The sequence below is a fragment of the Zosterops lateralis genome (assembly GCF_965231275.1).
Source record: "Zosterops lateralis genome assembly, chromosome: 8".
Taxonomy (NCBI): Eukaryota; Metazoa; Chordata; class Aves; order Passeriformes; family Zosteropidae; genus Zosterops; species Zosterops lateralis.
This window is the reverse complement of record NC_139768.1, coordinates 33,159,168-33,229,856: the sequence shown is the minus strand read 5'-3', so window position 1 is coordinate 33,229,856 and position 70,689 is coordinate 33,159,168. Positions and strand designations below refer to the sequence as shown.

General features: G+C 48.2%; 3 protein-coding genes across 3 annotated transcripts in view; 1 reads left to right on the top strand and 2 right to left on the bottom strand.

The window, feature by feature from the left end:
• The first annotated feature begins 24,477 nt into the window (after nt 1–24,477).
• On the top strand, nt 24,478–32,985 carry PCBD1 (pterin-4 alpha-carbinolamine dehydratase 1). The gene is made up of 4 exons (XM_083866055.1): nt 24,478–24,668; nt 28,256–28,387; nt 28,725–28,805; nt 29,313–32,985. The coding sequence occupies exons 1-4, from the start codon at nt 24,666–24,668 to the stop codon at nt 29,409–29,411; spliced, it is 315 nt and encodes a 104-aa protein (XP_083722181.1). The 5' UTR covers nt 24,478–24,665; the 3' UTR covers nt 29,412–32,985.
• Nucleotides 31,117–61,678, bottom strand: SGPL1 (sphingosine-1-phosphate lyase 1). Its single transcript, XM_083866054.1, has 14 exons — nt 61,559–61,678; nt 52,373–52,538; nt 50,456–50,523; nt 48,726–48,873; nt 47,363–47,442; nt 45,957–46,085; nt 39,391–39,479; nt 38,607–38,712; nt 38,070–38,168; nt 37,156–37,305; nt 35,921–36,159; nt 35,232–35,378; nt 34,225–34,345; nt 31,117–34,143 (listed from the first exon to the last, which is right to left on the bottom strand). The coding sequence occupies exons 1-14, from the start codon at nt 61,559–61,561 to the stop codon at nt 34,003–34,005; spliced, it is 1,686 nt and encodes a 561-aa protein (XP_083722180.1). The 5' UTR covers nt 61,562–61,678; the 3' UTR covers nt 31,117–34,002.
• Nucleotides 61,679–68,213: 6,535 nt separating this feature from the next.
• Nucleotides 68,214–70,689, bottom strand: part of LOC310911957 (C-type lectin domain family 2 member B-like) — a 2,716-nt gene continuing 240 nt past the window's right edge. Inside the window, exons 2-5 of the mRNA XM_083866052.1 lie at nt 69,308–69,406; nt 69,024–69,205; nt 68,742–68,842; nt 68,214–68,651 (exon numbers count right to left, since the gene is read on the bottom strand). Coding sequence (XP_083722178.1) covers nt 68,537–68,651; nt 68,742–68,842; nt 69,024–69,205; nt 69,308–69,406 — 497 coding nt within the window. The 3' untranslated portion in view covers nt 68,214–68,536. The remainder of the gene's footprint in view (nt 68,652–68,741; nt 68,843–69,023; nt 69,206–69,307; nt 69,407–70,689) is intronic.

Here is a 70,689-nt window from a genome sequence, read left to right as displayed (position 1 = left end):
TCACGAAATAAAGAACCAAAAAAAAAAAAAAAAAAAAAAAAAAAAAGCCCCAAAGAAACAAACAAAGAACCACAAACCAAACCACCACAAAACCCCACAAACCCAAAACACTCACAAAAAAATAGCAATTAACTGGAAAGAAACCCAGGCAGCATTTGGACTTTTCTTTGTGGACATCCCAGCTTCACCCCTGCCTTTCTTACAAAAACACATCCCGACCATCTCCTAAAATGGCACATAGGAAGAAGTTCTTTTAGTGTGAACAAATGCAGAATTATCTTGATGACTGGCAGTTTTCATCACACAAATTCATTTTAAAAAACAGCAAGGTCACCTCCAAACAGCTCTTAGGCAGCTATTCTCATGGAAGTGTTTGTGTGCACAAATGCCAGAAAAACACAAACAGCAAGAAATATACTGAGAGTAAAAAGAAAAAAATTAAAAATCATTGTGAGTAGAGGAGCTCTCCCCCACGAGGCAGCAGGAAGTTTTTATTTTTTAACACTTCTGACTGTTATTGCAAAGGCAGGAAGAAAAGACAAATTAGAAAGATGAGAAGGTAGCAAAGCACAAGGTCAGCAATAATGTGACTCGGAGGTATTATTGAATTCAGTCAAGGTTAATCACAGGAGCCACATCTTTTACCTTGGTGCCTTCAACCAGGTGGCTTAACATGATGTAAGGATCCGGCCCAAGAAACATTAGATTTTCTCACTTCTGCCTCACCAAGAAGTATTTGCAAGACCCTGGTTAATTAAACTAATAAACCACAAGTGAAAGCCTGGGCTGGTGCCACTTTTTGACAAACACATTGTGTGACATTAACAGCCCTTATCCCACCGTGAGCAGGGAAGGAGCAGCACTGAGGAGAACAAGACAAACCAGCTGATTTTCAATTAAGAGCCGAAATAAAAATGAAGTGCTTTTAGCTCTCGGCCTTCAAACTGCCAATACTCTTAAATAACACAGATACCTGGCCATCCTGCAGCCCTGTTAAATCAACTTCATTTGTTTAAAGCAGAGCTCAGTGGCACTTATTTAACAAGCACCGCTTCAAGCACAGCTCAACACAGGGAGGAAGCCTTTTGGGGCAAAGGAAAATGTCTCTGAGGGATGCTGGGAGGAAAAAATTCTCCTTGGACTGGAAATCACTCACCAGAGCAGCTTCTGGCCAGGCGCAGAGCACTGTCTCTGCTTAGGCTGAGGTAGGTCCCAGCATGTCCCAGGAGGGAATGCTGATGTCCCCAGAGGTTAGGCAGCTGGTGAGGGGTGGAGGTTGGGATTGCAGGCCCGTTGGAAGGAAAAGAAAACACCTCAGAAGGTGGTTCAGCTCAGGACACCCTAAAAATCCTCCTCAGTTACAGCTTCCTCCTTGTTGGCTTCGCTGGAGGATGTCTAAAACCTTTAAATCATCGCAGGTGGTTTTGGCCTGGAGGTTGGAGGGTGGAGGTTGAATTTGAAAGATGGGTGCTGATGTCCTTACAAACAAGTGAGGGTCTTTAGGAGAAATGGGTGTCAGTGTCTTCAAAATGGGTTTTATGTTTGTTGCAGAACCCAGTCTACCCCCTGAACTTTAGGGTGACAGCAGAAATGTGTCTGCACAAGACAACTGCAGAGTCCAGATGCTCTGAACATCTGGTGGACCTGCAGAACCCATGCAGCCTGGACTTTAAATTTTGGAGGAAATTAACATGTTCAAGGGAGGGAACATGTGGTGGGCAGTTAGGGAAGGCTGCACCTTTCCTCTATCTCAGCCAACAGAGAAAGGAAGAGGGCAATATGTGGCCGGGAATTTAGGATAAGAGGCTGAGTTCTGTGAAACTGAGAGAGACCTCACAGGGATGTGCCCCAGTGGACTCTCTCCCCTTATTCAAATAAAGCTGCAGGACTCCTCTATCTCCTTTGTGGACACTGGCCTTTCACAGTGTGGCTGTTCTGCACAAACTGGAGCCCTGTTTGGTGGGTCAGCAGATCCAAGGTGTCAGTGGGACACACTGATGGTGGATACTCCAAAGCCCCATCTCTGTTTCAGTCCCTGTGACATTTCACAGCCTATTACCCCTGTCTTGTTATTCAGCCACCTCCCACCACAGGTCCACCTGTGCACACATTGTACAGATTCCAGCTTTTTCTCCAGGAGTATCCATGCATCCTCTGCCAGCTCCCACCTGTACTGACCTCTCCTTCCTTAACAGGTCCTGCCAGGGTTGGGATTAAATGCTCAAGACAGTGTTTCTTGTTCAGACTCAGATGTTTATTAATTCTTATCCCTATTACAGTCTCACAAACCATCAAGCTAACAAACTAAAAATGGAGCCCTGTCTCTCTCTTTACAAGGCCTTTTAAGGATAAACAGTCCAATTAAGAAATGAATTATTTTTACTTTTAACCCCATAACCAACCACCCGTGGCCCACAATGTGGACTTTTCCATCCAATTGCAAAATACCACCCAGACCCATAAAAAAGGTGAAAAAGAAGGACTCAGCCTCTGTCCTAAAACCTCCATCTTGCTTTATATATATATATATATTACTATATTCTAAAAGCTTAAATTCTAAGTTTTCCACCCTGTGATATCACACACTTCTATTCAAACTCCACACCCACAATCCCAGTGCTGTCACTCAATTTTGGAAGCCTTTTCCATGGCCTCAGGTCAAATGCAGTCCTTTCTTGGGGGTCAGTGCCTGTCAGCACAGAAAGCTTGAAATTCTCAGTGCCCAGGGTTCCAACAGTTCTATCTGGGTGGATGTACCTCAGGCACCACTGCTGCTGCTGCCACCTCACTGCCCTGGTTGTTTAGGGTTGAGGGAAGCTCCTAGACCTTCTTCACCACATTTTAAGCACTCAGAGCTTCACATTTCCTTAGTGGTGACTCTTCCCTGACATTATCTTCTGCTCTAGTTTCTGTATCCAGATCTCTTTGATCCATTTACAATAAGATCCACTTACTCCAATCCCTGACCCCACATCTTTTGATGCAACACACAATTAATTCTTAGTGAGAGCCTCTTTCCTTCTGCCAAAGAGCTCTCCAGGAGCAGCTTTGTGCTGCAGCCAAGCCCATTCAAAGGCCCCTTTACACACTTATGCTGAAGCTCTCTTTCAATCAGCTCTCCTTGTGGCACTGCTCTTGTCCACACGTGCTCCAGGCTCTCAGCACCTCCAGAGTGGGGTTTATGGACCAATGTGCATTAACCTTTCCTCTAAAAAAACTGAATATGGAAAGCCAAGGTTATCCCAAAGGCCTAATAACCAGTGGAACAGCTGCAGCCCTTGTAGAGTGCTGAACTGCCTTCTTGGGATGCTTGGATGAGGGAAATCAGCACAGAAGTATTTTGAAAGAGTGCTCCTTCATCTCTCTCAAAACCACCAATAATCAGGAGCTAATTTTCTGTCCTGTTAGAGCTTGTTTGATTTCTTGAGGAATTAATACCTTTCCTTAAGGTTAGGATGATACAAGCACTGATGATTTTTCAAAGGCTCAGCTTCAGGCTTGTAGAACAGCAAAATTATCATCACATATCATTAGCTAAAGAAGTTTCATTATTTAAGGCAAAAAGAACATGCATTAATATTCTCTGTGATAAATGCAAAAGCACATCTGATAGAATCATAAAATATCCAGAGCTGGAAAGGGCCCACAAGGATTATCAAGTCCAACTTCTGGCCCTGAACAGGACATCCCAACAATCCCACTCTGTTCCTGAGAGCATTGTCCAAATGCTCCTTGAACCCCGCCAGGTTTGGGGCCATGACCATTCCCTGGGCAGCCTCTTCAGTCTCTGACCACCTCAATTCACACTTCTGGATACAAACATTTTGGAAAACAGCCTGAACTCTTCTGTATTATCAGCATTATCCAAAATATGGATCAAGCTGGAGCTGTGGCAAAGGAGCAGCACCACAGAAACACACATAATTTACTTCTCACCTGCCCCCAAGCATCTAAATTTAAGTCCTTATGATTGCCCTGCAGCCGAAGTGTGGAGGAAACATTCAGATCTTGGGTTTAAAACATTTACTGTCCAATGAGATGTGGCCCTTTCCTTAGTGATGCACTCATGCTTTGGGGAGGGGGAAAAAGGTATAAAGATGTTAAGTGCAGAGGAGCACTCTGCTCCTCTACACACACCAGCCCAGAGCTTAGGATGATGCTAAACCAGCCACTGCACTTCCCTCCACTGGTGAGCTCCAAAATACAAAACCTGAGGCTGTGCAAATCACCCTGCTCTGTTCACCCTGCTGTAAGCCCTGGCAGCCCTCCAGGGCACAAACACAGAGCCCTGGGAGGGGGATGCCTCCCACACCTTGTGAAAAAACAAGGTTTACTTTTTTGGTAAAAATTTTAAAAGTTGATTGAAGACCATAGGAAATAAAGTAAAGGGTTAATGGCTGGGTGTTTGGCATTTAGCCAAGAGTACACTTACAATCTTCAGAGACATTCTTGAAATACTTTATTTATTACATTAGCTTGTTGCATATTCATAGACTATTATGCATATTTATACTTTTTAAATAACTGTTTAGATCCTCTTTGGGTCTGCTTTTTTAGAGCATGCATGTTTCTTGGCTGTGGCTTTAGTCTGGCTTTTTTATCACCTCCAGTTTAGGCCTTGGTCTATTCTGTTTTTAGACAGCAGGTGCTGATAGTTGGTATATTAGTAGTAGGGTCCTTATTATATGTTCATTGGATGTTATCCTAACTAAACAGACAGTTCAATTACAAGCATAACTGTATATTAGCTATCTCACTACTATGTCTAAGCAAAAAAATAAAAACTGTATCATTACAGCAGAGTTATTTTACCATTATACACACAGCAAAAAGCCAACTTTATAATATGTATTTATAACACTCACCCAGCCCGGGGCTAGCACTGCCCGCATGCTGAGGGAAGAGGGTGTCTTGGCCCCTCCATTTCAGAAGCAAGAAGTAGAAAAAGGGACAAGTCTGTGATTATTATTCGAGGTTTTGGAACCGGGAGGGATGGGGGAGGCTGGAAAATGTCACAGAGTTCTTGAGGAGGGGACAGGGGCTGGCTTGTGGGCAAATTAACACAACCGGGAGAATTTGCTCAGGCTCATCAGGGTAATGAAATGTGATATCCACTGGAGAGAGCAGGGGCAGGGACAGCTCCACTCTGCTGTAGCAGCGATGCCCTTTAGACAAAAGACTCCCTGGTGGAATCAAAACAACTCCAGGACAGAGTGTATTCAAACAGGATCCAAGGATAGCAAACCCCTAACCTCGTAAGTAGATCCCTTCTGTTTATTTCTGTGCTGCACCAGGATGTGCCTTAGAGTATTTGGGGAGCAGGCACTCAGAAAACACTCTCCTTTTCTCCTCCCTGTTCTCCTCCCAGTCCTGCTGTTCAGGGTCCAGATAAAAAGGTCTCACCCCAAAAATCCTTGCTGACTACACAGGTACAGGCCAATTGCTGTTGGTTGATATGTGATTTAAAGATTGCATTAAATGTCTGAAACTTTAACTAATCACTGTATAAATAACTTCATCAGCCACAGGCTCTTTAAGACTGACTTACAGCAACTGCTGCACCATGCAGGGAGGCAAATCCTCCTGACAAACCATCCAGACACCTCTTTTCTCCTACAGATCAACCCAACCCTGCCAGCACTCATTTCCTGTGAGGACAGATAAATTTCGGATCCTTTTAAACCCTCCTGTTCAAGAGTACTGGTTGTTAGGATGGTCTGTGTCATCTCAAGACCAGCAAGGAAATATTCCTCGCTATCAACCAGGACTGCCATCCCCACCTCTTCAGAAATGCTTTTTGGTGCTGCCCCCACCTCTGATCCCATGGCACATCCTTCTAACAGCTCCCAGCCCTCGTGACTCTCTCCAGGCTTGCAGATGAAGACCTGTCTTCTGAGCTATTACAGTTTTTCTGTAAATCAACCTTCTTTCAGGGCCCTCTGCCTTGCCCTTACCTCCCCATCTTCCATCATTACAAACAGATTGATTTTTCTATAAGCGGGACTCCTGGAAAATTCTTTCAGAGGAACTTCAAGGAGATCCTAGGAAAGGTTCTCCAAAACAACTCTATTCTTGCCCCAACATGGTTTGAGCATTGTGCACACATATGGAGAAGGAAAATTCCCATTACCCTATGGATAACACCACCCGAGAGCTCCTCTGTGAGTCTGCTGTAGCTCTGAGTAAAAGGGAGTCACCAGCCCTAGGGAGAGGAAAAAAACAGGGATCACAGCTTTAACTTCACTTTTCACACTTTCCTTTGCAGAGGAAATGCTGCATTAAGATGTTGGGTGAAGGATAACACATCCCATACTCCCCCTCTCAGCTCAAAAACATGTAGCCCTCTGTTCCAGATTCCCAAATTGCTGTGCTCGGGCAGGTGATTCATTTATTAAATCATTTCTTTAGTGCTGCCTGGACTTGAATTAACTTTAGTGAATCCATATCCAAAGATGCCAACCCTTGTCCCTGAAAGCCTGGACTGTTGTGACATTCTGTTTTCTCTGAGAAAACAGGGATTTCTGTTGCCTCAAAACCATTTCCTGGGCCTTGGTACCAGCAACACACAGATATTTGTTTCCCCATAGAGCTTGTTTTGGGGTTTTTTTTAGGACTCTAAATAAGCTGTTGCAAAAACGTTGACTTTGCAAACAAAGTTTCCACACGGAGCAATTTGTCTGCTGCATGGCATCTTAATTTGGATGTGTGTTTTAAGAAGGGCAGCGGCAGCCAGGCTTTGGGGAGTTACATAAATCAGCACACTCACGTCTGTGTGTGCTAACAAGGAATGAATGCCTCTTTCCCTTCCAGTTAGCATTTGTGTGTGTCACAGGCACGGCTCCCTCTCCCCACCTTCCCCACTGTCTTCAGGATACCACCACAGAAATTGTCACATTGAATTACACTGATCAGCCATCCAATTTGGTGCCCTCTCTCCAGTCATACCCCACACCAGCTGCTACGGATTTAACTCTCATGCTAATTGACAATGATGGAACAGCACCACCACGAGGAACATATTTCCTTTGCATTAGGGGCCCCCTCCTTTCCTTCCAGGCTTTGTCATGGGCATTTTCATCCTGCCTCACATATCTGGCAATGCTGTACATTGAGAATATCTGCTGTGGTTTTTTTGGAGGGACATGGCAGTGTCAGCCATGAAGATGTTCTGAGGGCTGGAGCACCTCTGCCATGAAGACCTGGGGTTGTTCAGCCTGGAGAAGACTCCAGGGAGACCCAAGAGTCCCTTCCTGTACTTAAATGGGGTTGTATCAAAAGGAGGGAGAGTGACTTTTTACATGGGCTGATAGTGACAGGACGAGGGGCAATGGTTTTAAACTGACGGAGGGAGGTTTAGATGGGATATTAGAAAGAAGTTGCTCCCTGTGAGGGTGGAGAGGCCCTGGCACAGGGTACCCAGAGAAGCTGTGGCTGCCCCTGGATCCCTGGAAGTGTCCAAGGCCAAGCTGGACAGGGATTGGAGCAGCCTGGGATAGTGGAAGATGTCCCTGCCATGGCAGGAGGGTGGAAAAAGTTGGTCTTCAATGTCCCTTTCAACCCAAACTGTTGTGTGAGGAACAAGACTCCTTGTTCTGGCAAAGAGTTTTGCAGTTTGGCACATAAACTGAGTGAATTAATTCCTGTATTGCCCCTCAGCTGCAGGTGACCATCACTTAAACCTCCCAAAAAGGGCTACCTGCACAAGGGGTGACTCGCCAGTATCACTCAGTGACTTGAACATCTCAGTTATTGTTCTGTCTCTTCTGCAAATGGGAAGAGTCCTTGCAAGTAAAGCAACCTCAGGAAGGACAATTTAAAAAGTGTGGTGCTTGCTGTAAGCAGAGAAACCTTCCCTTGGCTCTAATCACTGCCAGAGCCTATCTTCCCAAACCTTCTGTTTGTGCTGGATGGCCCTTCCTGCCCACTGGAGGGCTGCAGGCAGAGTGCCAACTCCCACAGACACATCCAAGACCTCCTCTCACCCCAGGGCAAAGAAAGCAGGAGCCAGGCCAGACTCAGCTCAGCTGGAAGTGCACCAGGCATGCACACAGCCCCAAGACTCAGATGAACAAACCCCATGGATAATTGGATGTTGCAGGGATCCCACGACAAAGAGGGGATGGTGATGGGGTTGGGCTGCCTTGCGAGTTCAGTTTTCTCCCTCGGCCAGGAAATTTGCAGCACAATTAAAATGAAATGTTGGTGTCTGTGTTGCACGTTGAAATATTGATGGAGGGAGGCATAAAGCATTTTATGAACGCAGGACTCCACTTTGTGATTTACTGCCCCCAAACACCGCTGCCACTGAACCTACTTGGGAAAAAACGGGGAGAGATGAAAGAGCAATAGGGATTTTATCACTGCAGAAAATGGGAAGGGAATTGGACAAAGTTAAATACAATGTATTGAGATAGTCTTTGGCTCTGAACTTCAGATACAGCAGGAGCTCACTCACACCTGGAAAAGGTCCTCTGAAGTCTGTGGACATTTTTGTCCCCTTTCCTTGTGCCATAGCAATGCTGGGAAGAGGCTACACTGCTTTTAACTGCAGTTAAAAAGAGGTCAAGCCCCTGTTTATGATGAGACTTGCAGAGAAGTACTCACAGCTGTGTGGGAAGGCACGGGAAGGACTCCCCATCACCTTTACCTGCCACTGCTGAGCCATTATCACTCAGGCCACCAAGCACAGCTCGGCCAAAGGGGCTATGGCTCCATCCTTGTTTCAAAAAAGGGGAGGAGGGAATATTTAGAGAATATTTAATTAATGACCTAATTACAGCACAGGATAAGACAGAGTCCTTTGCTGTAGCAACAGCAGCAGCTAACCCTGCCTGATGTATATTTGCCACAGAAATCAGTGGCAAATTTGCCTCCAGGATGAGAGAACTCCCAAGTCTGAGGCAAAGATGAGATGCACAGAAGCCCTTGAGTCTGTAGGTTGGCACTCAACCTACACAATCCAGGCTCCTTGGGATTCTCCCAGGCACTGTCTGGTCCAGCTGAGGTCATGGACAGACCCTGGTGGAGCAGTTCCAGACACCCAGGGTATGAGATAAGGCACCCAAATCCTTCACACATCCAGAGTCTGTGCTGGTTTGGGCTCAGCCCAGCTCCCCCAGCTGGAATATTCTCTTGCTACTCGACACAGGCATAATATTGTCTTTTATTTTAATTCTCATTTCCTAAAAAGAGGAAATTCATTAGACTTCGGCTTTATATTTTCTATCTATGCTATTTTCAAGTTGCATTTCCTCTGCTAAGCTTAAGAACTTCCCTTTCTAAGCTGACTTTAAACCATTAAATTTTGACCATACCTTTGAATTCAAGTGTTTACAGGTACAGTTTGAACCCCTGGCACAAAGCAAGTGTTGTCCCACAAGCTGAGGCAGAAGAGGAAAAAAACAGAAGCAAAACCAACCAGGTTGAATATTCAAAGCTGGCTGGGTGGAAGAGCCTTTGCTAACTACCCATCTTGTGAAAATACATTTCATTTTAAGGTCTGAGCCTGTTTTAACATAGAGATGGGATTCATCCAACAGGGCAACTTCCTTGCAAGATGAATTTTTATATTCCATGCTTCCTTTACAAGTAATTCACTGTGAGCCATGCAACAAAACACTTTATGAAGCCCTTCGATTTACTGGTTCCTCAGCAGAAAATATCAGTGAGAGTTCTGTGGAAAATTAAATATATGCACATATTGAGAAAAACAGTAAGTGATAGATACCACTCAATGAAGTTTTATGCGACCAATTGCTGTTGGTGGATATGTGATTTAAAGATTGCATTAAATATCTGAAGCTTTAACTAATCACTGTATAAATAACTTACAGTGGTGGCTCCAGGCAAACGACTGATTTTCATCTTCTCAGCAGACCTGCATCACCAGAGATGGATTCAAATTAAGATCTGCAGGAGGATGGGAAAAAAAAAAAAAAAAAAAAAAAAAAAAAAAAAAACCTAATTCCAGGAATGCCATTGGAAAACCAGAGAGCAAGCCTGAGTAGAGCAACCTGCAAGGAGCAAAAATATCATTTGTTGTTCATCTCCAACACCCACAGTGCAGCAGGGAGCAAGGCCCAAAAGGTCTGAGAGACACAGGGAAATAATTGAAATAATCCACTGAACAATCCTTCCCTGGGTCATCCATGGGATTGTTAATAGGAGACAAACCCACCACCCCAGGACATTCATGGGGGATTGGAGGATCACACTGGATAGCCCAAGAGCAGGGGGCAAACTTCAGGAGGCCTCACTGAGTCCTTTTAGCTCTTCAATTTAAATAACTTTAATCTGACAAAAGGAGGAATTGTTTCAGGGCAGATTCACCTGGCAGGAAGGAAATGACATGACTTCCCAACATGACCAAGTGTTTTCTGTGTTGCAGGAACATTCAGGAAATAACCTCACGGATGAGCAGGGACAGCAATACCCTCTTATTTTGGGGAGCAAGGGTGAGCATGCAGCCGTGGCTTCCCAGGAAAACACCAGATGTTTGCCTGGGTCAGGAAACACTTCCAAAAAGTGCAACTCCTCCTTCCAAGGTTTTGAGGTTGGGCAGACAGCTTTGGACAATTTTGGGTTACCTGTGTGCAGATGTGGCTCCACCACTGGCCAAGTTAATAGTTAGGAGGAGGAGGGTAATTAGGACATCCATAAATATTCATCTTCACTTTCTCTGCTTTATGGCCCAAGAGACATTCTCAAATTCCTTAGAAAACGAGGGTAATCATATGTTATTTACCACCTTTAAAGAGCATCTTTCTCTTTTTCCCCAAGGATGGTCACTTGGGATAAGGAGAGGAGATGAAGCTCCTGCCCATCTTCTCCTTTAACCAACACACAAGGGGCAGGAAGGGAAAGAAAGAAAAATATCATCAAGGTCAGTTTTCCCTGGGATGAGGAAGAAAAGTGCCCTTTCACTGTTCCTTTTGGCTCCTGCTCCTGATGCTGAAATCCAAGAGCTAATGAAGATAGATGGGTTCATCCATACAGTTGGGGTCTGGATACTAATGAATATTATTTAATGGTCAAGAGCTGTCACGGGGTGCATTGATTAATTAGCAGAGTTAGGAGGAGAGTGACTCCACCAGCACATCAGCTGCTAATAATAGAACCCAAATCAGCCAGGAAGCAGAGCCAAAAGGATGAGGCAACTGCAGGCTCACAGCTCACCTTCACCACAAGAAACAAAGGCAAAAACTCCTCCAGATGGAATTTTTGCACCTCCCACCTCCTGCTATGAAGAGATTGTGTTGTTACAGGGCCAGGTGTCCTCAGGGAGGACCACTGGGGGTGGAGGTGACCGATCCATGTTCGTGGGTCACTGCTGGGAGAGGCCAGAGGATGGATGCTCCTTTCCCAAAGGATCTGCTGTTCCTTTTCTGCAGTGGGCTCTACACTCCCTTCAGACCTGACAAGAGACCTCAGCACAGCCCCTCTTTACAACTTTCTGCCTTTTGAGGATACAAACTTTTACTCAGAACTGAGTCTTGAACTCAATTTGAGGTCTCAATTTCTCCTTGCTTCTGCTCCCTACCTCTACAAATAAACCCCACACACACATCCATTTCAAGCATAATCTACTCAAAACATGAAATCTTTCTCCCTGTGTGGTTACACAGCCTAGGAAAAAAACAAACAACAACCCCACAACAAGCAGCTTGTTATAGAAGTTTTCTACAGTACTGGAAAACAAACCAAAAAATGAATTAACAAAAGTGACCCCTGGGAGAGGAGAGCTGCACTTAAGATAAGCTTCCCAGGTGTCTGGAGGAGTGCAGGGAATGATGAGGAAATAGCTCTATCACACATACACACATTTGTTAGAGCACACACTGACACAGCTGGGAGACACTGACAGCTCTGCAGAGTAAGACTAATTTCTAAGCACTGAAAATCATCTTGGTGGAAGGCTTGGGAGTAAAAATTATCCAGCCAATCTGACAGAGTGGTCATAATTTTGGTGCCTAACATCTCAGTCATGCCTGAGCCACAAATTATCTTTCTGCCTCAGCAGAAAGCAGAGGTCTTCATGTTTTCTGTTGACATGGCAGACTTGACAGCTTGCTACAGAGGCTTGGAAAGTAAGACAGGTGGGTTTTGCACCATGCTTACTGCCAGTGAAGACAGAGGCACAGGGCAAAGAGGGGAAAGATCCTGGCCTGTTCCCCACTTGACTGGTTTCCCACAAGCTCTAAAATACTCTTTCTGAAGCTCTGTAAGGGAAAAATACAATTCCGTGCACTAAAGTGCAGATAAATCTCCCAGCAGTGTAAATGGAAGTAGAGTGAAATAAAAGCCAATCTAGCATCACTTAAACTAAACCTGGAGTATATCTCAGGTTGTCCCTCAAATTTCATCAGAAGATGGTACCACAAAGACAGAAAAAAACCTTCTCCCCAACTCCTCCCTCCTGGTCGGCAACTTCTGGCAATGAACATTCAAAACGTGCCCCAGAACCACAGCACCTACAGTCAGATTTTTCTCATTTGTAGCCCAGAAACCAGAAGGTTTGTAGCAGGTATTTTACAGCATCAATTAATGAGAGCTGTGCACCACTAATCAAAATGGGAGCCTGATGCTGCAGTCCACACCTGAGCTCCAGACACAACAATTCAGATCTGAAATTTTGCTGTGCTGATGAGGAGGGTAAGAGACACGTCACTGATGGCTTACATTTTAGCTTTCATATTTTCCAGATTCTGTACTGCATTAATATTTAACTCTGAACTTCATATAAAGTGTCAGCAAGTTCTCCTCACAGTTCAGTCAGACAAAACAATCCTTTTCCAGCCAGATCTTGGATTCTTGGGCTCTGGTACCCTCTGGACCACAGCCAGGGCCCCCTGGGGGTGCAGGAGCTGGGTGTTCCTCTAGTCCAGGGGTTTTCCAGAAGCCCTGCTGTCCTGGCAGAGTTGCCAAAAAACTGATGCCTTGAGAAGCTACCTAGAACAGAGGCTAGACAGTGTTAAAGGGACAAAGTAGGTAATTATTAAAAGGCCTGCAAAGGCTACACCTTGGGCAGTACAAGAGCCTGGCCAAGGCTACACCCAAGATAGACAGTGGGTCACAATCTTTTACACTTTTATAAGTTTTGGTCTATTTACATTTTGGGGTTAATTGTCTAATTACAGCTTCAGGTTATGCAGTCCCATCCTCCCAGGTTACTCTCCTCAATTCACTGTTGTTGACACTTTTTGGGCCTGAAGCTGCAACGGTGTTCTGGGTCTGGAAAAGGATTGTTTTAAACTGTGAAGAGAACTTGCTAACATTTCACATGAAGTTCAGAGTTCTATACTAATGCAGCACAGAATCTGGAAAATACAAAAGCTAAAATTTAAGGTGTCATCACTCCTTCCCCCTCACAACAGCCACACATGTGCACAGGAGAACTGCAGTGACACCAGAAGGGTGCCCAAAACCTCAAGTGCTTTTAAATATCACAGTTCTGCCTCCTGCCCTAAGCTGAATTTGCCCACAAAAGCAAAGCTGAATTTCCAAGGAGCTATTGGGGTGAGACACTCTCAAACCCTTCAGCTGATTTAAGGCACTTGTCAGTCACATAAACCCTCAGTTACCTGCTTAAGAAGGCAGAGCAGCTGCAGTCACCAGGCCTGAGTGAATCAGCCTCACCTCCTCCACTGTGCATCAGAAGAGACAGCTGAGTTATTGCAGAGCTCCCTGTGGCCTCAGGCTCAGGTCTGCAGTACCACCACAAAACCTGTATTTATTTCCATGCTGGGCATTTGCTGTTAACTGCTGATCAATACCTGGAGGAAAACCTTCCCTTTGCTGAGTGATGCTGCTGCTACTGCCCAGAGGTTGCTTTTTGATCATGCTGGCTTTAGCTGCCATGGTGGGCAATATCACATCTCCCACTTGCTCTGGAGCTGTTCATCCTTTTTGTTATCACAATGGAAATAGGAGTTTGGGGAGAAAAGTTCCTGGTTTGTTCTCCCTCTTATTCTGCCCTTGGCCACTGGGTCTGTTCCTTCTTTTCTTTGTGGGCAGTTTGTTCCAAGCCATTGATGAGCTCTCCTGAGCCTGATGATATAGCAGAGGTGGATTCCCTGATGTGCCCTTACAGTGGAAACTCTCCCATCCCATTAACAAACACTGTCTGCCCCAGTGGGACACACTCCTGCTCCTCTCCTTGCCTTTGTGTGACCAGCACAAGGACCAACCTCCCCAAAGACCCTCTGAGGGGCTCATGGCTGAGAGAAATCCTACAAGGCACAGAACCTCAGGATGGTTTGGACTGGGAAGAACTTCCAAGATCATCCACTGCCACCCTCTGCCATGAGCAGGGACACCTCCCACTAGCCCAGGTTGCTCCAAGTCCTCTCCAGCTTGGCTTCAGACACCTCTAGGGATGGGACAGCCAGAGCTTCTCTGGGCAACCTGTGCCAGGGCCTCACCACCTTCACAAGGAACAATATTAGGAATTTCTTCCTAATATCCCATCTAAATCTTCCTAATATCTAATCTGAATCTACACCCTTCCAGAAAACAGTCAGGTCTTCTTCCCAGCACTACAACCCTGTCACCAACATCTTCACTTCTCCCCACGGTGCCTGGAGCAGGCAGCAGCAGCAGCTCCCAGTGAAAGCTCTCTTGCCACAGGACATGAGCTCTGAGATGATTACACAGGACAGCTGGTGCCACATGTCCCCCAGGAACTCACAGCACCAGCAATTTTCTCCTCTGAGTCAGAAACAACCACCTCCCTTTCTCCTTCCTCCCCTCCAGCTCCAACACTCCGGCTTTGCAAGGTCGTAAACACTGAGGAGTCGTTTCCAAGACGAGTCCAAGGCACTGCTCAGATAACCTTCAGCAGCACTTCAGAAGGATGTCAGCAAAAGTCCAAGAGCTGAAACAAGCCACCACGAGTGACAGGTCCCTCCTTCGGAGCCCCAAACCCTTCCAAGCGAGGCACAGCTGTCACAGGGGCAGCAGAGCTGGGTGGACTCACACATGGCTCCATTTTGCTGCAGCACACCCACAAAGTGCCCAGCCCAGGCTGTGAATCAAGGACACTTTGTAGTATTTCATCTCTCCCCTCCTCACCATGCCTGCCTCAGGAATTCTTTATCCCTGGACTTTGAAGAGAGCTGCTCTGTTATCAAATTTGCTTCCCGCAGCGGATGAGGCACAGTGGCATTTTGGGTTCTTAAGAGTGCCACGTACACAGTTTTCCCATTAATTTTGATCCTGCTTTGAACAAACACAGCAGACAGCATGGTCCAGTGGTCCTTCCCAGTAATAGCAAGAACAAGCAGAGCACACGAATTCACTTTGTGAGAGGCAGCACAAAGCTCATTAGGCTGGGGAGGAAGAGAGGTGGTAATGTAAATAAGAGAGTAACCTCATCAAAAGAGTATGTTTAATGCTAACAAGGAAAAAAAAAATCAGTGCTGCACCTGATGTGAATATCATGAGTTTCCAGTAGCAGGTTCTGCATTAAGAAAAATGCAAAATTTGATAATGCAGCAGCTCCATGCCTGGATACCATCCCGTGCTTCCAGCAGTGTGCTTCCACACCTCCCCAGCTCACCTACCGCCCTCCTCGGAGGGCTACAGATGGAGCTGAGCACCCGAGCACACTCCCACAGGCAATCTGTGAGAGACAGGCACACCCCCAGCCACCGGGAGATGATTTATCACCAAAAACACCCCCCACTCTGTCTGCTCTCTCAACCCTGATCAGAGAAAAAAAATATTACTATGAAAACCACCCAAAGGCAGGTTTAGGAAATAAAATCTGCAACTCTACCGTATAGCAAAGCTCCTGGAGTTGGCCCCTGTCCCCTCTAGCACCCTAATCGTGTGCCATGGCCCATAAACTACTCCTCTGTCTCCAAGGAAATCACTGCCTTAGCATATCTTTTCTCCTCTCACCATCTCCTGAGTGTTACAGTCACTTTTCCTTCTAAAGCATCCCCAGGTATTAAATACCTCACTAATCTCTGAGCAACTCTTCTCACCAGGCTTTGTAGCCTGATGTTTCTGGTTCTGATCCGAGGTTTTGTTTGCCCAAAAGCTTCCCTATCTTCTCTAATCTCTAATAAAACATTCCTACAGACTGACCTCACCTTTACATCCACACTCCGCCCCTCTCCTGTTCCCTTACTGCTTTTTTCCTGCAATTGCAAAATCGGAAATAAAACCCCAGGACTTCCAGGACTTGAAAACAGAAATGAAAACCACATTATCTGGGAACAAAGCTTTTAGCAGAGCCTGTTGCAATAGGGACCTACAAGCTGAGAAGGGTCCTGTCATCAGGAACTGGAGTGATAGGACAAAGGGGAATGGTTTTGAACTGAGAGAGGAGAGATTTAGAGGGAATATTGGGAAGAAATTCTTCCATGTGAGGGTGGAGAGGGACTAGAACAGGGTGCCCAGAGAAGCTGTGGCTGATCCATCCCTGGAAGAATCCAAGACCAGGTTGTACAGGGCTTGGAGCAACTGGGATAATGGAAGGTGTCCTTGGCCATGGAAGGGGGTGGCACTGGATGTCTTTAAGGTCCCTTCCAACCCAAACCATTCCATGATCTCCAGCAATCTGGCTGAAGAGACACCCTCAGTGCAAGAATGTCCCAGGGATGGCACCTATGTTCCAATGGCTTTGGAACACAACCAAAGGATCTGGAAAAGCTTCTCATAGGAAACAACCTGATCCCGAAGGTGCAGCTGAAGAGCTGCCCCCAAGGGCCGGCAGGGCCAGGAACCACTCCTGGTTTTCGGTGCCAGGCGTGTTTCTGAGCCCTCATCCTCTCTCCTCCTGAAAGGGACCGCCGTTTCGGGAACATCCCCGGTTTTCCAGCGTTTTCCTGACCCCTAGTGACAAGACGCGGCTGTGCAGCAGCGCTTAACATGCAGCGCTGAACTCCCCCTGAATAAACAAGGAACAAAACTCTTTAACATGGGAAAACGGTTTCCAGATCTGTCAAGATACTCACCCTCCGCATCTCCTGCAAATCTGCCAGCAAATCCAACCTGTTTAACAAAGAGACTCAAATTTGGACTGAAAGTCAGGAAACAAACTGAACGAATACAAGAATCTTCCCTTGTGCCAGCTGTGCCCAGGGAAGCCGAGTTACAAGCCGAGTTACAGGGCTAATTCATCAGCAAACCAGACAGAACAAGGTGTGGGGAGGAGGCAGTTCTGATGGATTGCCTTCCCCCGGGGCAAATGATCCTGTTGCAGGGACCAGGGTGACCTTGGCAAGGCCACAGAATCCATGATCTCACTGCTGTCCACAGACCATGGAGCAAACTCCTGGGAACCAGACCTCTGTCACAGGGGGACATCAGCTGCCAGGACCCAGGGCCCCTGTGTTTGGTTTCAAGGGCAAACACAGAATCCAAACAGGATTATTCTGCCCAACTCTTGAGTTTCCTATTCTAAACCATGTCAGGTTTCTCCACGAATTACCTTGGAATAGGAGGTGTTTTCCAGCACCAGCCTGACACAGGAGAAGGGATCCACAGCAAAGTGCTCTTGGATACCTTGGACTCAGGTATCATCATCATCCTCCTCTGGGAAACCTCCCTTCAATGGAACACTGCTCACTCCTATGTGCTCTGATATTCCTGAAAGCAGTCACCTCCCACTTTGGGATTCATGTGTTCGACATATTAGAAGTGGTTTTACCATTTTATTGCCCTTTTTTCCATCTTATTTTCCATGCAGGGTACTCTGCCTGAGACAAAAGACCTCAACCTGACACACAGTATGAGCAGAACAAAGTCCCAGTTTCTGCCAGCCTCAGATTTATTTTATTTATTTCATTGCTCTGAGGGCCTCACTGATTTTGATAAAACACTGCTACAAGAGGAAATCTAGCACATAATTAATTAATTATTCATTTCTGTTTATTGGGCCCTTTTGTCACCTTAAACTTGTCACACCTGCCATAAATCCCCTCCAGTGCTAAACAAACTCTTTAATTAAATCTATTGTGCCATGAGAGCAATGTTTCAATTGCAGATGATGAAAGAGTTTGGCCCACCCTGGTTTAAAACACCCTTTGGGTCACAGCTTCTCTGGGCAACCTATGCCCACGCTCACAGGGAAGAATTTCTTCCCAATATCCCATCTATCCCTGCAAAAGCAAATTTTGAGATGGGAGACAGACCACTGCTCCTAAGCAAAGCAGCTTTCAGGGTCAGATATGTATTTTTAAAAAGTTATTGACAAAATAAGAGTATCAGTAGTGAGCAGTATGAGACCTCTCCAAATATGCAGAATCCTGTACACATGTGGGTTTAGGTGCCACCAAAAGGAGCACAGCTGTAAAACAGACAAAAGGGAGAGGGAAAAAGAGCAAAACTCTGTTCCCAGTAAACAGGTTCATCCCTTGCACAGGGTGCAAACTGCTCTGAGCAAACACCTTGCCCAACATCCCTCAATTAATCATTAAAAACAAACCTAGAGGGTCTCATTTCACAAAGGGAAATTAAAACTGTGCAGAAGGGGAACTTAGAGGTTCAGGAGTTGGAATCAGCCAAAGGATTCCCCTGGACACAATTCCACACTGTAGAGTGAGGAAAATCTCAACTGCCCTGTTGTTGTTTTCCAGGACCAGTCCGTCCCTCTGCAAGACACTCCTCCCATGAAAGGTTGGCAGAGCTGGATTTGTCACCCAGGGGAGAAAATGCCATTACAAAGGAGCTTTGCAATCAGAGGACAGTGTAAGGTGTAAGGGATTTATTGAGCCGTGGTAGACATGCCTCATGCTTTCATGGTCAGCATATCTCGTCTTATTACAATTTGTCTTACACTTTTATACACTTCATAACTAGCTCATACATATGGCAAAAGTATAACTCCTTATTGGCTCTCAGCCAATGACGCACACGTTGCTAAGTACTAATCCCACTGTTAGTGTTATCCTTATCTTTATGGCTTACTCTTCATTCCTCAGGAAGCTTCTGCATTTTGTTAACTAAACTAGATCTGCCTCAATGACATTTTGACCTTTTAAACTTTTACTAGCCGCATAGTATATGTCCTTTGGAATGCAGCCATTCTTTAGTCAGGCTCTCTACATCTCCCCCGTTTTCTTTTACAGTAAGTAAGGCAACATTTTTTGATGTAAATGCTGACATTAACATGCGCTGCAAGCATTGCAAAATACAAGGCAAAAGTAACAATAACATAAACAGAATAACTATTCCTACAAGTATAAATTGAACCAAACCCTTAAGCCATCCTGTAAGTCCCCAGTCCCCAAGATTAAGTCCAAAGAATGTATCATCCCTGCATAACAATGCGGTGTGCTGCTGCAATTGTTTTATCTTGGCATGGATGGACTTAGAGTTATTTTTTAAGTTCATGCAACAGGGGAATGACGTGGAGCTGCACGTCCTCCTCAGATTTGATGTGGAAGGAAATCTCAAAATGCTTCTGTATTGTTAGCAGCAATGGTGCAAGTGTTGTCTGAAGCCTGTGACGCTTTTTTTTTTCCTCCGGACTGCTTTTGTGGATTTGCAGGACGCGTCCATCTAGCAGGAATCCATTGAGAGCCTGTAGGGGTGGAAACACATACATAACCTCTTCCCCAGTAAAGAACCTGAGCAGGGCTTTGCCACACACCAGTTTTGGGGTCTCTATAGGTAACATATACAGGAGGGACGGGTGTGGGGTCCTTCTGAAAATGCATCATGACAGGGGGCACATCCCTGTCAGCAAACAGGCAAAGATGATTTAATACAAACAAAGCCCTAAGCAATTTTTCTGCTGGAATGTGTAGATCGGTATATTTTTCTAAGTACCGCTTCAGGGTGCCATTGGCTCGTTCTACTACTGCCTGACCTGTAGGGACATGAGGGATTCCCCTAACATGTTTAATGTTCCAAAAACTAACTAATTTTGCAAATCTCTGACTGGCATAGGCAGGCCCATTGTCTGTTTTGATTTCCTTAGGAACACCCATAACTGCAATACAGCTATGCAGGTGTCTCTCAACATGCTTTGCTTGTTCTCCTGCCTGTGCGGTTGCCCAAATGTAATGACTATAGGTATCAATTGTAACATGAATATACTTCAGTTTCCCAAATGCTGCAAAATGAGTTACATCCATCTGCCATAATTGATTAGACTCCAAACCTCTGGGGTTGACTCCTAGGCCAATTCCTTGGCCTCCATTGTGGAAACTACAAGTGGGACATGCTTTTACTATTGCTCGAGCTTCGTTAAGTGAAATTTTAAATTCGCGAGCAAGTCCTTTGGCATTCTGATGAAAAATGCTGTGACTTTCTCGTGCTGCCGTCGTGCGCGGGAGAGGAGCTGGTTGTTGTATTGCTACTAGCTTATCTGCCCTGGCATTGCCTTCTCTTAAACCTTCTTCCAGTTTATGGCTTCGGATGTGTAGTATGGAGTATGGGTGCTGTCGATTCTGTAGTGTTCTCTGTAGCTGCATGAAGAGTTTTCCTAGCCATGGGTTGTTGACTTCCTTGATGCTCGCATCTTCTATTTTTGACGCAACTCCAACAGTATACATTGAATCTGAGATAACATTTACGGGCTGTGCAAAAGTTTGAAAGGCTCAAATGACCGCCACTAATTCCAAGGTTTGCAGGTTGTCTTGTGGAGTGGCCTGAATAATGTGATGATGCCACTGTTCTTTGATTTTCTATGTGACAGCTGCTTTTCGTGATCGTCAGTGAAAACATTAAGCGCATTCGGGATAGGCTTATTCTCCTGAAGGGGTTTAACAATCCACTGCCATTGTCCTAACTATTGCAAATGCTTTGGGGCCAGCGGTGCTGAGGTGATGTGGCTAGGGGCATTAAGCAGGGCTTCCGCAAGTTCTGAAGAGTTAAGAAGATACCAGTCCATTGTCGCCTTGTGTTGCGGTGCACTCACGACGTATGTGTTCGGTACGTCCACATCGAAAATACTTCATCCGAGCTCCTGTGGGAGCTGGACGGCGCTGCACTGCCGGGGCCTGAAGGGGTGCAAGGGCAGCTAACACCTGTTGCTGAGCCTGTGCCTGATTATTCAGACCTTCACTTATCTTTTTCCCTATTTTTTCTAATGCCTGTATCATAAAAACTTGACTGCCAGCCGGGAGTGCTGCAGCCTTGTCTAACAAGTCACGAACTGTCCAATCTCCTGGTGCAGTCGAGATAAGAGACCGGGTGGATGAATTTCCGTTCTGAATAACACATTGTTTCAGGATTGCATCACGCATGTGATCAGCAACGCCTGCTTTGGATAAAGCAGTCATAATCTTATCTACAAATGCACCAAGAGGTTCCTCACGACCTTGTTTAATTCCCATATAGATGGGGAGACCTCCCGGATCCCGAACTTTATCCATGGCTCTTTTTGCAACTGTCATAGCCTCTCTAAGCTTGTCCGGTCCTAACGCAGCCTGCTGTTCTAAAGGAATGTGGTTACCATCGCCCATGAGCTCATCTAATGTAATTCCCTGAAGAGGATCTCCCGCAGGGCGCGGCAAAGCCACAGAAGCGGCTGCTTCCTCTTTCCAGCGCGCCTCAAAAAGTATTTTCTGGTGGGGGGTATATATTAAACGAGCTATGCCTTTAATATCTCCGGGCAACAAGACTGTGGAGTTAAAAAGATAATCTAACATCTGTTTTGCGGGCTCGCTGGTGACCCCAAACTGAGCTACAGTGGCACGGAGCTGTGCTAGCAGTTTCCAATCTAACTGTGTCACGTCCGCTCTCGGGGGCGCCCCTTGACGCTGGTGAAAAATAACAGGGAACGCCAGCGACATTGCCGGAACTTGCTCCTGGGCCGCCGCTGCCAGATCTAAGTCGCCGTCATTAATGCCTTGCTTAGCCAACGCTGCCCATGCCTCCCTTCTCTTTTTTGCCATAGCCTCCGCGATATCCGACAGGGCACCGGGGAACGGCTCCGTGGCATTACTGGGAGGGGGGGGTGGTCCGAGCGGAACCGGAACGGCAGATGGGAGTACCGGCGGCAAGCCGGACAAGGCTGACGGTGGGACCGGCGCGGGAGCGACAGGACCATGAGGAAAGGGGGGGGCTGACGGAGAAGCGGCAGGATTATCAGGAAAAGGGGGAGCTGGCGGGGGAGCGGCAGGAAAAGGGGGAGCTGGCGGGGGGCGCTCTGGGATTTCTACCGACGCGAACATAGGGGGATTAGGTGCGGAAGGATCGTAGTCCCGGTTTCGCGCCTGCGCTAACCGAGCGCTTTCCGCCGCTCGTTTTTCCGCCTGAACCATAAGTAACGCATTCTGCACTACTTTCCAAAATTTACTCATCTTTTTTGCTGGCTTATCATCATCTAACACTAAATCCCACAAACGATCTCCGTATCTGCGCCACTCAGCTAACTCATGAACACTATGAGGGTCTGAAAAGAACCCATACGAGAGCGCATGCGCCAAAAGCGCTGGCAGATCTTTATCCAAATCTACACCCTTAATATCCCGCTTCCTAAGAAAAGTAGTAAAAAGTTCATACGCCGCTTGCCTGTCCATGCTTAACCGGTACCGTTGCAACCTTCAGGCTTCGGCAGCGCGTATCGGCAGAGTGCACCGATGTACCCCTCTGGGCGGAGTGGCCTGACGACTTCTTCCGATGAAGCAAGGCGCAGCGCCGAGATCCGCCGTCTTAGTGACCCGAACCCATCACAGCTCTTTTAAGAGGGAAAGGGGAATTGGCTATTCGGGCGCCAATTGTAAGGGATTTATTGAGCCGTGGTAGACATGCCTCATGCTTTCATGGTCAGCATATCTCGTCTTATTACAATTTGTCTTACACTTTTATACACTTCATAACTAGCTCATACATATGGCAAAAGTATAACTCCTTATTGGCTCTCAGCCAATGACGCACACGTTGCTAAGTACTAATCCCACTGTTAGTGTTATCCTTATCTTTATGGCTTACTCTTCATTCCTCAGGAAGCTTCTGCATTTTGTTAACTAAACTAGATCTGCCTCAATGACATTTTGACCTTTTAAACTTTTACTAGCCGCATAGTATATGTCCTTTGGAATGCAGCCATTCTTTAGTCAGGCTCTCTACAGTAAGGAATCCTTTTTCTCCTGATGTTCCCCACCTCCAGGGACCTGAGGTGGCCAGCAGTTGCTCTGCACTGGCAGCACACGTGTTGCCAAGGAAAAGAGGATAAGATCCCAGACAGGCTGGAGCAAACTCCAATGAAGGGAAAGCCAGGGAACACGAGGGATTTGCTTCCTGCCCATCTCCAGATCAACAGGGAGGCCAAGAGAGGCACTGTCACCCAGCCCAGCTGCCCTCAGTTTACCTGCTCCAACTGTTATTTACAGGGACTCTTCTGCTGGGCTGTGACAAAACTGCCAATCCTGCACTTCCATCTTAGGCCAAGAATATATTCTGCTGGCCTTTCCCAACCCTACGAGCAACCCCACCTCCTGATTTCATTGCTGGAAACCTCAGAGCACACCTCCTCCTGCCATCCACAGCAAAGCTCCCAGCCCCACATCTGCACACGATTATTTTCTTCTGAGGTTCTTCATTGCTCTCCAAGTCATTTCTCCCTGGACAGACACTCAGGATCTCCCAGGACACAGAAGATGCTCATTTTTCCTTTTCATTTTACCCTGGCAAACAAACTTGCAGAGAGAAAAAAAAAAGAAAGAAAAGAAAAAAAGAGAAAGGATTTACTTCCCCCTGACTCGCCTGCTGGAAAAGCAAATCATCTCTGCAGTACCCACAGTCCCTTACCGTGGAAAACAAAATGTGCACAAGAGTATATACAAGGGATGTATGTCATACTGTATTAAATTAAAAAATCTGGAATTAGTTGCTTCAAAGGTGAAGAAAGCCATGAGGGAATAGCAGGGGGCTGAATTTCTGTCTGCCACACACACCAGCACAGTAAAAAACTGTTGTCAGCACTGGAAAACTGCCCATCGTGTGAGTGCATTTAGCAGACAATGAGCTGCAGGACATGGGCACAAATCCATCTGGCCTGGAGAGGGAAAATGCCAGGGAGCAGCACTCAGCATCCATGAGCACACCATTCCCTGGGCAACAGCAGGAAACACCTTAGGAAGGCTTGGAAGTGTTGTGTGGGGCACTTTGCCTTCTTCCATCCCATATCCACTGTGATACAACCCGGGCTAGGATATAACCCAGATATAACCCGGGATAGGATATAACCCGGGCTGGGATACAACCCGGGATGGGAAATAATCCGTCTGGGATATAACCCTGGATGGGATATAACCCGGGCTGGGATATAACCCGGGCTGGGATATAACCCGGCTGGGACATAACCCGGGCTGCAGACGATGCCGCCGGGGACTGTCGGTGCAGGGAGCTCATGGATCGCCCTCGTCACACGTGCCGCATCCAGCGGTGCCGCCTCTCGCTGCCCCCTCCATCCCTGCACCTTCTCCTTGTGCCCCACGTTACGGGAGCGACCCGCGGGACAGGGGGCAAAACGCGTCGCGGTTTCGTCGTGCGGGGCTCCCAAGAGATCCTGTGCGGGAGCCCCCGAGCCCCGCGGGGCCCCGCAGGCAGGTGGCCAGCGCTGGGAAGGCCCGGTGGCCGTGGGTGGACCCGCTGGCCTCGCCACGCCTCCGGCCGCCCCTGGCCAGCCCCGGCTCCGGCGGGATCCGGCAGGGCAGCATCACCCGAGCCGCGCCGGGCACGGAGGGCACGGAGAGCCGCGGGCCATGGTAAGTGGCTCCGGGAAAGCCAGGGAAAGCCGGCTGTCTGTTGTGCCTTTTCCAAGGCAGAAATGTCTCGGCGGCGGCTGGAGGCTCCGGGGGAGGCGGGCGGGAAGGGAGAAGGGAGCGGAGCGCTGGCGTTAATCAGTAACGCGGAGCCGCCGCCGAGCTCCCGAAGGCAGCGCTCCCCGGGCTCATTCCTCCGCCAGGGCAGGGAAAGGCTCCGCCAGCCCGACCCCTCCTCACATTCCGTAGGGCAGGGACGACCCCCAGGTGTGCTCCATCCGCTCAGCCCTGCGACACACCCGGGCCCGCTGGAAATCGGCTTTTCCACAGCAGCAAAAACCCTGGGCCTTGTGGAATTCACCATTCCAGCCCTGCCCGCTCAGCCAGGGCTGCCCACTGCACCTTCTCCTAGGTGGAAATTCTGGGAATTTCCCTTCATTAGGAAAAAAATCTTCCCCGTGAGGATGGTGAGGCCCTGGCACAGGGTGCCCAGAGCAGCTGTGGCTGCCCCTGCATCCTGGCAGTGTCCAAGGCCAGGTTAGATGGGGCTTGGAGCAGCCTGGGACAATGGAAGGTGTCCCTGCCCATGGCAGGGGGTGGGATTGGATGGTCTTTAAGGTCCCTTCCCACTCAAACCATTCCATTATTCTGTAAAAGGGAAGATTTTAGTTAGAGCAAAGAGGGTTCAGATTCTCCCAACCTCCCTTGCTGGTTCCTTTCTTTCAGCTGCACAATGCATCTACTTTGTTTCCTGCTGGGAAAAACAAAACAAAACAAAACAAAACAAACAAACAAACAAACAAACAAACCCAAAAAAAACCCACAACTTTTTGGCAGCTGAGAACCAGCACAAGAAAACAAAGTAATTTCATTTCCCTAACGAGAAGAGTGTGTTTTAAAGGAGTGAGAGCACATGAAAGCATTAAGATGCCATCCTGACCAAACCAGCAGGCTGCCAATGTCCTGGGGTGCAGAAGGATGGATTGGAGCAGGATGGAGGGCAGGGGGGTGCTCCAGGCAGAGGGTTTGCCCTCTGGCACGGCCGGAGGAGTTGGTTCTGTGGGCCAAACCTCAGCCTGCCCATGCCTCCCTCTGGCGCTGGGAGGAGCTGGGCTGGAAAAAGCCCCGGGGGCCATCCTCCCACAGAGTCACAGCGGAGAAAAAGAACAATTACACCAAATCCCTCTGTTGCTCTGCCCATGGAAGGCTGGTTTGGAACCCAGCCCCCTACATCCATACCCCTCTGCTCCAAACAACAACTCCAGCTTTTACCTTCCCTCTCTTTAGCACCGATAAGGAGCAGGTTTCAGCCCCTGCTCCCAAATCCTGCCCTATTCCCATCAGACCCTCCCCCCCGCTCCCCGTGCCAGCGCCCCGTGCAGAGCCATCCTCTGTCCCCACGTTATCCAGTTGCTAAGCTACCTGTGCCCGGCTTATCACACCATCAGCAGGGAAGGGCAACGACTGAGCGTTTATTGAGCTAAGTCATGTTTACTCACTGCCGTCCCTCCCAGCCCGGAGCTCTGCTGACTTTTGAGGGGGTGGGGAGGGGGTGACAGAGAGAGGCTGCCACGGGGTCATCCAAAATACACAGGAGGCATATTTTGATATGCAGAGGCAAGGAAGGCCTTGCCCAAAAATCCTGCAGCTGCAATGGCAGGGGACAGGAAGCATTCCAGCCCCAGCCACCCCACAGCAGGGTTCAGTGACACCTTGCCACTCCATTAGTGCAGTCTAAGGGTCATGGATACACAGACAGGTGGGCACCCACACAGCCACAGAAATGGGGTGCAGGAGGGAAATGAGTCACTGAATAACAGAACCAATATGATTCCAACAGAAGCTGTTTATTGTTTACATTACATGTCAGATATAGATTCTAGATCTACTGTCCACTGGACATCTCTGGGTTGGCTGAGCTGCTTCAGGCACACATCCTTCAGGACATCCAATTGGTCAAGCCTCCATCCTCACGTTGTGCTTTGCCTACCCAGGGTTTACATTTTTTGCAGACATTTTCTCAGGCTCTCTTCTTCTTTTTGATCCTGTTGTTTTCTCAATAACCTTGATGAATTCCTGAGAGCTCTAACAACAAAACTGCAGGTGGTTTGATAATATTGCTCACAACTAGTTTGGCTGGTACATCAGAATGGCCTGTTATACAGACATATTGCTACAATGGGGTATCATCTTTCCAATCTTCCCCAAAAAGTGCAAGAGACACCCACAAAAACATCAGTTTCACAGCTGGTTCTCTGGTTTTGTACAGCCTGGGTGCAGGATTACCACAGGAGAGGATGATTTGCCTCAGTTGCTCAGTTGTTTAAGGTGCCATTTCTGAACATTGATGGCCAAACAAAGCATCTCAAGGGGCTGCTGACCAAATACCCACAAAAAACTGGGCCAGATTTGTCAAGACTCACATCCAACTTGCCACACTTGGCTCTACAGCACATAAAGGAAAAAAAATTGCAAAGAGGTCTTTATCATCACCAACCAGAAAGGTCAAGTCACCCAAACCTGCCAGAGCTCAAGGAGTGTTTGGACGATGCCCTCAGGCACACAGTGAGATTCTTGGGTCTGTCCTGTGCAGGGCCAGGAGTTGGAGTTGGATGATTCTAGTGGGTCCCCTTCCAACTCAGAACAATGCTGTGAAAGAATTTTAAGTGCCAGAACATAACATTTGAGAGCAGTGCCCCTCTGCCCTTGCTCCTGCCTTCCCTGCTGAGCCAGAGCAGAGCTGGCTTGGGCAGCCCCCATCCCCAAGAGCTTCATTTTAGTTTTATTTCTGCCTATAAAAACTCCTCAAAGCCAAAGACTGCTGCTGCTCCACTACCACCCCTTAAAAACTAAGTACCAGCAGCTTTGCCTTGGGCACACAAGTACAACCACAATCCCTCCCTCTGCCCTTTGTTCCTCACAGGCAGAAATGGCCTCTTAAAATCCATTGTAATATAAAGGAGATAGAAAAAAGGAGCTGAACTGCAGCTTAGTGTGACTCATCTCTGATCCACACCACTTCTTTCTCCTCAAAAGCAGGCAATTCCTCAGTAAATGAATAATTAAATAAATAAATAAAAAATAAGCCCTCCTGCTTCGGGAACCTTAGGGCAACTCTCAGATCTAGAAATTATCACAAGAGCTTCAGCTTTTTAGGTTTTTGGTTTTGTTGTGGTTTTTTGGTGTTTGTTTTTTTTTTTGGTTTTTTTTTTTTTTTTTTGGGGGGGGGGGGGTTTTGGTTTTTTTTTTTTTTTCTTTCCTTTTTTTTTTTTTTTTTCCCAGAAGTTTGTATGTAAAAGAAAATGTATTTTGGAGTTTAACTTCACACAGGTATTGTTTCTTAGAACCTCAGGTGCTGTGGGAGGTGTTGGAGGTGAGAGGACAGAAGGGACCGGCTGGACTTCTTGGTACATGCAGGATGTCTTCCAGGCAGGGAGCAGAGGACATTGATATTCCAACCCTCCCACCCACTCCACAGCTGCCTCAATGTTCCCATAACTCCAGGACCCATGGGATGCCTCATTGCTCTGAACATCTGCTTCATCCCACTTCTGCCACACTGACCTGCTCCCCTTCCCTTCCCTTTCCAGGCAGGAAAAGCCCACAGGCTGAGCACGGAGGAGAGGGAGCAGCTGCTGCCAAACCTGCGAGCCGTGGGGTGGAACGAGGTGGAAGGCAGAGACGCCATCTTCAAAGAGTTCCACTTCAAGGACTTCAACCGGGTACGAGCGCCAGGGGCACCGAGTCTGACACACTGGGACACCTGGTTTGCAGAGCAGGGAGTCCCCTCTGCAAAGCTCAGCCAAAGAAAGCCCTCTGTGGCCCTCCTGAAATGGAATGGCTGAACAAAGTAACCTACTCAAGACACCAAAGTGCTCGACCCAGCATAGAGTTTGTCTGGGAAAACACTCCTCAGGAAGAGGAAAACCCATTGAAAACTCACATAATATCCCAGGCTTTGCATTTGGTTGGGTTATGTAGACACAGGCTGTGTAAAATTACTTGTAATGGGGTGAAAAACAGTATATTGCAGAATTAACTTTCCTTCTTACTCTGCAGGCCTTTGGCTTCATGACCAGAGTGGCTCTACAGGCAGAAAAATTGGATCACCATCCTGAATGGTTCAATGTGTACAATAAGGTAAGAAACACAGATGGTGGGGACACAGCAGAGCACTTCAGGGAGCGGCTCCCTTTTCTGAGGGATATAACAGGAGCAGTGAGTCCTGTTCCCATCAGCAGGACCTTTTCCCTCAGATGCTATTTCTGTGTCACAGCCAGCCTACAGCTAGCACAGATCCCTCTTTCTTTTTCCCTGTCCAGCTGAGCAGTAGCTGCCGAAGGCTGGCACCAGGGTGTTCCTTTTTAAAATCTGTATCAAGTAGCAGCCACAAGAAAAGCTTCTGGGGAAAGAGTGAGCTGACAATGGACACAGGTGGCTGCTGTGACCAAGGCAGGGGTGGCAGTGACAGCTTGTGGCCAGGATGAGCTGTAGGAAAGACAAGAACCAGGCCAAGTGCCAGAGCGCCTCTGCCACCCCAGGGAATTTTGCTAACAAGTTTGGAGCTACTGCCTCATCAGATGCAGCACTGGGGAAAGCAGCCCTGCTGTTTCTGTCACTGACACTCAGCCTGTCTGTCGGCCTTAGGTTCACATCACCCTGAGCACCCACGACTGCGGGGGTTTATCGGAGCGAGACATCAACCTGGCCAGCTTCATCGAGCAGGTGGCAGCTTCCCTCTCCTGACCAGGGATACAGGCAGCCAAAACCCCCCTGTGCCACTGTGTCCTGCCTAGATGGCTGCAGCCAGAGCCTTCTCCCACTTCCAAGCTAGATCCTGGATCCAGACAGCCCGGCACCTCCCCAGTGCAGTTCAGATGGATGGAGGCACTTCTCAGGGTGCATGTATCCATCTCCAAGCTTGAAAATTCCATCCTTAAACCCTTCCTTAGCCGTGTGATCCCACACCCCCAGCTGCTGAGCCTCTTACCAGGAGTCAGTCATATCACAGAGTCACAGGATGGTTTGGGTTGGAAGGGACCTTAAAGATCACCTCGTTCCACCCCCTGCCATGGGCAGGGACACCTTCCACTATCCCAGGCTGCTCCAGCCTGGCCTTGGACACTGCCAGAGATGGGACAGCCACACCTTCTTTGTGCATCCTGTGCCAGGGCCTCACCACTGTCACAGGGAAGCATTTCTTGCCAATATCCCATCTAAACCTATTCTGTGTGAATCCATTCTCCCTTGTCCTGTTACTACATGCTCTTGTAAAAAATCCTTCTCCATGTTTCTTGTCCATTCCTTCAGGTACTGGAAGGCTGCAATTAGGTCACCCCAGAGCTTCCCTTCTCTGGGCTGAACAATCCCAATTCTCTCAGCCTTTCCTCAAAGCAGAGGTGATCCCTCCCCTCTGATCATCTTGGTACCTCCCCTGGACTCGCTCCAACAGGTCGATGTCCTCCCAGAGTCAAGTTACACCATTGCACCTGTAAATCTGTCCAGAGCCTGCCCCCAGTGCAGCCCCTGTTGTTGCTCCTTACCTCCTGGAATGTGCTTTCTGTCCAAAATATGTTTTTTGAACCCTTTGGCTTCTCTGTAACCAAGCAGCAAGGTGCTGTGCAGTTTGTCATTGCTGTCACCCCTCTCTAGCAGTATTACAGCAGGCATGTGGTCTCACCCCAACTGGAGCCAGCCTTCATTGGATACCAACTGAAAATGTTTACAATAAACATCTCATTTAACCCGATGGCTCTTTGGAAAGAGGTCTCACTGACCAAATGACACCAATAGGTTCTCCCAAGGGCAGGTACTGCCCTGACTGCTCTCAAGAAAGTGCTTCTGCCACAGGAAAACACACAGAAATGGCAGCTGCCTTCACCTCAGAGTGACTGGGGTCTGAAAGACAATGATTAAAGCCAGGGCAGGTACAAACTGCTTGTGTAAAATCACAGCTGTGCCACAGCCAAGGCACAAACACAGGCAAAGTACAACCAAAAGGCACAAAAGCAGCACCAGGGCAGGGGCTGCTTAGGGTGAAATACTTCCCAAAAAGAGGTTGTGGGTGGATTGGGTGGTATAAGATCTTCACTGATAAAATGAACAGAACGATCTCATGTGAAACCAACAGCATTTGCTTTCAGCACAACAGTCTGGGGGAAAACACTACAAACACCCAGTACAGATCTTTTTTTTCTTTTTTTTAACCCTTTAAAGTTCTACAAAGTATTAATAGAAAATCCACAGCTCTTAACTTCCAGCATCCTTGAACATCACACACAAGATGCAGGCACCTTCATTTTGACAGAAGGACAGAGCAGCCCTCAGGCAGAGTTAGTAAGATTCATAAACCATCCTCCCTGCCACAGACCAGCTGTGCATGAGCAAATCCCAGGAACCCATTCATTCAAACAAGCACTGAAGCAGAAAAATAAGAGCTCGGTGAGCCTAGATAGCTAAACGCACCATTTTAATACAAACCAGGCCCATTTTCACCAGCTTTTCAGCTATTTCAGCCTCCAGTTTGACAGTGGCAAATCAGAGCAAAGCAGAAAACTGCCATCAGATCAGCTCATCCCATTTGTCCATTAAAAAGTCTTTGTGGATTTACTGGGCAAGGTATTATTGCGTTGTGCACAACCTTTCCGCTCCCCTCTCCCCCAAGTCATCAGAAAAGTGCAGATGAAATCCATGGCATGAAGACACATATCTCTTCTTGGTCCATCCCACTGGATATTCTTCATTCTAGTACCTAAGAACAGGTGAATCCCTTGGGAGTGCTTTGTACAAACAACAAATTGAATGTCCCGCTTGGAAACCTGAAAATCCCACAGGAATTAACTGTGGCAAGGATCCCTTCAGGTCTAAAAGTACCGTCCAGTTTCAGATCATAATCCAGTTCATCATCAAATTCTTCTTTTTGTGCTTGAAACAATCACACAGCCTGTAAATCCAATTTTTCCAAGACCATTTGGCATGATAAAGTAGATGCAGATTACATGTTGGTGACAAGGATGGATAAAAACTACACACCAGGGAATTACAGTGGCCTATTCCTGACCACAGGATTACATTTACAGTATAGGACAAATACACATGGAACAATTAAACTCACAAATATTATTAATAAGCAAAGCCCAGAATAGAATACACTGACTTACAAATAACATCTTCAAATACATCCAAAAATGTGAAATGGAGCACTGATCTGTTAGATCCACCTACTTCCTGGGAGGAAAATGCAACCAGGGAAGGAAGAGAAGGGAGTTTCTCTCCTTCAGCCCACCCCAATCCACCCCCTTCTTTCTTTTAAAGCAGAAACAAAAAGAGTACCTCCCTTTTTTTTTTTTTTTTTTTTTTTTTGTTCTGTTAAATCTCGGTTCCAAAGAGAACCATCACAGTAGCCAGACACTGAAGACTGTCTCCAAAGTACTGCAAACTCAGAGATACAGCAATGGTCACACTGGCAAGACCTTGAGAGAACAAATAGGTCCAATACAAACTGCCAGGGCTGGTATCACCATCAGAGACTCTCAGGCAATTCAATGATTTCAAAAGGGCTCAGAGACTTGCATGAAGTCATCAAGCTCAGGGCAGATGGCCAAAATGCTTCTGTCTCCTACCACAGGGAATAAAGCTTTTGGAAAGGCAGGATCCTTCCCACAATGGCTGGACCCAAGGCTCACTGGTTTGTGCAGGAGCTGGTCAGTGACCTCATTCCTTAAAATTCCTGTGCTTCAGCCAGGGTCAGCTTCAGGCTAACAGGCTACAGCAGAAAGATGCCTTCAGATGCCCTGCACAGGACTCTGCAGAGACAGTATGAAGTCTTCGCCCTCATGTGGAAATCTGCCTGGGAAACTCTCTGCTCCATGCAAAAAGCTGAAAGGAAACATGGGAAAGCCCTGCAGGAGTAACTCCAATGCTACTTGAGAGATTCTGGCTTCTCCTTGAGGCTACAACTGCCTCCCAAGGCTGCGCTGGGAAAACTCTCACCCTAAAAACAGTGGGGGAAATTAGGAAGGCTGAGCCACGTGCCCAAGGCTGGAACAGCTCTGGCTTGCTGCATCCTTTCCTCTGCTTCTCCCAGCATCTTTCTAACACTGTGAAGGGACTTGGCTCATTACAAATACTATCCTACCTAACAGGCAAGGGTGCTTCCTCTGAGGCCAGCCTGCCTTTGAGGTTTGTTTTCAGAATTAGTACCATAAAGAAACGACCACAACCAAGGTCACGGTCGAACAGCTGAACCCTCCAACTCTCCCTGGCGTGCCACAAAAAAAAAAGCCAGAGAAGCATCGAGGCACAATGGTGAATGCCCTTTTGAGAATGTGCCTTAAAAGAATCAGTGCAAAGAGCTGAGATTGCTGCTATTACAAAAGTCACCTTTTTGATACTTAAAAGACTGTGGTTTAAAAAACCATCTGCACATGACACCCCTGGCTGTGACACGGGCCAGGGCCTGGATGGCTCTGCTACAGCATCATAAGGGGACAGTGTAAAATCTTCAAGTTCTGAACAGTGAAATGAGCTTTGCACCTCCCTCCAGATCTGTGCAAGGGAAAACAGCACTCCTGGGTGGTCAATGCATGTCTTCTACAAGAGGCAGGGGTGCAAAACAGCCACGATGTACCTGGGGTTTTCAGTACCATCCAGTTCCTCTCCGTACACTACCCGCTTGGTTTCTGTTTCTGCTGTTGTTCAAGAGATTCCAGAAAAGGATTTCATGTTGTGTTTTTCTCTCCCTCAGCAGATATCGATTGCAGTCACACTGAGATCTCCAGAGGGGATTTCAAAGGGAGGCCATGACTACCTTCCCTCTGCCAATTTATCAGCTCTGCATTACACAGATACAAGGCTTCCAGCACAGTCTGTTAAATGCAGCAGCCTGCAGGAATACTCAAGAGAAAACAAAATTTCCAGTTTACTGTCTACCGCTAACTTCCGGGAAGACTGGAGCCATGGAACACAATGTGAGAACTCAAATTTAACACTTGGCTGGATGCTGGCTGAATACCAGCTCTGAGGAGGAGAAACAACACGGAATGAAGTGACATGCAGAATACCTGAGGAATTCGGAGCTGTGGAATGGACATTCAATTCACCATCAATTGCCATGATGAAAACAGGCAGAGGGGAGGGAGGAAAAGCCCTAAAAAGGGAATTGGACATGAAAACAGTGCAGATTTCAGAACAGATTAAGACGGGGAAGGAATTTTTCTGGATCAAGCCACCCTCAGACCTGCAATTGTAGGAACAAAGGTACTGCAATCTCTTTCCCTAGGAAACCTTTGGAACCACCCCAGTGCTCGCTGGCAAGGCACTGATGGTTGCACTGCAGTCAGTGGTGGCCGGGAGAGCCGTTCATGTGCTTGTCACTGCTGAGAACATCCGTGCTGTAGAGGCCGTCCAGGTACGCCTGGGAAATCTCCGCCACCAGGCTCCTGTCTGGGACAGACTGTGCCATCCCATAGATGGCTCCCTAGGCAGAGAAGAGCAGGCTGTTACACAGGAGAAACGCCCCCAGCCCAGATAGCCCTTCACTGCCTGCTGCCCTCCTCACCATGCCGGTGGTCTTGGCGTTGAGGTCCTTCATGATATCCTGGATGCTGTCCCTGACGTCCTTCAGGAACTGCTCGGCAACGCCGGGCTTCGTGTGCAGCTGCGTGATGCAGAGATGGATGCTGGGCAGGCAGGGCAGAGGGCAGAGATTAACCACCTCCAGTACACACAGCTCCACGTCTTCTGAGCACCCTACAGCAGCTGAGCCCTTCTGTGGCCAGGGATAACTGTGTATCTCCTTAAAACAGCATTCCCACCAAGGGTAATCCCTGCAAAATGCCTGCTAGAATCAGCTCCTTCTTCCTTCCTTTCTGACTTCACAATTAGGTTAAAGTTTCTCACCTCATTCCAGGTACCTCTGGTGAGAAAAATGCAGCTGCCTGCAGGCACAGTGACCCCTGCCACCATTTCCCTCTCCTTCCTCTGCAGCTTCTAAGCCATCACCACAAGGAAGCACCCACCTCTGAACTGTCACCTCAGGCTCTCTGGGTTTTGCTTCACATGGCCAGTCAAAATTTTTTTCAGTGCAGCTGCATGTGGGAGCACTGGCTCCTTTTGCCCACAAAAGCCCAAATTCCCACTTAAGGAAAGTCTCTGACAAAGATTAATTTTACATCGAAAATGATCAGCTCTTCACTGTTGTTTTAAATTCCTTCAGTGGGCAGGTGGAAGACAGTAAAAACAAATCAATCAATCTACAAACTCTCAGTTAACTAAACACGAGAAAGAGCCTTGGTTATTTATATTTTTCTGCTTGTATCAGATAGAGGTAAATAGAAATATGATATGTCCTCTGCCAGGCTCATTACAATTACTATTACTTTATCTTCGCTGCTGTATGATGGCAATTACAAAAGTGATTCCTGCTCTGCAGAGGAAAATTCTACATACAATTCATCAGCTATGGACAACAGTACTCAGCAAATCACGAGAGCTACATGGCCTGAAGTTGACCATCTTGCATACCCTGGCTAAATACATCACTCCCTGGCCTCCACACACACTCACCTTGGTGGGAACTGTAGGACATTCAAGTTCCATCCTTTTGCAGCTAAAAAATTAGATAATCGATAGATGTCAAAAGCATCCGAGCCAATGGAGAGGACAGACACCTCTGGCTTCCCAAAAATGAAGATGCTGTCAATTTTCCTCAACCTTGAGAAGAAGGAGGAGAAAAGAAATTATTGATCAGGGTTACAGGGGTCAGACATTCTGTCCACCCACCTGGAGCCTTAAAGGAAAAGCTGCAGAAGGGAACAGATGGCAGCACATTCCCACCCAAAAATCATGCCCCCAGCCCGGGCCATTGGTACTGACCAGAGAACCTGGGTCATTACATACCCTAAAGTCAAATAAACTCAGGAAGAAATGGAAAAGAGAGAAGACAGAAAAGCAAGGGAACACAGAAAAGTAGAGAAAATCAGTTTATCTTACGTAACTAACCCAAGCACCCCAACAAGGAAGAGTATAACCCTTCTTTTGTCCTCCCTCCAGATTCCCCATCAGGCATGGCTGAGGCAGAAGGAATTCTCAAAACCCAGCTGAATAAAGGTGCCTGCATCCCTCCCATCTGTGTTCCTCAGCCATCGTGACACAAACAAATGTTCTGTGCCCAGCAGGTCCCAGGGAAAAACAAAACAAAAGCAGTTTGGGAGGAGGGCTGAAGAGCAGGACCCACACCCTGGGCACCCACGTACTCGGATTCAAGGAAACGAGCTGTTTTGATGATCCTCTTTGTAGCCTCAACATAGCCCGACTCTCCGATGTGCAGCAGAGTGGCCCAACATGCAGCTATGATCCCACCAGGCCTGGAGCCTGCCACAGAGGGGGAGGCATAAATTCCCCCTTGCCAGTCAGGGGCTACGAAGAACTGGTATTTCCTGTAGTCCTTGTCACTGTAGAGCACCACCGAGGAGCCCTTAGGAGCGTAACCGTACTGCAAGGGGCACAGAAAGGGTTAGAAAGCAGCAAGGGGGCACAGGAATGCATCCAAGTCCTCACCAAGATCCCATTTGCAGATCTGCTGGAGAGCAAAAGGCTCTGCAGAGGGCTTGGCAAAGGCTGGATCCATGGGCAGAGGTTCAGCAAGGCAAAGTGCCAGGTCCTGGCCTTGGGTCACAGCAACCCCCTGCAGCTCCAGGCTGGAGTAGAGGGGCTGGAAAGGACCTTGGGGTGCTGGTGACAGTGGCCATGAGCTACCATGTGCCCATGTGACAACAACACCTGGCCTGGATCAGGTCTAGTGTGACCAGCAGACCAGGGCAGTGATTGTCCCTCTTTGCTGGGGACCCTTGAGTGCTGTGCCCAGTTCTGGGCCCTCACAGCCAGAGAGCCCTGGAGAGGCTGGAGCATGTTCAGGGAAGGGGAAAGGGGCTGCAGCCCCAGGAGCAGCTGAGGGAGCTGGGAAAGGGGCTCAGCCTGGAGAAAAGGAGGCTCAAGGAAGGCCTTCTCACTCTCTACAACTCCCTGACATGAGCGTGGAGATAGGTGGAGTCAGGTTCTGCTCAGAGGAAACAAGTGATAGGACAAGAAGAAACAGCTTCAAGATGTGCCAGGAGAGGTTATGGTTGGAAATCAGAAGTCTCTTTGTGGAGGGGGAAAAAGGGGCTGTCAGGATTGAAGGGGCTGCCCAGGAAGGTGGTGGAATCTCCATGCCTGGAGGTGTTCATGGACTGAGTGGATGTGGCACTCACTGCTCTGGTCTGGTTGATAAAGTGGGGACTGGTCACAGGTTGGACTCAATCTTGGAGGTCTTTTCCAACCTGAGGGCTTCTGTACTTTGGCACATTGCACAGAACACGTGAACAGAGCAGCCCCTACCCCTGCAGTGCTCCTCCACACAGTAGGGAAGAAATTCCTGAAGGCCAGGATGATAACAGGAATCACACCCAAAAAACAAAAGCCCAGGAAGATCCTTCTCCCCTGTCCTTACCTTGTGGGTGTCAGCAGAAATGCTGGTCACACCTTCCACACGGAAGTCAAAGGGACGCTTTAGGGGGAACCCTGCCTTGTCCATGAAAGCAATAAGGAATCCACCCAGGCAGGCATCCACGTGGAAGGGGATTTTGTACTTCACTGCAAGCTGTGTGTGAACAAGAGATCGGGACAAAATGATGCGACTGGGGCACCCAAACTCCAGTTACCAAACCCTATTTGGCATTTCACAGTTAAATGTTCACTGAACCCTTTGAGAGCATCACACCACTCTCAAGCCATGGAGGACAGGTGATGTGGAAGGGCTGGCTGTTTGGGGGATGCCTTTTCCTGCCTTCCACACACAGGAAAAACAATGTAGCATTTTGGTAGTTTGCTGTGTTTGCCAAAGGATTGTGAGAACATTGTCTGAAAGGAGTATCCACAATAAAGTGAAAGGGTGTGAGCCAAATGAACAGAAGGTCAGAGGCCCTGGCTGGTCACATACAAAATAAAAAACTGGAGCACAGAGAGGAAAGAAATCAAGAGGTGTGCTCAGAAAATAAGATCCCAGCCCTGTGACTCCTACCCCTCCACACATTCCTCAAGACTTCCACATCAATTCTGCTACAAGCAGCAGGCCCTAAATCAAAGCCTTTTCACCAGGTGAGCCATTTAGGTGTTCTTTCCTTTCAGACAGCAAAGAACAAGCACTTCTGGTTGGTCTCACAGTCACACATTCCCCCTCACTCCCAAACTGCATCCTACATACCCTGCTGTTGGTCAGCAGCTCATGTGAGGACAGTAATACCCTTCCAGCCAGTGGGATCCCCGCGCCAAATTCACTGCTCAGCATCCTGGAACCCCTCTACTCCTCTTATGCTGGTTTTACTGCTGCAACACACCAGTTCCTACAGGTAAGGGTTATCCTACCTCTGCCACCTCTTCAATGGGGTCCATAATTCCATGTGGGAACTGGGGGGCAGAACAGACCAGCATGGCTGTGTTCCTCGAGATAGCTCTCCTCATTGCCTGAAGATTTAAAGAGAGAAGATGCTCACATTCCATTTACCAAGCGCCACCCTGCCAAAAAAGATAAAGGGTGACAACATGCAGAGTCTGGTCTTAAAAACCAATGCATAAAAGTGTACAGAGAGGAAAGCAATGAGCTACAACCACTCATCCACTTGGAAATACCATATTATTTTGTTCACCCTTCTCTGAAATCTGGGGCTATTTATGAAATGCATAAATTACCTGAGTCTAAATGAATCCCATGGGACAAAGGGATAGTATCCAATTATTTCAAATATAACTTCATCTGCAATGGCACTTAGTCAAGCTGTTTTTCACTGTTTCCAGAAAGCATTCTTCCATCTTTAGCTACTGACTCACTACCTGAACAGGCAGATTTCTTGCCTAGTTGCTCTGCAATGTGAAGTTCCTCACAGAGAGAGACTAAAGTGATACCTGAACATCCACTTCCATAGCCTTGGTCAGTGGTATTTGGATCAGCTTCATCCCAAAGTAATGTGCAGCCTTGTCAAAGGCGGCGTGGGCGCTCACTGGGACCAGCCTGGAAAAGAAACAGATCAAATGAATGAAACATGTCCTGTCTCCCATCTCGAGTGGCAGTGGCTGAACAGCCTTAATTAACCCTGTTTTCTGAGGATTCATATCATTATCAGAGTCTTAAATGTTAGGGAAGAAAAGAACCACCAGTGTTTCATTTCTTTTTACGTTTTCCCCTCAAAGCAATTAACCAGAGAAGTATTTTCCATACACCATTTAGAAAAGAGGCAGCACATTACAGACAGCAAATTCTCTATTAGCACTGCAATGATTAGCACAATTCCTCATTGAAGCTCTAACCAGCCCAACTCCAGCCCCAGAGTTTTCAGGCTAAGTCCTCTTTGATCTGAATAAATCAAAACCCTTGGATACTTCAAAGGGCCTGACAATCCCTGCTTGAGAGCAGAGCTGATCTGAGCAGGCTGTCTAGAGCAGCAGACAGGTATTGCCAAAATACAGCTGCTCAGCACAGCCCCCAGCAACATCTGTGCCCCCCAGGCTGCTTTAAAACTTCCTGTGCTTTTGAACTTTTTTTTCCACACAGGTTTCTCTCCTCCAGACAGAGATGGACAAGGAATGAGTTATGAAATGAAGGATTACTGAGGTCCAGCACCATCTCAGCTCAAGGAGACAGCAAATCCCACAAGCCCCCAAAGGAAGAAGCTGTGGTGGCAACACTCACATTTCTGGCTGTTTGATGCCTCTCTCATAAGCCAGGTCTCTGTATGCCTTGCAGGCCATCAGGATGCTCTCAGTCCCCCCAGATGTCATCTGCCACCAAAAATGAGGCAAACAAGAAAAAAAAACCAATGTGTGTTACACAGGGTAAAAGAAAAAGCAGAAAGGGGATATAGGCACAGCATCGCTTGCCTCTGCTTCAGAGGTACACGGACAACTAAGGGTTTAAAGGGCAGCAGAAGCCACTGAACAGCACGAGGCAGCTTTCTGACACTCAGCTTGAAAATGCACATTTAAATGTTGAATCCTCTATTTAAATGGGATGAGAGAAAGAGAAAACAAACAAAAAGTATAGCATTCCAGAGCCCAGCAGGCGGTGACCACATTGCACAGTCACCTCACCTCACAAAACTACTTGTACTTAAGTTCTTGATTACCTGGGGATTGTTTACCTGCATCACAGATTAATTATGCCACGTATACGGAAATAACAAAGTTGATTGTGTTAAGTCAGCTGAAATCCAGCAGGGTTTATTAGGTCTGGAGCAGTGCCACAGAGGCACAGAGTTATCTCAGGCTTGGCACCACCCCCAAGCTACAAAACCTTCCCAGAACCTGGAATGCTGCAGGACTTGGAGCTCTCTCTCACCTCCTTTCTGCACAGGCCAGCCTAGATCAATACCAGAGCTTCTAAGCCCTTAGGGACACAAGAAATTTTACACCAGGAGGAATTTGTGCATTCCTCTCCCCAGCCAGCCCCTCAGTATCCACAGCACCCACTAACCCTGCTGTCCCAGCCCTCCTCACCCTGACCACAGGGTTTGCATCAGGAGGTGAAAGAGAGGAAGGCACACACAATTTTACTATTGCATACTTGAACTCAAGAGCTAGTGCAAATACATAAATTAAACTCTTTTTACAGGAAGGAATTCCTCAAGTGGGAGGACTGTCTCTTGTGGGTCAGCTTTTATGAGTTCTGGCACACAGGGGACACTGGGCACAACCCTCCCCAGTAAAATTTTAACCTGGGAAAATGTGAAGTTGGTTTTTTAAGCAGCCTGCAGGAGGACTGACTTACTGGGTGAGCCATAACCTGAGGATATGGGGTAGCTGGGACAGTTATACTGTTACTAGAAGTTGAGGTAAATGAGGAATCAAAATCTACTTACACTGCTTATGTGGAACTAATTTTGCTCCTCAGACCTGCTGAACCAACTGCAACTTCCCCTTTTAACCTCTTCCCCCTCAAAAATAAACATAAAAGGAATCCCATCACATTTGTATGCCTTATGGTATCTGGAAATTTGGGGTTTCCTTTGGTTTTTCCCTGCTGACACAGCTGCAAACCCCAAAAATGCCAAGAAGTGTGACTGTGTGGCAGTGACTAAACATGAAGTACAGAGATAAGGAACAAAGTTCACAGCCTGCCAAGATTTGTTCCTAACACAATCCAAGCCAGGGGCAGCTGCTGCCACAGGCAGCATGGAAGGGACTGTCATACCACAGACAATTCCTGCTTTTGGGGGAAGTTTAAAAGCAACAGCTGTGAGAGATAAAACCTAACAGAACCCAACACTGAATAAAGATGTCACTGCATTAATTGTGAAGCAAATGGATGGCAGCAGGAACACGTTTTAAGGGTTTTATGGGCTGTGCCACTCACTTCTCAACGCCTTTTATGAAAAGATCTGTCAGGTTGTGATTACCTCTGGAAAAAAAAAAACAAAAAAAAACAAAAAAAAAACAACCAGCTGGTGATAGACTGCCTTCCCACTGGGTGGGAGAAGAGGAATGGGATTATTGCTTACTTACACCTATCCTTGCAACACTGCTTAGGGTAATGATTGTGAAAACTTTGCTAGGAACGACATGAGGATCTTGGGATTTGTGTTACTGAACCAGGCCTGCTCCTTGTCGGGCAGCATTCCCTACGCTCACCTAGATAATCTGCTCTTGAAAAAGCAGCCTCTGTACAGTCTTATTTCCATTTCAATCCTAACATTAAAACACCAACATCTTGCCTTCATACGTAACAAGCCTTTCCTCAAAGTCTGGCTTTATTCCCTGCATGGAAATGCTGAGCCACACACAGTTTTTGGTAGGTCAGAGCCAACACTTGGCAGCAGTCAGTCACATGCAGGGTAAGGGAGAGCACCCAGGATGGATCCTTCTCCCTGGCACCCAGACTGACACACAGACAAACACACAGAAAGCTTGTTCAGACAGCTGAAAATCCACCCAAAAAGCTGAATTTCAGCCAGCTCAGCTTCCTGAATTGGCCCACAGTCAGCATCGTGAGTCTCCACCATGGAGAAGTGCCCGAGTCTGGAGCAGCACCTTTATCCCAGCGCAGCTCCAACGGCAAAATCCTCTTGGTCCACATGGATTATACCTGTGGATGGAGCCTGCTCCTTTACAGGAGGCTCTGTCAGCTTAGCCACTGACAGCAAACTCGTTCTGCTGTAGTCAGAGCCTGAATCACTGTCACAGGATCCAACTTCCCCAGCGCCTGCGGCGCCGGCACCCGGCCAACATGGTGATTCAGCACCCGCCAAGGGCTCACACATTCTTTTCTCCCCTCAGTGAAAGGCCACAGGCTCAGCCATGCCAAGGGAAAAGGGGCTGGAAACAGGCATTGTTTCAAGCAGCTCTGCAACCCTCCACTATCTTCAAAGGCCAGGCAAAGTGTGGGGGAAAAAGGAAAGTAAACAGACATTTTGTGCTCTTGATTTATTTGTTGTCTTGCAAATGGGAGGGGACAGAGTACAGGGAATAAATATCCCTCCTGATTTCCAAACTCACTTCCATTGCTCCCTCCCTCCAAATCCCAGTGCTCTGGAACCTCAACATTACAACAGCAATAAGAGATATGGTCCCTATTCCAGGATTCCTTTGGCCATGTCACTGTCAAACTGTCAGACATTAAAGAACCACTTTGGTTCGTGGACTCTGAAGTTTTGCTTCCATTTTCACCTGGAGAAACATGTCCATTTACACCCTGGAGACAAAGCTGAGCAAAAGTTTCACTGAGCTGAACCATCCCATGAATAAAAAAAAAAGAAACTACAATTTATTTCTAGGGTAACAGGGTAAAAAACCACACCACAATCCACTGCACAGTCATAACGTTGTGGCAGCTTCCCATAAAACCCCTGGAAACCTGCAGGTTGTAAATTCCAGAACTCGTGTCTCACAAGGTAACCTGCTCATCACTACAGATAAAATCTGACAGGTCTGCACAGTTTAAGCCCCCCTCAAGACACATCACTCACACCTCCCTACTTCAAATGTGCAGCCAAAGTTTTGAAGCCACAGAATTCGGGGAGAAGAAATAAAATGGGTTTCCACAGGAAGCTTAGGATTGCATCTGGTGCTTTTGCCTTCTCTCTCTTGTCTTCAGCTGTAGAATAAGTGGAAGAAGAATTCACAGAGAGATCTACACCAAATACTCACATGTCAACCATGCACAGAATTTTTCCCTACAATTCAAATCTGCCCTTTCCTTTTAAAGTTAAAAAAGCTACTTAAAAAAAAAAAATACTGCAGCTTCCATAAAAGTGGTGATTTCTCCCCAAATTACAGTAGAAATCCACACAGCCAACACTGCAAATCAAAACACCTTGTAAACATGAACACATCAGACAAGAACAAACTCCCCTGTTCCTCTCCTGTGTGCTGAGCTTAATTAGTCCTTCCAAATCTTTGCAGGAATGTGATTAGAATCTTCCAGACACCCAAACTCACTGATTCCTGTGTCTCTTTGCTCTTGCATAAAACAATTAAAGTAAGAACAGTAGTAGTAATTAGTGAGAAATAAGAAGCATCCATCCACTGCTGAAAATGATTACTTTAAAACTGCTTAAAAACTTGAAACATCTCTCAGAGCAATTTAAGGCAAAGGAATGTCTGAACCCCCCCAACCACCAGGGCATTGTTAGAGTTTTTATGCCTATATCAACAAAGGAGAATTACAGCCCACATGGCTCAGCTAAAGGCAACTCTTGTAAATAATGCAAGCTGCTCATCTGATTGAACATTCAGAAATGTAAAAAAGACAGGTTTCATTTTGGCATTTAGGAAACACACCCAAAAACCTTCAAAGAGGAAGCTCCCAGAGATGTTGCTGAGGGAAATGTCCACATGACACGGGGCAGGACCACACAGAGATCCCAGGCTGCTGAAAACCTTGGGAACAGCATGGATGTGTCCCTGGGCTGCTTTTCTCAGACTGAGCAGCAGAGTATTACTGCCACAAAGTGCTGTGGAAAACAGAGTACAAAGGAAGTGAAACTGCTTCACTGAGTAGCCCAGACAGAAACTTTTTGGTGCTTTCCAGGCAGCAGAGATGCAGATACCCTCTCCAGAAACACCAACGAGTTCCATCTGCCTTCAGGGACCAACACACAAACTGGCCAAGCAGTCCCTGCTGCTAAAATCACGTTAGTAAATCCTGCGAACAGGGGCCTGCCACTATGACACTCTGCCTCTCAGAGGTGGCAGTGAGGAAGTTCGGGGGGGGAAAAAGCAGTTGTTCTAAACCTCAACAACGCAGAAGTTGAACTGAGTAAACCAGAGGCCTTCTCAGTAGAATGAGCCAGCCTCTTGAAAAGATTAAAGATAACTCAGAGCATTGCACCTTCCCTGGTTTGGCATTAAAACCTCTCTGCTTTACAGTCTCACCAGTTATAGAATTATAACTGCAGCACTGCCACCAGTGGCAGCAGGGCCTTCCCAAGACAGAGAGTAAATTGTCAGTTCGAAAGAATGCTCTTTTTAATTGAGTTTGTAACTGTCCAAGCCTCCAGAAATTATTCTGAAATATTAATTCAGTTCTGAGGGGGAGGGGAGGGGAGGGGAGGGGAGGGGAGGGGAGGGGAGGGGAGGGGAGGGGAGGGGAGGGGAGGGGAGGGGAGGGGAGGGGAGGGGAGGGGAGGGGAGGGGAGGGGAGGGGAGGGGAGGGGAGGGGAGGGGAGGGGAGGGGAGGGGAGGGGAGGGGAGTCTTTGAGCCCAACTACTTCAAGAACATGTGAGCTCCATATACCAACCCACATCTCTCCACCATTCATCAGCAACTCTGGACACTTCACAGTCAGGAAGAGCAGTGGGAGGAATACAAAAAGTCCCCTGGGAACACTCATTCAGACACAATAATTACAGGGGTGCAATTAATCTTCCATTTCCGGCCAGTCAACTTCCCAGCCCTCCCCTTCTCCCTGCAAACGGGGCTGTGTCCAAGCAGCAAGGACAGAGCCCCACAGCAGGTTGTGCCCGTCCCCTTTGCTTTGTGGCACCGTCCTCAGGAGTGAGAGGAGGGCAGAGGGAAAAGCAGGATTCCCCAGAGCACATTAATGCAGGTCTCACTTTGGCTGCAGCAGTTTTTTACCTGTTCTGACCTTCTCTTAGGCAATCCCACTTCTGCATTTCAGTGGGAGAGCACCCAGGGCCAAGGCTGACACTTTTACATCATGTTTTACATAACAAAACCCAAAGAAGCCCAGTGCAGGCTGCAGCAAGCAAAGTTCCCCAAGCACCCACCAGAGTCACACAGCTGGATCAGCTCATGTCCCAACTACTGATAGAAACGAGTTCCAACAGCTTCATGCCCAGCCCCTGCCCCACTCCAGGGATAATCTCCCCAGTGTTTTCAGCACTGCAAGCCGGGAAGGAGCTGAGGTAAGGTGAAATGGTTTTCACAAGCTAAGAGTTCCTCCTCTAAACTTGAAGGTGGTGCAAGGAATACAGTCCTGAGAAGAAAAGTCAGGTCAGAGGGTGTCACCTCCTCCTCTCAAAGGCAATCACATCTTGCACTCCCACACAGTTGAGTTCATCTTCAATCCCACTGGGAGTCTGATCCCAGTTACACCTTCTACAAAGCTCCTCCAGTACTCAGCTCCTTAATACAAGCAACCCTCCAGCTGACAGGAAAAGCCCACTCAAGGCCAGTTCAGGTCATAAGCCCTTGTGTCAACACTGCCTTCCAGCACTGAAAGCATCAGTTTAAGAACACACACTTGGACTCTTGCTGGGAATTTTATCAAGGCTGTAAAACTGGTTTGCACTGGAAGGCCACACAAGCCTGGGAACATAGCTTTCCAGCTGGACAGCTGACAATCCATGCCATGCCTAATGTTGGTGAGTAGCCAGGCAGCCAGCTGGCCCTGCCCTCGAGCTCAGCCATCTGGCAGGCTCACAGACTTCCAGCTCACAGACTACAACTGAGGGGAGCTTCTCAGAGTGACACTTGTCTGTTCACAATTCCCCACTGACATCCAGCCAGGCTGCATTACACCAGTTCCCTTTTCCAACTGTCATCGAGTCTGTGTCACTTAAGAGTGGGGGAAAAAAGCTGAAGTAAACCGTCTTGTTTAAAGAACTGTTTTTCTGAGTGAAATTGTCTCTCATAAAGCTTCACCAAGAAGAGGAATTAAGCAACCTCCACACAGCTGGCATGGAATACACCAGAATGAGCTTACCCTCATGCTCATCTGGAGAGCACAAGGTGCATTTGCACTTATCAAAGTCAAAACCACTCAAATTGTTCAGGAGGCAAGTCAAAGACAGGCTACTTACAGCACCACAAGAGTTGGGGCCCCCGTGGAAGAGTGTACAGGCAATCCTCACTACTTCTGCTTCCATCTTCCTCAGACCAGGGAATATATCTGGATGGAGAGGATTACTCCAGGCAAACTCTTCATACACCTTCAGAAAACAAAGAGAGAAAGTTAAACTTGCAGATGAGGCTTTGAGAACTCCCCATGTGCATCTGTAGAAGCAAATTAGCTGCATTTTACTGAAAGACTATTACAGGACTTAACTGCTCCTGCAAGTAAATGCCACAAGCTGGGAAGGAGTAAAATAAAGAAAAAGTAAACGTTTTTCTATTCACACCTCTGAAGTGATTCTACAGCACAGCAGTATCTCTTGTTATAAGGAAAGATCTAATAATTTTGCTGTTTTTAAAGAAAAACACAAGATACATCCTGTAATTGCTTTACACAAATCGGGCAAAAAAAAAAGTGACTTTGCAGAACTTGTTCTTAAGTTTACTGTTAAGAGGGGGTTCTGAGGCAGGCAGTAAAGCACAAATGCCCACTCACACCACAAGAAAAGTGGCTGTGGAAACCAGTATTTCTGCTCACTCCACAACTGTGGACTCACAGAATACAAGGCTGGAACAGGCCAGTCCCAACCTCCTGCAGTTCAGATCAAAAAGCAACTGCAGGAATGTTAAATAAAATACAGCAAAACAAACCAGTGAATAATCAGCACAAACAATAGGAATGTTTCCACAAAGTGATCCAAGCCAAGGCCCCTCCAGAAAGGCTGCTCTGAGCTTTGTTTCCCCAAGAGTGGCACAGAAAATGTCAACATGAGAAAGAGAAAAGCAAGAGCAACCACCAAACAGAGCTCATTACAGCTGCTACAAAAGCTGTTCCCAGGAGCAAGAGGGCCAGGCTTCCCTTTCTAGCAAAACAACTCTGGAAGGAGATGTACTTGAAAACAAGCCTTTAGGCTGTTTAGGTTATTCTGCAGCCTTCTCAAAGGGAGAAGTTCCTGAGCAGGTAAACAGACCTCACAAAGACGCCACTGAAGCGTGCCAGTGCTCCATTGTCTAAGATTTGGACCACACGGCTACACAAAAAAAACATTTCCCAAAGCTTCTCTTTTGCTCAAACCAAGAGGAGTTTGGTTTTGCTCAGTGAACGTTGTTCCAGTACCAGCCTCCAAGTTCACTTGTAATTGGTAATTAGTTTCTCACTCAAAACAGCACCTCATCTGATTAAGATCCCAGTTATCTCTACAAGGTGTTTCCACAGCGATAGCTACATAGCCAGAGACATGTTGCCCAAATTGCCACTAATTCCCCTTCCCAGACTTAAGTTTTGTATCTTCCCTATTTACTTTGGGAAGCTGGAACAGCTCTGAGGGGTTTCCGGTGACCCTGAAGATGCAAAGTTGGCCTGCTTGCACTTTACCTTCACCAGCAGGTGGGTGAGTTTCTCTTCACCACTGTACACAGTCCCCGAGACTTTCCCATCCTGCCAGCGTACGTCTCCTGGAAGAGAGGGAAGAGCACACTGCTCACAAACACAGCCATTCCCAGCCAGGGTGGAAAAGCACACAGAAAATCCCCCTCAGTTCCACACAGGAGGACTCAGCTTTGGAGATTTCCCCGAGTTTTGTGGCCCAGGGACAGCTGTGTGTGAGGCTGAGCCCCTAGCACTGTGTGAACACAGCAAACAGCAAGTAAACGACGACTAAAGAGTCAGCACATAACCAACATGTAGCTGGAGCAAGCAGTTATATTAATAAATAATCCCCTTAATCCCCAGCAGTCTCCCCAAACTGCTGTTCAACCAACTGGACACTAAATTAAAGCCATTTTCAAAGAGCACCCACCACCACTGTATGCTGAGAAGAGATAGAAAAGCCAAGTTTGTACTGCTAAAATACACAGTGCTGGCACCTCGATTAAATTTCACCTCAACTGGCACTTCCAGGGAACTTCCAGAGGGGAGTGGGAGGCTGGGAATGGGAAATAGGGGGGACTTTAGAAAAGAAAAAAGAATCCAGTGAAGGAAGGAAACAATTTAAGAGAAAACACAGAGAGAAGTTAAATTAGCAATACTCAGCAGTAGAAAAGAAGCAAGTTGTTCCAGGACACTCGATCATGAAATTGTTTCTGAAATTGGAGCAGATGCACTGTTCTAGCAGAAAATTCAATTCAAATTTGGGATAAGAGCAGGGCAGTTGTATCTTCTCCTCTGGACAGCAAGTCACCCAAATTTGTAAGAGGCACACAAATCAGGGAGAACATGTTTACATGACAGGCAACTCAAATTAAGTGTCAGACACTGCTTGTGTGGACTCAAGCCAGCAAAATATCATCATCACTCTTCCTTAAAAGGCTTTTTCAAGGCACAAACAATTGTCTCCCTTAATTGAGGTCATAGGCTTGGAAATTCCCTAACAATCCTACTTGGAAGACACTTTTTTTGATTGTGAGTATTTTCTGGGTCTTCACATTTCTGGTAAAAGTCAAACATCAAGGCAACTGCTCAGAAATGCAATCCAAAAAGAGAACTTCCTCCATATTTCTCCTCTCCTTGGCTCTCTCATCTCTCCATCAGCCTAGAATTCTTGTGGAAGGAACAGAATTTCAATGTAAATACCTGAACACAGGATTAGAACTCACGAATCTCAGTCACATCCAGAAGAATAACAGACAAAAATTTGCAAGGGGACAAAATATTTAAGCTGAACCCATGAGCAGGAGTCACTGGGACTCATTTAAGAGAGGAAGTGTCATGTTTGGTGTCTACTGCAGTACAGACTCACCTTTTGAGCTGTACTCTTTCATCTTCTGCAGCACTTCAGGCTGGCTCATGCCTTGTTCTGGCAGGGCTTTGATATAATCCTTTTCATCTTTCAGGAAGGATAAACTGGAAGTGACATCATTCAAGGCTTCGTCAATCTTCTTTTGAATCTAAAAAGAAAGAAAAAAGCCTATCAAACAATGGCACTGGTCAAATTCTAAATAATTGCTGAGTGTGTGCAGGACAGGATCTGCTGCTTATGTCCGTGGTGTTTATGGAACACACAGGAATTGCTCCCCTGGGACCTTTGACCCCTTTCCCTAGTGCTTGAGAAAATAAAACTCAAGGAAAAAAACTGCACTTTTATCCAGTAAACCTTTTCAAGTCACAGTTTTTAATCTGTAGAGGTCTTCAGATGCATTAGTTTGTCCTCGCCTGCTCTACCACCATACACACAGTTTAGAAACTCATGAAAACAGACACACAATAAAGGAATCGCCACCACAGGAACAGTTCAGAGATTTCTTTCTTCCCACCCAGGGCCTGCACTCAGGAAACCCCAGACTTCTTCTCACAACACATTCCAAAGTGAAGATTCTTCCTCCAGGCAACACGGGTGTTGGGATATTGACTTTTGGACATTGGAATGACTCAAAGTCAAGGCCTCTTGTGAGCACCTGATAAGTTATCAGGTATCAACCTACAAAGAGCAGAAAGAGGACACAGAGCAGGAGTGCCCAGGCACAGGGAGCAGTGTTAGCCCTGAGAAGGGAAGTCTGGACACAACAGGTATTGTATAAAGTGTCGTTTTCTAACAGGCAGGCAAAAAACACAAGCAGTAGAGAATTGGTCTGATCAAGGGCTACTCAGTTTAGGACCTGAAAGCTGGGACTCTTAACAGGCCAGGGAGGGGATTTAATCCCATCCAGAGGGATGTGGGAAAGCTGGAGAACTCCTTCCACCTCCAAAGCAAAAGGCAAAAAATTCCTCTGTGCTACTCTCTCTGGATAAAATTGCCTGGAGCTCTGACCCCTGGAATCAACCTGTAAATACATCAGCACAGCAAACAGCAGGAAGTGCAATCAAGTGTGATACCACAGTTTATGAGGTAAAATAAACCCAGCTGTGCATTCCTCCATCCTGAGTCCTTAACGTGCTAAAACATGCTGACAGTTGTGGTTTCAAGTTTTTATTAAAAAAAAAAACCTACCAAAAAACCCACCAGCTCCCAAACATTACAGCTGTGTGTAATTTTAATGATTACACAAAGTGCTGATATCCTTCTGCTAACTTTTGCTAATAGTTATCTGAGCCCTGAACTAACCATAGCCAGTTGCTTGATTAAAATAAATACCCTTCCACATTGCACAACAAACCCTTGCCTGTCTCACACTTCACACTGCTTCAGAAGAGCAACCCCAGTTCAATCCTGCCCCTTCTTCCAGAATTAAAATCATTTTCTTAAAAATCCAACAATGAGGAAATGTTACTGGAGAATTCAGTTATTCTTGGTAAATATAAATAGCTTGATAGCTTAAAAAGAGGTGGAACCTCCTTCTTATGGGAGTGATACCATGACAAAAAGATTGAGTAGAAATCACGTCTGTCATTAAACCAGGAGGCAGCAGGAGACATTTCAGATCTGTATCCTGGGTTATTAGGATCACAGTGACATGACAACCAAGATGCACAGAATTGTGTAGTCTCCAAGAGAGCTGAAACAATCCTTTATGTACTTGTTTAAATACTTACTATAGCCCCAATAAACGGCATTTTTCTCAGCAGTTTAAAGAATCGTTTTTTAGTTCGGGATGTCAAACCTGAAAGACAAAAGGCAGAAAGGAACCTAAGAAATGAAAAAAAGAGAAACTTCTGATGCAGCTCATGATCCAGGCTCAGCAATCCTGATCCAAGCTGACAAAACACAGCGACCCAGGGGATTTGATGAGACAGATGAGTGAATCCAAGAGCAAAGTTTTCAGGGATGGATCATACCTTGGAAACATCCTGACTGCAGAACAGCAGCCATCTACAGCAATCAGTTATTTGCTTCTTACTTACATGGGAATTCACAGCCACGTGTGGAATTTTAGAGAAAAAAGAGGGATTTCAGGGTTTGCTAAAGGTAAGGAACAATTATCATTTCCTGCCTCTTCAAATCAGAATAGTTACTTGAAAACAAAACCACTGAGCAGTGTGAAACAGGCCCCCAGGCCAAAGGAGGGAACAGGGACATTTGTGACAATGTCAGCCACAACAGGACATGGATTTGCCCTGTTTGATGCCCTGGGAGGTGACTCAGGGAAAGGGGATGGACAGAGGGAAAAGCAGGAATTCCACCACAGCACAAAGACTCAAATGAAAGAAACCACTGATAACAAGCACTGGAAAACTTCCTGATAGCTCTAAAGGCAGGAATGAAATCAGGATGACACAGATGCTTTATAGCCACCAAAAATACCTTCCCAGTCCTACCTGCACACCAGCAGCTACAGGATAAACCAAAAAATAACTAAATAAAGTTTAAAAATCACCCATTTCAAGACTTTGCAATTTTATCTACACTTCATATATATTTCACTTCATATCTACAATTTGAAAAGCTACCAAGGACACTAATTGTCACATTCTATAGTAAATACTTGTTAGTGCCCTGATGGTAAATTTCTGTTGCACATCTCAGTGTGCACACTGTTTCATTAATAATTTTCACAGTGAGAAAAGTCTGCAAACTCCTGAAAAATTCTGACAATCTAATCTGATCTTCTAAGAGTTACTCTACACTTAAACAAAATACATTGTGCAACAGTACAAATACTAGCTAGGAAGAGAACTGTCCTGAACAAAAGTTCCATACCAATTTGTTCCTTACAGACATTCCCACTGTTCAGCTGCCCCCATCTCTACAAAGAGAAAGGGCTGCTTGAGAAACAGAAGCACAGGAGACATCAAGTTAAAATTTTGGCAATTTTTAACAAGCTGCCACTGGAGTGTAACCCTAAGGGGCCTGAGGGAACTGAAATGCAGCTGTGAGGGCATGGCAGTGACCTCAGGCCATCACAGGACCAGAGAAAACTGCAGGTTCTGCAGAGTTCAGCTCCACTGAAGAGCTGCCAGTGTCAGAAACTACTCAAAACAGGAAGATAACTCCGGAAATAGAAAAAAAATTACAGGAAGAAAATATCCTCACACTATCACATGCAATTATCTTGAACATTCTGAAGATGAAACATGCCCCCAGCATGGAATCAAGACCACATCTCCTCCCCCAGCAGGAAGGGAAACAACCAAGAGTTATCCAGACACTCTGCAGCAGTGACTAAGGTTACAGGAATCCAGCTCTCCATAAATCTCCCCAGGGTTTGGGCAAGAAGAGACTGTTGTGACAAGCAAATGGTTTAGCTAAAGGGAAAAAGGGAGACAAGGGAAAGGGAAGGAGACAGAAGCACATTCCATGCACCCTCTGACAGAACAGGGGAGCTTCATTTACCAGACAGGCCTTGACTTTAATTCAGAAGAGAGTTTGGTAAATTTTAGGTGACAGCACACGGTCTGTTTTAACAAGTGTTTGGCTTTGTCCCACCCGCTTTCCTTCCACTGCCCAGGAACGACTCAGGGCCACCTCCCCTCCCTCCAAAGGTACAAAAATGCCCCACATCAAATACTTACTCTCGGGCTGGCAGAGGAAGCCGTGCAGCCACACACTGGCAAGTGTGGAAGAAAAGGTCAACCCAATGAGCTGCCAGGGCTCCAGTCCATCACACCGGGAGTTCACAAAGCCTGTCACTTTCTCCCAGTACATCTGGAGGATTTCCCTGTAGGGAATAAGGGCCTCCTGTGCAAAGGAAAAGCAGGAGGAAAATGAGGAAAGCGCAAATGAAAACAAGCAGGGCATCAAAAAGCCGACTGTTGGTTAAAAAGATGCTTTCAGGTATGCAGGGCCCCATGCTTTCCTTAATTCCTACAAATACAACAGGCTGGAAATAGTTTTTATCCACTTCCACTCAAGAGTCACAGATAAAAATACAAACAGATAAAAAATCCCTTGAGAGACTTCAAATACTGAGAGAGAAGCACCAAGCACAGGTGAACAATGTGAGGTCCTCTGCACAGTCCCAAGAACCACCACCAGATACTACCACTGCCCAAGAGAAGGAACCGGGTAAATATTTTTTTTTTTTTTAAGGAATTCTCAGGTAGTGAGTGAAGGTACCACCAAAACAGGCCTATTAAGTACTTCGGGCTGGATTTTCAGTGAGGATGGAAGCACTCAGCAAGTCCTTAATTTAAAGATCTAATTAGCATGTTATACACCAAGGGGGGATGGGAGAGGAAAACACTGCGGCCGCCAAAATAACCCCCAGAAAATGGTGATGCAAGCACAATTACAGTGTCAAAGCAGGAATTACTGTCGGGACACTGCCCAATTTCCTAATCAATACCTTCAAACCAGATGCTCTTCTAGAGAGTCAGAACAGGGTGAGGAAAACTGGATGTGCACAGGAGAAAAAGGACATTTCCCCCTAAACAAGAGTCTTGTATCCCATCCTCTGGGAAGAGGTTTCTAGAGATAAGAATAAGCAAGAACGGAGCCCTCTTCCAAATTCCTCTTTCCTTTTGACCAGCCCACTTTTACTGGGGAGGTCTCCAGCACTTGAGAGCTTCACCCTCCAAACAACAGGGAAAGAAAGTACGTGTAGCTTTTCAAAAGATTTGTAACTAAACCTTGGAAAAAATAAATCCTTGATTCCTGTGCTGTTAGACTTCGGGTGAGAATAGAGCAGTTTTTCAATAAACCACTAAATTAAAAACTGCTAAAACTTTGCTTCTCAGGACTCTTCACAGGCCTCACTTCTGGCTCAAGGCAAGAACAGAAGCAGCAATTAATCAACTTTTTTTTAGGGGGTAAGGTGTCATTCCAATACAACTGGAGAGGCTACTAACAGTCTGAAAAAACAGCCAAGTTTTTCCGAATAATCAAAGAAGGACGGCAGCTCTCCTTAGCAAAAAGCAACATTAATGAATACTCACTACATTGGAAAAGCAGAAAAATGCATATAACACGGCAGAGTTTGAAAATATTTAAGCAACCCAAACATAAGTTCTAGCAGCATTAACAGCGTTTACCCTGAGCAGGGGAGGGTTTTCACCCGTGTCCCAGCACAGGCTGAAGGGACAAGGACTGAATTCGGGAAAAGCAGGCAGCACTCAGCTCTGAGAAGGCAAATTAGCACCTATTCACTTGGAAAAGGACAATTTAAAAATACATCAGAGCCACTTCAGCCTCCAAAACACGGCGGCCACACAAACAGCTGCAATTAGGCAATGGCCCAGCTAATGAATGCCCCGTCCTCCAAGCCACTCACCACAAAGCCGATTTAACCCCAGAGTTTAAGGGAAGAGCCACCTTTTCCGGCTAACCAGAGGTGCTACTTAAGTTTCAGCGAGTTTGCACAATTCTCACTGGCAAATCCCTGGAAATGAGCGTTTAACCGGCAACAATGACTTTGGTCCTTTGCCTAGGATGAAATGCCAGGATATCATTCCGTTTTGGAACTGCACTTACAGGATGGAAATGGAGCCACTAATGGGATGGTGTCTCAATAGCTGTTCTCAACTCACGGCAAGAAAATGCTGCAGCATCCAATATAAAGTGGGCTGTGCTTTTTTTTCTTTCCTGAAGATGGAGGACACTGTAAGCCCTGAATCAAAATCGAACATGACCTTCCTGACAGAAGTCACTCCGGTCAATGCCTAAGTCAAAATAAATAACTCTGGCAAGAGATTGACCTGACTCTTGGAGAAAGCTCTGGACACAAGGTCCCAGCTCTCTGCACATTTTGTTGTCACTGAAACCCCTGAGCATTGACATCTGGGAATTCAATGATATATCCAAGTTTTGAACAAATAAAAGAAGATTTTCATTACATTCATTTTAAGACATTGAAGAATTTCTTCTCCTATTTTTGCTTAAAAAACAACAACAATCTGAAATCAATCCACAGGTGTTTCAGTTTGACCAGGTAAAGTCTTCTCTGTATTTCTCACTTTCTTCACTCATTTCACACTTAGATGAGTTTGAAGGATGAGGTTGATCCATTTAGGAGGATATTAAAAACTGGGATTAAAAAACCAAGTGAAAATTGGCACAGAAGATGTGTCAGCAGTGAATTACAGTTTCTAACCTCCCTGGCTAACCATGCACTCAGTTTTTCCCAAATGGTCCTTTCCCTGAAAGCATCCAGCAAGACATGAGAGATCTTTGCTTTCTGAATTATTCACTCGATCCCACAGAAACCAGAGGGCATTTAGAAGGTTGCACTCAAATGTTTTGATTATACCCAGGAACATGCTGGGTTAAAAGAGAGTTTACAAAAAACAGAGTATCTTTTTACATGAGGAGAGTGACAGGACAAGGTCCTGTGGGTTGCCACTGACAGAGGGCAGGGATGGATGGGACGTCAGGAAGGAATCCTTCCCTGTGGGCTGGTGAGGCCTAGAGAAGCTGTGGCTGCCCCTGGATCCCTGGGAGTGTCCAAGGCCAGGCTGGACAAGGCTTGGGGCAACCTGGTCGAGAGGAAGATGTCCCTGCCCATGGCAGAGAGTGGCACTGAATGATCTTTAAGCTCCCAACCCGAACCTACGACTGCAGTCCCATACCACTTCCTCATTTCACAGGGAGAGGGAATGAACAGGTTCTGTGCAGCCCAGCCATCGGAATCCCTCACCCTGCAGCCCTGGAGGTGCTGCTGGGAGTAAAAAGCTCTTCCTGCTTACCCAGCTGGGCTAAAGACAACAGGCTGACCTGATTTTAAACCTGTCTACAGGACAGAAGTGCATGTAAGACAATAACCTGCTTAGTTGTGAAGGCATCAAAAAAATAAAGGTTTCCCTTCCCATTAGAAGAGAGCAGATAAGCTTTTTTATTTCTGTAAGAGAACCTTTTCCATACAAAAGCTTCACAAGCCACAGGATTATTTCAGAAGCAGCTTTAAAACCTGCCTTATGAGCACACTAAAGAGCAGGGAGAAAAAAAAAAGACCTCCACTGGAGGATTTGTTTTTAATTCTTAGAGCAGTAAGACAGACCCAGGTATCAGATAAAATACTAATTGCTATCATTAGGACTTGCAGTGCTCATTTGTACTGATATTAATGCACTCAGCTACCTAAGCAGTTTACATGCTGAATTTTTAGCTGCACAGATTAGGAATACATCCTTAGTACTTTATTTCTAAAAGCCATTAGCTAGCTGAGCTGGTTCCAGGGATAGCACTTAACGCCACTACAAAAGAGCACAAATTAACTGCAGTAATGCTCTTCTGTCCCAGATGATAGAAAAGGGAGGGGGGAGGAATGCCAAAGCTAATGAGAGCACATTTTGCATTTTTGCCAAAACAGCATTTCCTCGGCTGCCAGTTTTTAGGATGCAAAAAAGCTTAAAAGGAAAAAATAAAAAAGAGAGAGCGAGAGAGAGAGAGAAACAGGCAATAAATTGGAGAACCTCAGACTTCTGTTACAAGTGCCTTCTGTTTCTGTGGAAATGGAAACACTGTGGGAAAAATGGGAAGAAAGATTTTACCAGATGAACCTTCCTTCCTCCAAAAGAACCTTTAAAGTGGGTTTAAAATGGGGCCACAGAATAAAAGTAGCTTTTAAAGGCAAGTTTATGTTATGCAATATCATGAGGCTAACTGTGTGAGGAGGAAGTGCTAAGACCAAACAATCACACAAAGGGCTGGAAGAGACCTTAAAAACCATCTTGTTCCAACCCCTTGCCATGGGCAGGGACAGCTTTCCACTATCCCAGGCTGCTCCAAGCCCCATCCAACCTGGCCTTGGACACTGCCAGGGATCCAGGGGCAGCCACAGCTGCTCTGGGCACCCTGTGCCAGCACCTGCCCATCCGCACAGGGAACAATTCCTTCCTAATACCCAATCTAAACCTACTCTCTCTCAATTCATACCACATGCTCAGCTTTCACCTGAATCCACTCACATTCCCAAACTAGGGACCAAACCCTCTGACCACTTCCCCACTCCCTAACCTGAACATGTGTGTCTGCCATCAGCTCCTCTGGGGTCCCCAGAGCTGGGGCAGGAGGAGGCACTCACACAGCCCAGCACACAGTAAATCAAGGCTGTGAAAAACGAGTTCCACCCTCTTTTAAAATTTTGTAAGTTTAATTAAAAAATAAAAATAGACAATTAGAAGACAAAAAGCGAAACTTTCTCAGCCGAAGGTGTCTGGCATAAAGTCAGCCAGCAGCACACTTCTCACTCCTTCAGACTTCGATGTTTAAGGATTGCTGTGTCCTTTCAATCATCTTATCTGGTAGATTTATTTGTGGGTGGCTCCTCTCTGTCTGGTAACATGGGTCTCATAAATTTTCTTCCTGAGGTTTTTAGTTGTTTTTATTTTGATTAAAAAAAACCAGAACTCCAGCAGCCTTCATGCAGGGCCACAAGGTGACGACCCCTCCCCATACTTTTTGGCCTGGTCATTTCAGATGTCATAAAGAAAAAAACTTAGTCTTTTTACTATTAACACTATGTCACAATCATAAAATACTTTCATCACTTTTCTAAACTCTATTAACAAAACACAATACATTACAATTATATATACAGTATTCATTCCAATATTTGCAACAAGCCAACTTTACAATATGCATTTATACCAAGGCCAAGGGAGAGGGCTCCAGCAGCACGAGTCAGGCCAGCTCCCATTACAGGAGCAGGGGAATACCAGCACTGCCACTGTAATTAAGGCCTCTGCTCCAACACGACGAGTTTTTCCGAGGTGAAGCTCCCTGACTGAAAACAAACCGCACGGAGCCAGCAGGGACACGGCAGCCTCGCTGATTTATCCTGCTCTGAGCAGAAGGAAGGCTTCAATTAGCCCTGGCTGCTCTGACACCTCACTGCACGTGGCTGCGGCCACAAAGGGCACATCTGACCGGAGTGACCAGCCTGGCCTCAGGGAACACTGGACTCGCAGCCACCACCACCAGCCTGCCGACTTCCTACCTACCAGAGAGCTGAGAATGGGATTGAGCAACAGCAGCCCGGCCTCCCCAGAGAGGGCTGGTGGCCGCCTGTGCTGGCGGTGTTTTGATCCGCACCCCAGTGATGACTCTGCTCCTCCGTCCCTCCCCACCAACCCGGCCTGACAAATATCTTTGCATAAGCACCAGGCAGGGAATATTTGTTAGTCAGCTCCTAATTACAGCTGCAGGTCTGGACCACGTGCAGCCCAGCCTGACCAAAGGATGTGGGCAGACAGAGCGACACCAGATGCGTGATGTCTTGGAAATCAAAAATCATCAACTTTTGGATGTATGGGCTGAAGTAAGTGAAATTAAAAACACATTCAGCCCACGCTCATCTTACACATCTCCCCAGTACATTGCACTTATTTCCACCACTGCCATACTGAAACTTTCCAGTGACAGCAGCTGGGGGGGTGGGAGGGTGTTTGCCACGTATAGTGCCTGCAAAATGGATGTACACATACTATACCACCAGCCCTGAGAGGAGTGGCTAAACAACGGCTAATTATAGCTTCGGCACAAAAACAAACAAGTCAGAGTAAGAACAGCAGCATTCCAGCTTACACTGCGGAGATGGAATGTAAAACTACCAAAACAAAATGGGAAAAGACTGATGGGAGGCTCAAAAAAGATACAATTTTACAGGAGCCCAAAGGACTCCAGAAATCAAGTTCAAATTTCATTTAACCCAAAACACACACACAAGGTATCACGTTCACTTTGCTCACTTTAGGAAACCAATTTATAAAAGTTTCTGCAAACATCCAGGCACAGTCCAGGCAGCACAGACCTCACAAGAGACAGGATCCACCCCATGGATGCTGCATGTGAGCTCATCATGGATCTCTGTGGGTCACCAGCTCCAAGAAACGTCCTCTGCTGACACCCACAATAATCAGGGTAAAAGAAGTGCCCAGTTTCCTGCATGCTGGGGCTCATCTGGATGTATTTCCCTCCTCCTTGGCCTCCTCTCAGCCTCAGATCCCTGCGTGCCTTCCAGAGAATAAACTGGGTATTTCTTTGAAATATTTTGCAAGCACCTGGGTGCCACCAAGAGGTACCCACAGCACTAAGACATGAAGCCTTGGCAGGAGCTGTCTGGAAGCATGTCTGACATGGCAATTGTTCTGGGAGCAGGCATCCATGAACAAAGGCAGCACCCAGGCCTGGCACAGCTTCCCAGCAGGGTTATGCAAGCCTTGGACAAAGCCCCCACTATCAGCACAAACTGAATGCTGACATTATACATGAAGGGCCCTGCTCTTGGGCAAGTCTGACCACAGGGCAGAATCCTCAGGAATTATCATCATCAACACGCAGAATCCTTTGACCCCTGCAATATCTAGTCACATGCTCTTCCTGATATGGCGTGGATAAATTTTCATGAGCAAAGAGAGGCAAAGGAAACAGTCAGAACACAAAGGATTCTGAGTGACTTTTACATGCAAATTTTTAGGAAATACAAATATTTCCTAATACAGAAAACAATACAGTATCACAATCATGACAGCAAATAGACCAGAACACCTGGTGCTACATCAGTTGGGAGAATCCTAAATCTCAGTTTGTGCTCTAAAGGCAGGACTAAAGCATATACTAGGCCTGCTGGTAGTTGAAAGGGAATGTCTTTCACTGCTCGATGCAAACAATAGGAGCAGTAGAATCACAGACTCCTTTGGTTTGGAAGAGACCTTGCAGATCATCTCATTCCATCCCCTTGCCATGGGCAGAGACACCTTCCAGGGACACCTTCCAAGCTTCCAGGGGCTCCAAGCCCTTCCAACTGGCCTTGGACACTTCCAGGGATGGGGCAGCCACAGCTGCTCTGGGCACCTCGTGCCAAGATCTCACCATCTTCACAAGAAGAAATTACTTCCTCCTAATATCTAACCTGAACCTAACATTCTGTCACTGTGGAGCCATTCCCCCTTGTCTCTTGTAAATAGTCTCTCTCTACCTATCTTGTCAGCTCCTTCAGATCCTGGAGGCCACACTCAGGTCTCCCCAAAGCCTCTCTTCTCCAGGGTGAACAATCCCACATCTCCCAGCCTCTCCCCAGAGCAGAGCTGCTCCATCCCTTCAATGATCCTCTTGGCTCCTCCAGACTCACTCCAACAGCTCCAGGTCCATCCTGTGTGGGCTCCCCCAGGCTGGAGGCAGCTCTGGGGGCTCAGCTGAGCAGGGGCAGAATCCCCCCTCCCCTGCTGCCCATTCTGGGGGCTCAGCCCAGGGCAGGGCCAGCTGTCACCCACCAGCACCCCCAAATCCTTCTCAGCAGTTCCATGGTGGAAGCAGCTGGTGCAGGAGAAGATCAGATGGAGACATCTTTTTATTGGCAAAGTCGTATATTTGGAAAAAGGGACAAGCAGAACCCCAAAATCCTTACTCAGAAAAGGGCTCTACAGAGTCCCTTAGAGTCACAGCAAGGCTGTGATTGCTGCCTCACCAGGCAGACCACACACAAAAAATGCTGTGATTGGGTTTATCTCCACACCACCAAGTACTGCTGGAGAAATCCAAGGCAGGAAATGAGGCGTCATCTCAGCAGACCCTGCTCAGCGATCAGAGACAACTTCTAAGGGTGGGAAGTGGGGGGGGGAAACTCTGAGTAGGCTGGACATGAGCAGAACATGGAAAAAGAAAGACTTTACTCTGTCTAGGTAAGAAAATTTCCAGTGCTTCGCACAGCCTTTTGCTGAGGTCACAGGAAGGATGGCAGAGTGAAACCACACTTTAGGAAAACATTGTGTGTGTATCAGTGTTTCTCCAGAGGAAGCCTCATTCCCCCAGTACAAAGCCAACTTCCTACGCTTTCCAGAATCCAGGAATCCTGTGCAATCACGACTGTCTAATCTAGCAAATAAAAGAGCAGACCTGAGCAGGTCTTCCAGGTGCAATAAGCAGCAATTTTCTCCGCCAGGCTTTGGCACAGAAGGGACTGAGGTGAGAACAGCCTGACCGCACAGCACGGCCCCAGCAACCCCAGGCCAGTCTAGACCGCCCCCTGCACAACAAGCAAACCATTTACCCGCTGCCAAATTTTGGCAGCAAAAGCAACCCCAAGACAAGCTGTGCAGGCTCTTGGTGCTGTCCCAGGCACACAGCTCCCCGCCAAAGCAGGAGGGAGCAGCAGCACTTGGGGATGGAGCAACCAAGCAGGACAAAGGAGTGGGACAAAGATAATGCTGTTTCATTTGTCACTCAGCAGCTGCGATTTCAATTCCCCTCGCTGACAGGGGGAAAAAACCCAACCAAAAAGCTAGTACCCCTCCAGGTTTGAGGAATTGCAAGATTCATGCCCTGCCAGCGTGGGCTAGAGCCAGTATATTCCAAGTAATCCTAAAGTTTACTTCTAGCTAAAAAAACAATAGCCGATTAGCAAACACTGTCTCTCAAAAATAACAATCACAGCAAACACGATTTCTCTTAGCCAGATCCCAAAATCTCAGCAGCTTCCCCAAAATCCTGAGGAAAACATCATTCTGCCCCACCCAAGAAATTAACCAGAGACAGGCGAAAACACCGTTTCCAATCCTCTCTGCCCCCAAACTGGGTAATTGTGGGGAATACGGAAGGCAGCGTACGAATAAGAGGAGACATTTACGTTCAGGGGAAGGGTATGGGCCTGGGTGGGGGCCGGAGAGAGGCCCTGACCGCCCACCCTCGCACCCGCCGGGGCCGAGCCCGCCCGGGACCCGGACCCGCACCCGCACCCGCCGGGCGAGGCCGGGCCTCGCTGCCTCGCAGGCCGCGCCGGGACACCTCTGCCTCCGCCCCACACTGGCCTCGCACTCCCGGCTCACCATCGCTCCTGCTGCCGCCGCCGGCCCTTTCGTTCCTTCCTCCCTTCCTTTTTTCCCTCCTCCTCCTCCTCCTCCTCCTGCTCCCGCTCCCCGCGGGGTCCCGGCGCGGCCCCTCCCCGCTGGCCCCGCCCCGCCCTGCCGGCCCCGCCCCGCCCCGCTGGCCCCGCCCCGCCCCGCTGGCCCCGCCCCGCCCTGCCGGCCCCGCCCCGCCGGCCCCGCCCCCATGCCGGTGAGGCCACGCCCCCTCAGGGCGGGGCGGCTGTGGGAGAGCAGCGCCCCCTAGAGGCGGAAGAGAGGCGGGAAAGCCGGCGGCGGGAGAGCAGCGCCCCCTAGAGGCGGAGAAGGGGCGGGAAAGCCGGCGGCGGGAGAGCAGCGCCCTCGCCTGGAAGGAGGCGGTAAAGCCGTAAAGACAGAGGTGGGTTTTGCCAAAATGCAAAAAAACCCAAAAAAACTACCAAAAAAAACCCCATAAACAAACAGCAACAACAAAAAAGTTTTCAATCCCGCCCCGGTTATGAATTATCTGAGGCTGGAGCCCCTCTGCTTAGGATCCAGCCTGGGAGAGCTCAGGGTGTCCACCTGGAGAAGAGAAGGCAATGGGGAGATGAGATCTTAGAACCCCTGCCAGTTCCTAAACAGGCTCCAGATGAGCTGGAGAGTGACTTGGGACAAGGGGGAATGGCCTCACAGTGACAGAGCACAGGGTAAGATTGGATATTAGGAAGAAGTTGTTCCATGTGAGGGAGGGAAGGGCCCGGCACAGGGTGCCCAGAGAAGCTGTGGCTGTCCCTGGATTCCCTGGAAGTGTCCCAGGCCAGGCTGGACAGGGCTTGGAGCAACCTGGGATTGTGAAAGGTGTCCCTGCCAGTGCCAAGCAGTGGGGGTAAGACAATCCTTAAGGTCCATTCTAACCCAAATCATTCTGTGATATCTTCTGGGGAGAGTTTTTGTTCTGTGCAAAATATAAGGCAGGAACTACTGGCCATTATAGCATTATCCAGTCTGTTCATTCTGCTAATCCACGGATTAAAATCTGCTGTTCTGGGTGGATCAGATGGGACCCCTCATCACCTTCACTGGCCACACCTTGGACTGACAACTACTTACACAAGGATCCCAAAAAAGTTTATTAGCAGGAGAAGGATTTGAGGGCTGCTGACTCCTGAGGCTATTCCATAAAACTTTACTGTGAGAAGAGTGCAAGCAGCCAAACTGCCCGGGTGTTTGGGAGAGTTTTAAGAGGTTAAAGGTCTCTGTGTTCCCTGGTGTTAATTCTGACCTTATGAAATAAATACAGTAAGCAGAATATTGTTTGGGCCCAGCCTTGTACAAGCACAGTGGTTTTTAGACATCCAGGGCGAACCTGACAAACACACCAAGGCATTTAAGTTACACAAAGGAACATTTTGAAGCAATTATGATGTAGAATAGTTCAAGGGATGAAAAGGCAGCAATGGGCAGCAGCAAAAGGATGAAAGGAAAGTTTTCACATCCATAGTTCCTGGTGCAGTGACAGCAGAGCTTTCAGCTGGGGCTGTATTTTGAGGGCAAACACATAGGTGGGTGCTCTGGTGTCAGTAAGTGTGAACTCAACAGATACCACAGCAGCATTTGGTCATTTCCCCAAAATTAACACCTAGAGGAACTGCAGTGCACTGTGCCAGGGAGTGCTGCCTCTGCCAACTGCAGGATGCAATGCCTGGAGAAACTGCCGCTCTCCTGGGAGATGGCAGCAGCAGCAAATGCCCACATTAAGCCCCTTCTGCTGAGTCTCTACAGAACACATCCTGGCTTTAGAACTTATAAATCTGTGCAGTCTTTTAGACAGATTCTGGGGCAGCATTTTAAACTTTTGCTCTTAACCTCCCTTGCTTTTGTCTCTACACTCTTTTGAAGCAGAAATACCAGCATCAGCTCCTGGCATTTGCAGTTTGCTGCGTGACAGGCGGTGACTGTTTGTCTGCTGTCACCATGCCACCCCAGCTGTCTCCTCACAGAAGATGACACCCTGGTGTAAGCCAGCAGACAGTGATTTTATCTCAAGCAAACTGCCCTAGTGGGATAGTTTTTAGAACCGTGCCTAGACATCAGGGCTCTTTTTAGCAGAAAAAGGAACAGACAGGTCTGTTAGTAACCCAATACCAGCCTCACAAAGTAGATCTTCCCACATGCTTGCCAAGACAGAAAGCATCTACTTAAGAGAACCCCAAAGGAGCTGTGTTTTCCCACTACAAAAACCTCTGCAAACACCAGTGACCCCAGCCTTCAAAAAACCTGCTGCCCTTTGGAAAACAGCCTTAAAAGCCACATTTATGTATGTTAAGTGACATCTTGCTCTCAAGGGGGTGACAGGAAATCTTGTTTGTTCCTTCAGCCCTGAAAAGAGTCTCTTCGGACGCATCACTGCGAGCTTCACTAATTTTCAAGCACACCTTCACACAACACGCCAGGAAACAAAGAGCTTGCTTTGTTTACTATAGCTAAAAGCACAGGTAGAAAGGAAGATCTTGCTATGAATATCTGGGTGGAGAGGAAAAGCCACACCAGGGAGGGAGAGGAGCCATTTGAGTGAGGGGACAATGGTGGCACAAGAGAAAATGGGTCCAGGTTGGCCCTGAACCCATTTCCATTTTCCTTTGGTCTATCCCACAGCCCAAATAGAAACTGGTTTTCCCACTATTCAGATGAATTTTAAAAATATCAGAGTAGCTTGGCTTCTCCTCACAGGTGGCAGTAATAAGGTTGAGACTGTGCCAAGTGATTGCTCTTCCACAGAAGGGAGTTGTGATTCCCAAGAGACTCCAAACATCACATGGCCAACATTGCCCATGGCAAAACAGAGCTCTCACACCTTTAAAGGATGGCTTGGAAGGGCTGGAGAGAGAAAAATCCAAATGATTCACAGCTTGCAGTGCTCCCGTGGGGAGTTGGCATTACCCTGTGCATTGGTATTACATGTTACAGATTTTTGAGAGAAGAACTGCCACGGAAACCAATCCTGCAGGACCAATGAGTTCCTGTTCTGATGCGAAAATCAAGTCTGAAAGCTGTCAAGTTTGGAAAAAAAGGAGGGCTTTTTCCTCTTTCCACAAAGAAATGGAAGGGGGAATTATCACTACTTTCTGCATGGAACAAACCCCTGTTTCTTCCTCGCCCTTGCTTTGGACAAATCCCACTTTCAGCCAGGGGTGCCTGTCTGTGAAGGATGGCTCTTTTCCAGAGGGTGGGAAGGGTGTCACTCCAAATGCCTTGGGGGCAGCCTGAGGTGACCCCTGGGAGGCCAAGGCCAGCCAGAGCTGTCACTCTTTTTGTTTGGGAACAATCCTCAAACGTTCCTGGGCTTCCCAGGAGGGTCCTGGAAAGTTCCAGATGTCCCAGAGGGGTCTGGGGGGAGTACCATGGGGGTCCCAGGGGTGTCAGAGGTCGTGAGAGGTCCAAGGCAGTTTCTGGGTGCTCTTGGAATTTTCTGGGGGGTCCTAGAGACGGTCCCATGGGGACCATCCAGGACCCACGTGCAGGATCCCCCGTGGAACTCACCTAGAGACCACCTCAGGACCCCCTGGGACTGTCTGGGAGTCAGTCCAGGGAGTAACAGGGCCCATGCCCTGGAGGGGGTGACTTTGGGATAGAGGGAGGCGGGGTGTTTGAGATGGAGACAGGATGTTACTACTACTACTACTATTATTATTATTATTATGGTTTAATGAAGCGAGTCCATCCAAGGAGAGGGATTCTGCCCCTGTCGCTGTGTCAGCTGCAGGACAGGACATCTCCCTTTCTCTCCTCTGGTTTATCAGGCAAAGCCTCCAGTGACTTGTCCCCTCTGTGCCTGGACTCCCCCGTTCACTGCCCCACCCCGAGTTCCTTCCCCGTTGGCAGGTGTGTGAGTGGGAATCACTCCGGGATGTGCTCCCAGATGTGCCAAGTGCCCACATTCCATCCGGGGAGCAGCGACTGCCGCGTGCAGGTGTGACCTTCCCGACCTGTTGTAACTCCTGTGGAGGGGCCGATAGAACCCCTCGGTTCCCTCGGATTGTATTCCATGTCTCCTGTCCCTATGGTCCCCAGCCATGTCCCCATCTGCCCAGTGACCTCTGGGACCTCCCCTCCAAATCCTTCTGCGACCCCCAACCCCCACGGTGACAGCCCTGGACTCTTCCAGGATCCTTTGTGACCCCCACCCGGTCTCGGGGTCGCACCTACACGATGGGGGGGGGTCCCAGCGGACACGACCCCCGGTACCTGCGCCCTGCCGGGATGGGCAGCTCCCCGCAGAGCCCCGCTCGCCCCGTCGGTCTAAGGCCACGTAGCCGTCCTCGTCCTCCATGGGACGGCACGGCCGGGGCTGCCCGGGCCGGCCACACCGGGGTGGTGGCACCGGGCCGGCGACACGGGGGAGGGGACAGGAAGCCAAAGCACCTCTGCCCGCTGCCGCTGGCCCGGTGTGGGGCGAGCTGGTGGTGGCACCGGAGCTTCCTGCCCCCGCCACAGCCCGACAGCTCCTGGGGGGACCCGCCCTGACACCCCGGGGAGGGGCTGGGGGCGGCGGGGGTTTGTCTCCAACGAAGGAAAAGCGGCGTGTGAGGCTGCTCCCCGCGGGGAAAGGACAAGGAGCCGCGGCAGGAGCTACTGTCAGAGAAAAACCCCTCCTTGCCCCAAGAAAACTGTGAGAATAAAAGACCAAGATGTTGGTCCTGATCTTCGAGAGGTCGGACTGCAGCCTCCATCCCCCTGGGCCACTGCGGAAGTCGCTGCCGGTTCGGACTCAATTTATCCGTCGGGATTGCAAAGACAGACAGACACCGAGTGCCGACGGACGCCCAGCACTGCCTGTGTCACACCCCGACGGACCCAACAGGTGCAGCTCTTGTAGTGACACGGGGCCACTGCTGGTGCGGTACCTTTGTAACATTTTATTCCTGTTTATTTCACCATTTCCTGATTTTCAGGTTTAATGGAAGGAGAATACCTTTATGGTGCGGTTTGGTGGGATTGAATTGAGGAAACTCGACCCATTTTCATTGTCTTAAGGTTGAAATTGATGGCAAACACCGCTGTCCCTGGTTTTAAAGGGCTTCACTTGAGAGAAGCCTCTTAATGTGCCATTCTAAGAGTTCCATCCAGGGGGACACTCCATTTGAAGGGACCTTCAGAGAGGAAAGAGATGTCCAAAAGCCCCAGAATGGTCTTTCTTGAGGGAAATTGAGGAGGAAACTGCATTTCCCCTCATTTTAGAAGGCTACATGGGGGGTGGGGGGGTGGGGGGGGGGGTGGAATCCTCCTTGATTTACCTTTTTATTTGGTGTTTAATTGAGACCATTCTTACTCATTATAATTTAGGGCTCTAAATCGAGAGGTGACTTCTCCCTCTCCCGTTTTCTCCCTTCATTCAAGGCTTTGAAATGGTGACAAGGAGTTTACCCATGGTTTAATCCACTAAAAAACGGGAAAATGACGGGGAACATGAGCTGGAGGGGCCTGTTTGGACTCTGTTTACCCGTCAGCAAACCCAGGGCGGGCAGACACCGAGGGCGGAGCGGGGCAGCCCAGGGGCTGCGGCCACCGGAGAGCTCCCGGAGGCTGCGCTTGTCTCCGCAGGAGCTGCCGCGGCGTCGGCGGAGCGGGGACAGGGCGGGACTGAGCTGGCAGCGCCTTCCTGAGCCTCGGTGTCCCGCAGGACCGGGACCGGCGCTGACCTCTCCCCGTGTCCCTTTCAGTGTGCCGTCAGCGCGGGTGGGGAGCTGTTCCCGAGGCCCATCTCCGAAAGGCTTTTTCAGCACTCCTGATGCCTCCGGAGCGAGTTGCTGTTTGTTCCAAGCAGAGAGATGCCGCCTGTGAGCTGGAGGAGAGTGAATTCTGCTCCTTTCATGGAGTGGTGAAAGAGTTCTTGGAGGACGGATCAGCCACCAGCAATGGACACAAAAGGACCCTCAGGAGATTCCTGGGTGAGTGCAGGGCCACCCCTGTGGCCTCTGGGGAGGGGACGGTGTCACCTGCCAAGGACAGGGCTGGCAGGTGCGGGGCTGTTTCCCGATGTCTGGAAGAGGCCTCGTGCTCTGCTCGGCCCCATCAGTGGCTGCGACCAAGAGCCCCAGCTGCCCCCAAGGCTGTGCAGTTCTGCAGCTGCAGCCTGTCCCCAGCCCTGAGTGTCTCCAAACCTGTCCCTCTTCTCCTCCTGGGCAGGGAACAGAGCATATCCGGAGAGCTTCGAGACCCTCAGTAAAGGCAGCAAGAGATCTCTCACCCATCATAAGCATAACAGGCCTGGACTTCAGAAATTCCTTGAATTTATCAAACAAATCAGAGGAAGGGAATGAGAAGTACGCCATACTCTAAGTATGAACCTTCCCCACACTGTCCTCTACTTCTTGGGCTTCGCTTTATCCCTAATTCCTACTCTCTCTCCTTCCCACACAGTGGCACAGAGAGATGGGGTTGTTTTGGTTTCAAACACAGCTGTCTCCTAAGGAAGGCAGGCGCCTCCCTTGCAATGGAAAATGTAAATTCCTTCCCTCCGAATTACTATACTTTGGAAATTAAGGTGTTCTCAGGCAAAGATACGAGAAGAGGAAGAACAGTTCTTTACTAGCACGTATCCCAAAGCCGACAGACAAGCCCCGTGCGCCACCAACAACAATCAGAACACAAACCCAGTCCCGGCCACTCTCGGCCGCGCCACTTTCCCCTTCGCTGCAGTTCCGGGCACTGCCGGCAGGGGCGCTGGTGGCTCCCAATGGAGCCGGGTGTGGAATGAGGGCGATCCACAGACTGCAGGGAGCACCGGGGGCAGGATGGATTGCAGAGACTTTTCCTCTCCACACCCCGCCCGGCCTCGGCAGTGGGGAGGAACAGGCACTGAGGTGACCCTGAGAGTGAGTGCAGGGCACAGGGGGCACCTGAGGAAGGACAGCCCTGTGCCGGGCTAAGAGGTGAAGCTGGAACTGCCCAGCGTGGAGAAGGTCCTTTCTCCAGCCCCTGTCACAGGGGAGCTCGGGCCTTGCTGCACAGATACGGCCGCTCATCTGAGCAGTTGTGAGTCCCGAATGCATTGTCAGCCAGGCACACACACTCGGAATCGCCAAGGACAGGATGCCTGCAAGGAGGAGCAGAGGCAGCGCTGGTTACCAGGGGAACACCTTGTGCCCCTGTCCCCCCGTGCCCTGCCCGGCTCCCCGGCACTCACCAGGAGCTGAAGTCGCTGCCGTCCCCCCAGTGCAGGCGCTGGCCCCGCCTGCGCAGCCCGAGCCAGTAATCGACGTTCCCGCGGAGGCGGGAGAGCAAACCCTGCCCAGGAGAGAGGAGTGGGAGCTGCCCCGGCCCCTCGGGGGGACACGTGCCCGGGGCTCCTTCCCTGCAAGGCCCCGGGACGGGGCTGCACCCCCAGCCCTGCCAGCACCCAGCCCGGCCCAGGAGCACCCCCAGGCTCCCCTCAGCCGCCCCACACCGCCCGCAGCCCCTCACTCACCGTGGCCTCCTCATCCTTGACAACGGCCAGGGAGGCCCCGAGCTCGGAGCACCGTTCCTGAGCCTGCTCCCAGGTGCCGGCATCCCTTGACAAGTAGTAGCAGAGCCCGTTGTAGCCAACCCAGCCAGAGGGACAGCCCAGAACACACTGGGGAGCCGCAGGTGGAACTGGAAGCTGTGGTGCTGGAGGGGGAAGAGGAGAAGCTCAGAGGATTCCTCTGTGCAGGGAGCAGGGAGCCCGCTCTGCTCCGAGGGGCTGGGCCCAGGCTGCTGCCCCTCCCTTACCTGACTGCACAGCCAAGGCCACCACCAAAGCCAGCACCAGGGACACGAGGAGCACGATCAGCACCAAGGTGAGCACGGGATGGCACCTGAACCACTTGCCTGCAGCAGGAAAGAGCTGCTGGCTGGGAGTGTTATGAATAAAAATGGGCGGAGAAAATATTAATCTCCTTAAAACGCCTTTATTGATCAGCTCTTTCAATATTTGCTCAAGGGGGTTTTTGGCTGCCTGCGCACCGTGAAGGAGGAGGGTCTTTTTCAGCTCTGCTGTAGGCAATTCAACAGAGTTGGAGAACTCGCCCTCGCTGGGAGCAACCCCAGAGTTCTGAATTTCCCTTGTTTACTCCGGGGGTCTCACCTCTGGTTTGGTCTTTTTAACTTACAGCTAGTAAGCAAAACCGGAGAAATTAGCTCTTTTGATACTTCAGGGTCCACACGGCTTAGCATTAGTTCTTATGCGTTTCAATTTTGCTTGGTTTTTATTTTATAAAGGGTTTTTGGTGTTAAACGGTATCCCGAGATGCACCTGGAGTCCTTTATTTGCATGCGGGATCAGCCGGGGCGGGCGGCTGGAGGCTCTAATGACCACGTGGCAGTTTTGCCGCAGTTATGGCGTTTCGGGGGTTTCACGCTGCCTCACAGCGGCGGCAACGTTTGCGGGGGTTTGGGCCAGTTCTTGTGAGGTGGGGGTGGAACGTGGCGAGCGTGGGTTTCCGGAGGGGGGGGTCCGGCTTGGGGCGGGCGGCTCCGTGGCTGGAGCCACGCCGGCGGGCGGCATGGCGGCTGCGGGGGTCTGGGATTTCCCCGTGCCGGACGGCCGACTGCTTTGCGGCTGGAGCCGCGTCGAGGTGGGCGGCTCCGCGGGCTCTGGGTTCCCTCGCGCCGGTTCTCGGGCCGCGGACAGGGCTGGGAGGGGCGGCCGGTTCTTTTCTCCTTCTCGGCCCCGGGGGCGGCAACGGGTGGGGGCCGGGGCTGCTCTTCCCCTCTTTGGTTTCGGCGGGGGTGTCGGCAGCCTCTGGCGTCGGCGGCTGCGGGCGGCTCTGCTGGTCTCTTTCGCTCCGTCGTTGGGGGTGGGGGGGAACACGGTGCCGGGCTTCTTTGAATGGAGCTCTTTTTGTTTTTAAGGTGGTCTGGGGGAGAGGTGCCATGGAGGCGTCTTTTCACTGTTACATTACAGGATAAACATTTTAAATTTCATTTTTATCAGGAGAACCAGAGCCGGCCCTCCAATCTGCTCCCCCAATTCCCAGGGAGCACAGGAAGGAGCCCTCAGCCACTGTGCCCCTCACTCAGCTGGCAGCCAGGGAGCCAAGAGCCTGGCACACAGGCAGGGACACAGGGCTGGGGACAGCCAGGGACACAGGGCTGGGGACAGGCTGCAGCTG

Excerpts from the sequence above, each read along its gene's own strand:
- PCBD1 (XM_083866055.1), top strand. Across the intron at positions 28,388-28,724 it reads ACTTCAAGGACTTCAACCGG|GCCTTTGGCTTCATGACCAG; the intron begins GTACGAGCGCCA and ends CTTACTCTGCAG. Across the intron at positions 28,806-29,312 it reads GGTTCAATGTGTACAATAAG|GTTCACATCACCCTGAGCAC; the intron begins GTAAGAAACACA and ends TGTCGGCCTTAG.
- SGPL1 (XM_083866054.1), bottom strand. Across the intron at positions 46,086-47,362 it reads TCACCCACCTGCTGGTGAAG|GTGTATGAAGAGTTTGCCTG; the intron begins GTAAAGTGCAAG and ends TGTTTTCTGAAG. Across the intron at positions 39,480-45,956 it reads GCCCCAACTCTTGTGGTGCT|ATGACATCTGGGGGGACTGA; the intron begins GTAAGTAGCCTG and ends TTTTGGTGGCAG.